Genomic DNA, 72,089 nt, shown 5'->3' with positions numbered 1-72,089 from the left:
TTTAAATCGCATTGCAGCTGCACAGCGAGAGCATCATAGCTCGACTGAGCGAGCTGGCTGTGCTGCGGCAACTGCACGAACCTATGGCGAGTTAGCAGTGGTATGCGGTCCAATGCGAGCGCTTGGCACCCTGCCAACCTCGAGCGCGCCAATTTGGACGCGGCTGAAGTCAGAGAAAACTCGCCAAAGGACTTTAGGTTTAAATCGACTGAAGCGAAGTACCTGATATGAGCGAAATAGCACGGCAAGGCAACGCAGTCGTTCCTTATCTCTAAGGGAACCGATTTAAGCAAAGTAACCAAGTACGTTCCCTTACGAGAACGTTCTCTCGTACTGCGTTGCAAACGCTGTGGGAACCCAATTTAAAATGCCGTGCTATTCGTCTGGGACTGCTCTGAGGAGTCCAGGGAGCCCCGGGTCTATAATAGGTTATAGGTTATATTGTTTAAGTTTCCAATTGACTTATAAGTTATTGTTACATTATGTTATTAATAAACGTTTTAAATTTGTGGTACATTGCGAACAAAGGTCAGATATTATTATATTGCATAAAAGTCTAAAAATGGCATAGCTTGTGCTTTCAAAAAAAAAGTTTTTAATCGAGAATCGAATCGAACCGTGAATTTAGAATCGAAAATGTAATCGAATCGAGGATTTGGAGAATCGTGACACCCTTAGTTATGTTAGAAATAAAGGAAGAAAGATAGATTAGTAAGAAAGATTATGAGAAAGAAAGAGAGATTATGAGAAAGACAGATAAGTTAGAAATAAAGATTAGTTAAAGAGAGAAAGATTGGTTTTAAAGAGAGAAAGATTGGTTAGAAAGAAAGAAAGAAAGAAAAAGAAAGAAAGAAAGAGATTGGTTAGAAAGAAAGATTAGTAAGAAAGAAAGATAGATAAGTTACAAATATAGAAAGAAAGATAGATTAGTTATAAAGAAAGAAAAAGAGATTAGAAAGAAGAGTAAGAAAGAAAGAGATAAGTTAGAAATAAAGAAAGGTAGATTAGTTATAAAAGAAAAAGATTAGAAAGAAAGAAAGAATAGTTAGAAACAAAGAAAAAGATTAGTTAGAAATAGATAAATAATAGATAGAAAGTAAATAGATGGATAAGTTTCAATGAAAGAAAGATTAGTTGAAATAAAGAAATGAAGATTAGTTATAAAGAAAGATAGATTAGTAAGAAAAAAGATTAGTAAGAAAGAAAGAGGCAAGTTAGAAATAAAGAAAGATAGATAACTTAGAAATAAAGAAAGATAGATAAGTTAGAAATAAATAAATAAAAAGATTAGTAAGAAAGAAATGAAGATTAAAGAAAGAAAGATTGTTAAGAAAGAAAGATTAGTTAGAAAGAAAGAGATAGATAAGTTAGAACTAAAGAAAGATAGATTAGTTAGAAAGAAAATGATTAGTTAGAAAGATAAATTAGTAAGAAAGTAAGAAAGATAGAAATAAAGAACGAAAGTTAGAAATAAAGAAAGAGATTAGTTAAAAAGATTAGTAAGAAAGAAATGAAGATTAGTTAAATAAAGAAAGATTGGTTTGAAAGAAAGATTAGTTAGAAAGAAAGAGATTAGTAAGTAAGAAAGAAAGATAAAGTGAGAAATCAAGCAAGTACCACAAGGGCAAAAACACGAGGGAACCTCTCATACAATGTTCAGAGTTCTGTGCAGATGACCGTATCCGGAAGGCAGCAGGCATCAAGTTAGACCAGCAGATGCTTATCACTAGTAGAGAGTTGTTGCTGCTGAGGGACATTACAGATCCTGCTACCGAGCATACACACGTGTCGCCGAGCCTGCCGCCAGCTCCAAGGCAAAGGAACACAGTGGGAATGCAGAAGAACTATATCAGACAGCAGAAAAGTATTCCTATGAAGGACTGTTCTTGTACATCAGTAACAAACTCTTTACAAACCCACAGGTACTGCCGATGACATACCTTGCATCACGATTCGAGTCATCCATGAAGGCCCTTGCCGTCACCCAAGTCCTCAACCAAGAAACACCTTCGCCGTAGAGTGGGTCCATTCATATCATACCTGATGACAATGGGAGGCTTCTTCTCTATCCCAATAGCCTGACCATGGCCGAGCTCGTGAAAACCGTGCACTCTTTAAAGATGGAACTACAGCAGTGGTTCCCAAACCTGTCCTAGAGTACCCCATGGGTTAACCCAGTATCACATGGGTTAATGAGATGAGTTGAATCAGGTGTGTTTGATTCGGGAGACAAAGAAAACGTGCTGTGTTGGGGGTACTCCAGGACAGGTTTGGGAACCACTTAACTACAGCATGCCAGATTTATCAAATCTGAGGATGTTGTAACGAAAGTGGCAGTGCTGATGAGAAACGAAATAAAAAACCAAGACACCAAGCAGGTGTGGCCACAAGATGTAGAACGAGATGAAGGCATCATTCCTGAATCTGTGAAACGTGACTCATGCACACACTCCTGACTGGAGGCAGTGAGCGCAGAGGTCCTCCTGAAAGAGTTTAGCGACTTGCTACATCCTTTGGCAGTGACCTAGTCCTGGCTGTCAGCTGTGTCCGGATCAAACCGCCAAAGCACCTTCTTATTACCCTGGTAATCCAGAGTTCTCGAGAGAGCATAAGTTAAATTTGCTCAGCGAGTTACTCTGGTGTCGAGTAATGATGCTCATTAAATATGCCCCTCTATCTGAGCTGCACCAATCACATTGGGTTATCTGATATAGGCGGGCCAGAGGCGAGATGACGACAGCGTTGTGACGTCGAAGTCATTAGTAAACATTGCAAGATGGCTATAGATGAACACCATTTGTTTGAAACGACTTTGGCCGCTGCAATGAAAGATTTAGACTTTTTCTCTAAAAGAGGAACAGAAGACGGCGCTCGAATTGTTATTTTGCAAGAAAGGACATTTTTGCTGTTTTGCCGACCGGATACGGTAAGAGTCTAATCTACCAGTTAGCTCCACTGGTAGCTAAGCGATAACTTGTTGTGATTGGTCGTAGTGTTATCCAATTGCGTGCAGTGAGATTTTAAAATGCATGCTTGGTGCCGCCTCTCGAGCTGGCCGGTTTTCATTAGTCGACGCCAGACCATTAATCTTTTAGATTTAGGTCTGGATTTCCAGGCTACCTTCTTATGCTATTTGCTATAAAATCTTTGATGGGTAACACAGAACTGGTGCACACTCTGAATCGGCTCGGTCACAGTGTTTCCTATTCCCAGGTGGAAGTTGTTGACACGGCACTGTGTTTTCAGAAGGATGTCTTCTGTGTCTTCATGATTTGTCAAAGGATGGTATTCCACTGCCAGCGAACATCTACCCAGGCATCTTCACCACGCTGGCGTATGACAACATTGACCGACTGGAAGACCATCAGTGGAGCAGGAACTGCTGACGTCGACTATGGTGCACAGGTCCAGGAGACAAAGGCAAAGAACCTAGCCTGGCTGCTTGCTAGGATGTCTGCCCCGAGGCTCACGGGAATAGAGTTCAAGAACATTGTGTCAGGCCATAAGATCCAGCAGTGGAGGAGACTGCTCTCCAGGAGAGAGTTTCTTCTGTAGCGTAAGTTTTAAAAAAAAAAAAAAAAAAAAAGTTGAGTAGCCTAATTTGCGTCACCGGATAGTGTCGGTAGTTTAACTTTTCTATTGTAAAACAGTCAAATATAACAAATTTATCTACTTACATTTTACCAGGCATTCGTTAACTTCTTTAACGTCAATCATTTTGATATTGATGAGCTAGACTGCTGAACTTTTAGTCTTCCTAACAACAAACAGAGCGTTGCGTAGGCTAATGTAGTGCATCAGAGCAGCATCAATAATAATATCAAGTGAATCTCTTATTTGCATCTTAAGTTTATTGCCAATAATAATAACAGGTTTGGAGTCAAAAGCGAACGTGAACTCGGTGAGCTCGCGCAAAACACATCTTCAGCACAGAGACTCATTTAAACGCCTCTGATTGGCCGATGTGATCAACAGACATGTCTCTGATTGGCTACAATGCTCAACGCTGCAAAAGCACGTAAGTACCTTTATGCAAAGGGAAAAATATAAATAAAAATGTAATATGCACTGTTCGTGATTAGGTAATCGCGGCCGCTGTAATCTTATTCACATTTGTTTTTCTGATTAATTGTTTTGCTCTATGAGAAAGACAATTTAACAAAATATTCGGGGCTTTACTAAAAACATTCGGGTCTTAAGCCCTAGCGCCGCCCCTCAATATTTTATATTTTTTATTAAGCTGTTCTTGTCTTTACAAAATAAGACTAATCAAAGGGAAGAATGCTCTTACAAATCACGAGGGAGCGATTTTTGACCGCTGATTTTGGCTAACGTAATAGAACCGCTGTTTTTGCTGATGCTGAATCGTCTTTAGCATACAATACATTCATTACAAATGTAACTGTAAGTTAAACGTGTGTTTATACTACACCTGGGGAAACTCACTTCACCTTCAGAGGCTCTGTCCGGGGCAGTTCAGTCTAGTCGAGTTGCAGGGCCACCGCACCGCAGCAGACTCGCTGTGTGTGAGCTAGACTGAGCGCGAACGCCGCTCTGCACGTTTGAATCAGGGACGTAACTAAGTATTTGAGGGGCAGGGGGGAGGGGCGAATAATACATTTAAAATAAAAAATTAAATTGTTCACTTTTGGTAAATGTATTAGACATAGTGGCGGGTTGTTTTTGTAAGTACAGTTTTTGGATCATCAAAGTTAGGGGGGCAGCTTGGGGGGCAAGGCTCTAGAGTGGGGGGGCACCTTCCCCCCCTTGCCCCCCTGTAGATCCGCCCATGGTTCGCAGCAAGCACAAGTTGTGATTTTTGCTGTGCACATGCGTATAAGTGTCCTCTTTGATCGTGGGAAATTTGAACAATGGACGCATCTCCAATCCGAAGATATCGGAAAAGTTTTTTTTCTAAAGTAGGACGTTCACTTCACCATGCACTCTCCACAATGAATAGCTTATTATCCCTATATGACTGTTAAACGTTACTACTGGTATCATCACAAACGTTATTCTGTGCCCTAAAAACTGGCATATTTCATGGTATTGTGTCATGCAAGGTCATTGCAAAATCTAGAGAAATGTGCGAGGTGGCCAGCGGGGAATAGTTGAGTCTACTGTACCCCCAATAGAGTTCTATGAGGTCACACACTGTTTAGTTGTGCAGTGTTATGATAACAGGTTAAACGTCGTAATTAACCAGCATAGGACGCAAATGAAAATAAAATTTGATATTTGTGATATTTAAACTGTGTATTATTAATAAATATTGTTTCATATCTTCTTCCTGCTTTATAAATTGTAACCAGTGCTAATTTAAATAAAATGAATGAATATAAATGGTTGAATAAACAAAAATGTTGGCCAATTGTTATTTTCTTTATTTGTCTTTATTTTTTATATTTACAATGAATGGTTAGTTACCTTTACATCATTAGAAATGTTTGTCTCACAGACAAAAAGCACCTTATTTTTATGAGCTAATTGTGGAAAATATGTCATGGCATGTCATGTGGAAATTCACTTCTTTTCAGTATCTATTTTTGTGTGAAAAATCAAAACGCAAAAACGTGTCTCAACTGTACTCAGTCTACCTATATTATTAATAAAACTGCCATTTCCCTACACATCTCTGTCCATTACGTTTTATCCTTTTTATATTCTGTATAAAATGGGTATGTTTAGGTGTGGGAGTAGGTTTAAAGGATCTTACATTTATCTGACCATACGTCCTGTTTAACCAGGACATGTCTGGCCAGGATTTCGAGATCACCCAAAATGCCCGGGATTCGGCTTTTGCTTTCTACAGTCACCATTCATTATGTTTACATTATTACATTATTTGACACTGACACGTACGTGCCAGCTTTGCAGGTCATGCATTCTGCTTCACACGGATCCCGATCGAGACGAAAACACAGGAATTTTCTTAGCAATGCTAAAACGCACATCAACCTATCACTTGTTTACCGTGATATGTAGCCTAAACTACATTCAGATTCACCAATCGGAATTAATTCAGTCCTATTCAATCAAAAGGTGTGCATGTAAACAAAATGAATGGCGACGATATAAAGCAAAAGCCGAATCCCGGATATTTTGGGTGATCTCGAAATCCCGGCCGGACATGTCCTGGAAGAAGAGGACGTATATGGTCACCCTACATTTAACGGTAAAAGGGAAATTATACAGATATCTTTGTGATGTGAAAGATTCGTAAATAGTTAACGTTTTGTAGCTGTAAAATCGTAATTTATGTTACGTTTAAATGAGTTCACGTAAAAGATCACATCCAAAGTAAACAACTGGACATCAGTGATTGTAACTTGGAGTGTGTGGGGACTACTATTACTTTATCTCCTCAAATGACTTTCTGTGTATTAGCAATTTATCGACCTCCTAAAGCTACTAATGATTTATGTCTCTTGGTAACTTACTTAAACAATGTGATGGAAAAGAAGTCATTCTTTTAGGTGACTTTAATTTAAATTGGTTTGAGAAATCATGTAGAAACAAACTTAAAGAAATAACAAAATCTTTTCAAATGACACAACTATTAAGTAAACCAACTCGTATAACAAGATCTTCTCAAACCTTAATAGATTTAATACTGACAAATAAACCCGAGAGAATAATTAAAACTTATAATCTAATCACAGGCATGTCTGATCACAATTTAATCCTAGTAGCTAGAAAATTGATAAAAACAAGGTGTAAGAACGAAAATCCAATGAATAGTAAAATGTGTATCGCATTCATTCCAAAGAAAGATTTACAACTGGTTGAAAAAGATTTAAAACAAACAAAGTGGGCAGACATCCTGGAGAAAAAATCTTGTGAACAGGGCTGTCGTGATCTTATGTTTGCTGTAAATAACATCATAAGCAAATATACAAAAAATAAGCAAAGAAAGCGACATGCAAAACGAAATCTGCCATGGTTCAACAAAATTATTTGGGATATGATGAAAAAGCGAGATGTGGCGCTAAAAACATTTATAAAATCAGGACTAACAACGGATCGATTTGCCTTTACAAGTCAAAGAAATAAAGTTACAGCTGAGCTTAGAAAGGCCAAAGCCAGTTTTTTTCTTGAAATCATTAGAAATGCACAAGGTAATAGTAGAATGATATGGAAAACTATTGATAAATTGATTGGAAAAGAAAAGTCAAAATGTGAAAATATTCGTCTCAATATTAATGGAAAAATTATTGATGATTCTTTGGCAATAGCAACGAATTTTAATGAATATTTTTTAAACATTGTCCAAAAACTGTCTCACAATTTTCAAATTGTTCATCCCCCTCTCATAATCAGTGACGAATCTGATTTTAATCTTAGCTCAATAACTAAAACTAAAGTTGAAAAAATAATTACTGACCTAAACAGCAGCAAAGCAAAAGATATTTATGGACTTGATACTTCTTTTCTGAAACAATATAAGGACATCTTCTCTGATCCGTTTACAATAATGATCAATCAATCGATTAGTGAGGGTATTTTTCCAGCAGTCCTAAAACCGGCGATTGTCACTCCTATATTTAAGTCTGGAAGCAAACATGACATGAACAATTATCGTCCAATAAGCATCCTCCCAGTTGCGTCAAAAGTGCTCGAGAAGACGGTGGCGGAGCAACTTACCACCCATTTTGACTCACAAGCTCTTTTAAATCCAATGCAATTTGGTTTCAGACGGAAATACTCGACAGATTCTGCCTGTTGCTACTTCCTGGAAACTATCAGGGCATATGTGGATCAGGGAAGGGTGGTGGGAGCAGTCTTCCTTGATCTGCGTAAAGCTTTTGATACTGTCAATCACCAGATACTCAACAGTAAATTAAATCAATATAGTCTCTCTGAGCACACCCAGAAATGAAAGCTTTAGCATAAGTTCTGCTGGGAAGACTCAATTACTACGTCACTTATTGCCTTCACTTCTATCCAATCATATTCTTATGCTCACTGTATAAAAGCACGGTACTTACACATGTTTGAGTTCGCAGATACTGAAGCGACGATTACCCCCATCCTCCCCACCACCACCAGGATGGTCCCGTCCATACCTCCCAGGGGGGGGTCGGCTACGCCCCTGCCTTCATCTTTAGGCAGGAATTGCAGATCCGATACTCTCGGATTATGCACTACGGACGGGGCCTACGCCAAATGACTTTGTAGTTTATCAGCTTGCTGAGCTGTCAATAAATGTATGGTTTATTGAAATAACTCTCCCGAGTCTTTCTGGTAGAACTGGATAAGATCTTATTTGAGCGACCGACATCAGTGTGTACAAGTGAATAACATCCAATCTGCGTTTAGAGCCACCTCGATGGGAGTGCCGCAAGGGTCTATTTTGGGACCCTTGCTTTTTAGCATCTATATAAATGACCTCCCTAGAGTGTGTTCGGACGTTGACGTAATCATGTACGCTGATGACACGGTGATCTTCACTTCTGGGGAAAACGAGCTGGAGGTTGCTGACAAATTATCAAAAGAGATGCAAAAAGTTGCAGAATGGTTGCAGACGTCCTGTCTGACTTTAAACGTAGATAAAACGGTCTCAATGTTTTTTTCAAATAAACGTAAATTACAACTAACTCAAGAAATTCAAGTTAATGGACAAAAAATTAAAAATGTAAATGAAACAAAATATTTAGGTCTAATACTTGATTCGAACCTTGGTTTTAAAAATCACATAAAAAAACTTGGTAATAGATTGAAATTTAATTTGATGAACTATAAATATATCAGAAATTCATTAACTACGGAAGCCTCAAATATATACCTTAATACTATGATTGTCCCACATCTTCTGTATTGCATGTCTAGTTGGTCTCAGGCGTGTAAAACATCGTTAAAATTACTTGAATCGTTATATAAAAGGGCCATAAAAATTCATGATAAAAAGCCTCGCCAGTACCATCATTGTAAAGTACAAAGTAAATATAATATATTGAGTTTTGAAAACCTCATTAAATATAATCAAATTTCTGCTCTATTTAAAATTATCCATAATATCGCTGCTCCTCCTTTGAGAAAATTTGTCACACTAAATTCGGAGAAAATTTCTAGAGCCACAGGGTCGACAGCCAGAGGAGAGTGCAGCGTTCCAAGACGTAGAACCACATATGGTCAACAATCGTTCTCTTATAAAGCAGTGAGCCTTTGGAACACTCTTCCAAACGAAATTATTTCATGCACAAATTATAGTACTTTTGCACGCCTGACCAAACAATGGTTATTATCAAAGCAAATCTGTACGCACTGAATGACTGTGATGATGTAAATTGTGAGTGAATGAGTGATAGATTTCTTAAGTGCATAGTGTTTTTATGATGTGAGTGAAGTAATGCTTCTATGTATTATTCTGTATATATTTTATGAATTTTTGTAAGTATAATATCAACCTGTCCAGGGACTGCAGGTGGAAATTAGCATTTTTTTGCTATAACCTGGCACATGACATCTCTTCTTTTTTAGACTAATGTTGTTTGTGCATTGTCCCTGATCAAATAAAATAAATTCAAATTCAAATTCAAAATTCAAAAGCAAGTAATTTTGTTTTATTGAATAACACTGTTTGTATTATGTATATTAGATTATGTATTTTAACAAATCAACTTCTGTACATTATGTATTGTAACAAATGCCTGCAGAGGGCGGCAATGGCCTAGTGATTGTTATTGCACTTTACCGCATTATTAAATCAGTCAATCAACGTTTAAGTCAAATGCACACTCAGGGGCCGTTTACACGACAGCGTTTGTGTTTTGGCAGTTCATTTACACAACAGTGTAATGGGGGCCAGTGGCGTACCGCACATCTCTGAGGCCCCCCCGCAAAGAAGGCGACGGGGCCCCTCCCACCAGCAGTGATGCTATGCCTATCAGTGATGCGCGGGTCAATAAACAGCCCGCACCCGACCGACGTTTTAAACTAACCCGCCCGCAACTCGGACCGCAAAAAAAAAGAAAAAGAAAATATTGTACCCGACCCGCTTCCTGACCCGCATTTTTTAAAAGTAGTAAATGCTCTTCGTTGCGTCGTTGGGAATAAGCCTAGGCTATTCTAATTTTGTCAAGAATTATAAAAAATCGTCAATAATCTCATAATTTGTAAATAGTCTAAATGTTTAGTTTTAACAACAATTTTAAAAAGCTGGCTATGTCTATTTTGATGTTTCTGTGCAAGTTCAGCAGACAGTGAGGTTCGGGTTTGTTCCGAGCTCGTGAGCGGAGAGCTGAACCTATTCCGCTCCGCTCACTCATTCCGCAGGGTCGCTCGCTCAACCCAGAATGGCCTGCTGGTTCGAAAATATGTGGAATAAGGGCTACCTCCGACTAATTATTATTATTATTTTTTTTTTTTTCTAGTCGACTAGTAGTTGTTCATTTAAGCCATTCGTGGACAAATCGCCCCTTAATTTATATTAATTTAATTAGCCTACTTAAATAGGCTATAGCCTATGGATAATAAGCGTTATGACCGCACACATAAAGCTTACCACAAAGAACCGGTTAAACTAAGTAATGATTATGAATGTGTCTAAATTAGCAAGGAGACATTTAATTGTTTAGTAATAAACTGGTGTTTTCTGTGTCGCTGCAAAGATGAAGTTGACAATTCGGACTCGCCATGAACGCCAGAGAGAAATGCACATTTCATTTGGATTACATAATCGGAGAGTAGCCTATTTATTTTGGTTTGAATATTTTCGTTTAAAAGTAGAAAATTGATTGATAAAACATTGATCAAAATTAAGATACAATTTATACAAAACGAAAATCTTTTAAAAAGAGTTTTCAATAAAACAAAACGTCGTCAAAATCATGTTTTACCAAAAACAGCGCCGTTGTTAGGAGGGCGCCAGCGCCTCTGCCTCTCAGCAGCTCTGCCTCGCGAGTGGATGATGATAGCCTTGAAGACGCCTAGCAATGATAGCCTATAGGCCTACATTAGTGGTAGTATACCTTTAGTTAAGTTATACCTTAAGAGTCTTCGTAGCGCGCTAATAGACAATATTTTCGGAAAATGCAGCCCAGGTATGATGCGTCATGGAGATTCCAAAGCGCTCTTCTTTGGTCAGAACCATGGAGAGCGATCGCGGATAGGTCCGTCCTATGCACCGAAACTTTTAACAATGCAACAAAATATTTAAAGAGCATCAAGCTATTAAAATCTATATTATGTAGCCTATACGCACGCACAGATAATAACAGCTATATTAGTCAATATTTTTTTTATTAAGTTAAGCAGTGATTGGATAACGTTTTTTTTTATTTATTTAACGTTTTTAATTTAAGGCCCACCCACAATTGGTCTGGCTTATCCAAAACTGAAATCCTGGCGCCGTGCCTGGTTGGTCGTGCCAGTTTTGTGGTTATCAAATGTGTAAATAGCATCGCAAGAAGTACACATGACAAAACCAGCACTTTGGTCATCATCTTTCATTATTTCGGCAAATGTCTCCCACACTCCCACAGCTTCCACTCCCCAGTCTTCACCTTTTCTCTTGCCGCCTCCATCTCTACCTGCAGACTGAGCTCGTGCGTCATCGTACTTCTTGCCAGTTATTCAGCCAATAAAGTGTAGACCTACGTATTTCATTGAAAATAGTGTCTTGTAATATATAAATTACAAAGGTTTAATTGGCATCTTTATTTCAAACGACTCGACCGACCGCGACCCGAATATCATTACAAATATTTTTGGATGACACGTAACCGCGGGTGATCTGGTGTGTGAACGCCTTTTAGAAGGGCCTGGGCGGGGCCCTCCAAAGAGGCGGGGCCCCCACGCACCGCGGGGGCTGCGGGGGTGTCCGGTACGCCACTGATGGGGGCCTGAAAACACACATTTTTGAAAAGGGGTTTCAAAGCGTAAGTTTTTGAAAATGATACCGTCATTGTCTCTGTGTAAAGTACAAAAAAGTGAATCTGTGAAAACGGTGGCGACATGCGCATGTGTATTGTATGTTTAATATAGGCATGCACGTTTGGTGCGAGTACACAGTAAAATAATGCGTATGTGCGCAGACACGTAGACTTTCTTTACTAAGAGACATCACTAACTGTTGGCATATCATGCACAATACAGAGTTTTTAGTTTTCGGATCTGTGTGAACGGGGTTCGTTTTAATAACGTTTTCATCTGTACAAAAAGAAAAAAACATTTCCATTTTTAGTACATCGTTGTTGTGTAAACATACCCTTCAACTTTAATATTGGTATGTAAAATGTCCCTTGAGCACACTTTTTTTTATCAGCAGTTTCTCAGAAGGAGAATGTCCATATGTAATACATTTTTATCGTTTTATATCAAACGATACCAACCTTTTGACTCTCCTTGCTATAGTTTCAGAGTTATGAGTCTTTATTTTTGTGTATGTCACTCATAAAAAAAACAACTCTAAAAATGCCTTCAGGGCTTAAAGGATTAAACTTTTTTTTGTGTGTGTGTGTGTGGAAATTTTAGAGCTTGAGTCACAGATAGTTTGTTGACTGAGCTAATGAGACACTTCACAGATGGCTGATAACAGTGCAACACAAACACAAAGCGCATCAGACTTTATATGCATTCCCAAATGCACGTTATAGAAAACCCAAACAAACATCACATGCAGAGACTGAGTTTGTGTTGAGCAGCATGCACTGTGAATGGAGCCGCTGGAAGAAACACGTAACCTGACACATTTAAGTAAATAAAGTAAGGGAAAATGTAAATTGTAACATTGTCCGTGGACAGTCTGTCTGGACCGTCGTTCAGGTGGTCAGGTACATGCGTGACTCTCAGCGAGAGCAGAGAGTGCTGAGCCCAAACGAGGAGGCGTTCCGCCAGAGCACTGAGATTTCTGGATCTGACACCGCCCTGGCGGTTCCCGTAGGACACCACAGACATATTGTCCGTGTGAACCAGCACATGGGGGCCTCGTAGGTGTGGGAGGAAGTGCTTCAGTGCATTCTCGACCGTTATCATCTCCAGACAGTTTATGTGAAGACGTTTCTCCCGGTCTGACCACTGGCCAAAGACCAGTCTGGGTTGGAGGCATCTGTCGAGATAACCTTCCGGTACGAGACAGCTCCCATTGTCACTCCCGGCTGGTACCACTCGGCCGCTATCCAGGGCTCCAGAGCTGAAACACAGCTCTGAGTCACTCTGATACTGTAGTGGCAAATTCAAAGTTGTTTTTGGTTCAGGTCTCAAAGAAGTTTCTCAGAGTCGAGGTTCCAGGTCAGAAGAATTTACTTTATTGTACAAACAATAAAGGAGAAGCCAGCTGGTCATCTGAAGTTATAATATCCAGCATTCATTTTTTATACCTTTTTCATATCATCAAGTCTCCAATGGTTACCCTCAAACCTATCTCTTCCCCTCTGTCACGCCTGGTGACCTTGGCACTGTTAGACATGTCTTCTCTATTGGTCTAACCTCACATAATGGTGCTTTTGTTTCATACAGTATTTTGACACTTTGGGTTACTTATGCATACTGGTTATTTTCCATTCTCTCATCCTTTTTCAGACCTATTTTTTCATGCTTGTCATTTTCATTACATCATACTTAGACATGAATCAAGGGAAAATTCTCCAACATATCCCCCCTATGGGACTAATCCTAGTCCCACCTTCATTTCTGTCCCAGAATGTATCTACATGAATAAGCCTCTCTCTGTTATCTATCAATCATGGCCAGTATAGACCATCCATCTCTCTTATCAATAGGCCCACTCACGAAGGTACACCCTGGAGGAATAGTGAGACCAAACATCTCACCTTCCTTTTCTATTATCAGTCTTGAAGGGATAGATTACTTCAAACATTTGATTTTTCAGCATAATCAACATATCTCAGTGTTATAGACTTAAAATTAAGGTTGTTTTCAGCATAATCAACATATCTCAGTGTTATAGACTTAAAATTAAGGTTGTTTTCAGCATAATCAACATATCTCAGTGTACAGACTTAAAGTTTGGATTATCCCACGGTGCCAGAGGAACTGCACAGGCGCTTCCGGTGGCCTGGAGTGCTATCTGGGTCGCTCCATCGCTGCCAGAGGTGCCCTGGGCACTATCTGGTGTTGGAGCAGACAGCGGGTTTTTAAACCACCAGTTGAGTCTGCCCTTGCTGATCCGGCAATTGGCCACCGCACTTGTAATTAATTTCTCTTTTTACCCCGTGGAAATATCTCCCAGTAGTCTAATGCATGTACTTCACTTATGATTCATAAAAAAACTTTAGAATATTAAAAGAACTCTGTTATAAGAGTAAAATGATTAGTAAGTGATAAAAATAGTAAAAACATTCTTATCTTTTCCCTCTATATCTGGTTGCATTACCTCGTACCACGGGCAATGACCTGCTTCAAACCTTGTATCGTCCCTCCTCATTCACATATTCATATTTGTGACAGTTAGTGTGATTTATATGTAAAAATATTCTCAGTAGGATTATAAGTGTAAAAAAAAGGAAACACTCAGGAAGGGGTCCTTTATAAAAGTCAAAGAAACAATTCTAATTTTACCCCAAAAATAAAAAACACAGTGTGGCTACCTCCCTCTCTATCAAAAACAGTGTCAAATTGTTAAACCCAATAATAGTAAAGTAAAAAAGAAAAAGAAAAAACAAGAATAACAAAGCACCCTCTTCCTTACTCCTCCACCAGGACTTTTTACAGGAAGTCGTCTAGCTCATCCAGTCCTGGCCCAATTTGGTGCACTCTTGTGTTTGTGCACCTGATATCGACTCCCGATTCATTTTATTTATTTATTTATTTATTTATTTATTTAAGGGACAGTGCATATTAATAAACATTTCTGCCAATATGCCAGAGTTAGCCAGAAGGCTATTTTTCATCTGCAGTCCCCGGACAGATGTCAAGTCACCCTAAAAGAGAGTAAAATTACATATAAAAAAAAATTTGTACAATGCATTTAGTACGAAATCCTATTATGTTAAAAAATACAGTCGAAATAAGTTATAACTGCATAGTTTTGCCAGCAAAATTGTATAATTAACAGTGTCAAAAGCCTTCCTGAGATCCAGGAACACCGCACCAACAGCCCCACCTCGGTCCAACAGAGCTCTGATGTGTTCAGTAAAGAAGCAAGTCGCAGTCTCGGTGGAGTAATTGGCTCTGAAGCCAAACAAAGGGCAAAGGGTGTGGAATTTAGATGGTTAATAATTTGTTTTGCTTTTAGTTTCTCTGCAATCTTAGACACTGTAGGCAATATACTGATGGGTCTGTAGTTTGACATGGAATGAGGATCTCCACTTTTGAAAATTGGAGCAACAACAGCTGGTTTCCACACGCTTGGGAAAATATTTTGTGAAATAGACATGTTGATTATTTTGGTGATGGGGGATATGATTGATATACTTAGTGCGTTCATTATGCGTTCCTATGCATTTTCTTACAACTGTAAGTTCATATGTGCTCAATCGTGAAGCGGACATTTAAGATGCTTTTCAGGTGTCTCACACAAAGCAGTGTGGATCAAAGGAGAAGCCCTTCATCCACTGAGGTCTGCCCAGACCACCGTACCGCTGGAGGTGACAGGGTTGGTCAAGAAGGGTCAGATCATCATCGTGAAGAAGGTGCCAGGGAAGTGGAAGTTTCTCCATGAAGGAATGACACGTCAACTGAACAAGTCACAAAAGGTCCAGATTGACTCTATGAACTTTGCTCACGTCACAGGAGTACAGGAAGAGAACCTGAACGCATTCATCCACCTGCTGGACTCAAGCTATACACCTGGTGAGAACAGGTGTTCTGCAGGTGAACACTGAGCTCACTGAGCTTCTACAGATGCCAACATTGCAAAGACAATATTTGTGCTACATCTTCAAGGATTATAACAAACATCTTACTGTGACCCCGTAAGTGTTCATCAGGATGTGACCCACGGGATCAAGGAGGGAATCTGGAAGACTGAAAATACTGGTTGAGGCCTGGTCTATGAGGTAAAAGGGCCCTGCTGGCTAATTAACATTCGACCTCCCCCATACAGCCTTTCTTCCTCTCACAAACTACTAAGAACAACTCATACAAGAACATGGTTTAATGTGAATGTTTATCATTGACTGTTATGTTGTTGGTGTGATTTGAAATGTCTCAAAGTGAGTGGTACAGATATCTCATATCCAGATAGATAAAATAAAAAGTAATAAGGTTTAGAGAAGTTTAGAGAAAACTGGTTAAGCCATTTGAGGGTGGTCTCCCCCATGTCACCGGGTCAGGAGGATAAAGGAAGGTGTGCTCCCTCTCTCTGGCCTCTTCTTTGCTGGACACGAATGGAATAGGGGCTCTGTCTCTTAACAATGTCTCTCTTTTTTCAACAATGGGACTTTGCGGGGAAATCTTGCTGATAGCTTGGCTTCACATAGGCGTCATCTAATTGTTCCAGTACTCACGGATAACTCTAGATCTTCTTTGATCACCCCTGGAGCTGATCATTGGCTGAGTCTTTGCCATTTTGGCTATTCTTCGATTCATTCGAATGGTAATTTTACGTTATCTTCCTCGTCTTTCTGGTTTTGGTTGCCAATTTAAAGGATTTGATATGATTTTAGCGGAGCAGCCTAGCATTTTCTGCACTTCTTTTTATATGTCCCACTCTCCAATCAACTTTATCAAAGTACACTGTTCTTCTGAACAATGTCTGGAACAGCCCATTTTATTCAGTGAAATGCCCAATAACCCCCATGTACAGTACAGTACTTCCTTCGTCCCTAAATAAGGGACACTTATTGACAATAGCTTTTTTCACAGAATGAATAACCTCACTATTTGAACTCCACACTGCTATTATTTTATAATGTGCCCCTTTCAAAGATTCATTTACACAGAATCAGCAGAATGCATGTCATGACTGTTGGGTCTGTTGTTTTGCTATTACTCTAATACACCTACTAGTAATTGTTTTGCCATGTAGAAATATAATTTATACCGAAGACAGTGATTGATCTGGTTAGTGATGTTGGACTGCTATTATTTTGAACAAAACTGTATATATAAGTTTGTATGTTAGATTACTTTCAGTAGGTAGCTACATGTATATGTAGACTTGTTTAAGTTATACTTCTACTGTTTATGTTTATATTTGTTAAATATGTAGCCGTGGTCCTGCGAGGCATGACATTTCATTCCACTGAATGTCTCTATAGCAGAATGACAATAAAGCTCACTTGACTAAAGGACAGAATGATATAATGCAAGGACCGTAAAAGGTTTAGCCACAAACTCAACACCATCATGCTTGTATTGTGAGACAGCTTTTCACCTCGACAAGAAATATAGTCACGTATTAAAGGTAGGGTAGATAGGAATTGTCTAAAAAATTTGTTTTCTTTTCCAAATTTGTTTAAACTTTATTTATATATCAATACATAATTAAAATGTATGTACTCTGAAAAAGAAAGTATAAAAATCGAGTGTCTGTAGACCTCTCACGAATGTTTTAAAGACAGCTCATTCTGGGCTCCTTCCAAAGCCACGCCCCCAAAACACATGAACGCGCGACTCCGACCGCTGAGCTGGGAGACGCATTATTTACCTGAGACTAGCGGAGAGGAAGGAGCGCAGTGCATGTAGCATCATGTCAGAATCACATGTAATAAAAAAAAATCTAACTTTATCATTATGAATATAAACAAATAAGATGTATTTTAGTACTCACTATCAAGCTAGCATATTGATATTGGTAAAGTTTAAAATATTTTTTTTTTGATTCGCTAACGAGCTAGTTATATCTATACGGCAAAGCTAAAAACAGGTTGCATTGATACACCTTTTTCCATTACCATCAGTTACACTGTGATGAAGGTGAATTTCGTGTAAGATTCATAACATATACGGTGTTCTGCATGTAAGAGTTTCCATGATGAAAGCATTGTTGACTCTGAGGACTACACTCCAGAGACAAGTAGCCTACTGCATCGTCAGCTCGAGGACAGGTCCGGGGTCGAGGGCGAAGCAGAGGGGGTCGTGCAAGAGGCCGTGCAACTAGGGTCCGAGGATATTGACACGCGTTTTATTTCTTTGTTTATCCAAAGACTTTTTGTTCATTACCTTTTCTAGTACTGTCTTCCTTTTTTGCCTTGTTTGCCTTCGCTAACTGCATATGCCGGTAATGTGAATTTTGATTGCTCTTTCTCTGCCATTGTTTTGCTATTCCTAGGTTCCGTGCCTCTTGAATTCCTCAAATCAAACGAATGTGCGCAAGTGGGCAGATCCTGTGTGGCAAAAGGGTGGTTGCCATGGTTGCGAGAGAGTGACAGTCGCCTAAGCCAATCCTTTGTTTTGTCCCGAATGGAAATAATGAGCTGTGTTTAATGCAGATTAAACGGTCTAGATTCACTCGATTTTTATACTCTTTTTTTCAGAGTACTTACATTTTAATTATGTATTGATATATATAGAAAGTTTAAACAAATTTGGAAAAAAGTTTTTAATAAAATTCCTTCCTACCCTACCTTTAATATCAGCACATCCCTAATAACAAGTAATAAAAAATAAAAAAGCCATATGTACAACCACAATGCTGACTGTCACAACTGTCATCTCTTAGTTACTGTATTTCCTATGTTTACACAGTAACTTTGAGCTCTTCATCTGTGCAGTCATGACGGCGTATAACTATGATTGAGTCACTGACAGAACATTGCAGATCATCATGCTGTCACTGACCTTCTCTCACTGAAATCATGAAATACTGTGATACTCACGCTGCTCACTGTCTGTACATCAGTAAATAGGCTTCTGAACTCCTGTGGAGAAACACACACTTTAAAGGAGACATATCATGCTTTTAAATCGTTCCTTTTTACATATAAATCATACATTTGTAGTCTATATAAAGCGGAACTGCAATGCTTGGGTCTGAATTCCTCATTATTATAGCTCCACAGGCCCCTTTTCTACCCCTTTTCTGATGTGCGTCTGAGAGCAACTCGTTTTGGTGCGGTCTCTTTAAATACAATTGAGACACTTCATACCCCGCCCACACTCGGTTCAACTCCACCCCGTTCGGCCATTTTTGTAGTCTGATAGCAGAGATAGGATTATCTAGCGGCACAGAAACTTTTTATTCACACGTTATTAACAAAATGTCAACAACGGAAGACTTGTCCAGCCAGCCTTACATGTTCGAGCCAGAGTCGGAGCCGGAGCGAGATGAAAATGAAGACGACGAACCTGTAGAACAACGTCTTCATATGGATGTATCGCAATGGTGTGTTACTGTATTTACACATGAAACTTTGGTCTTCCGACCTTTTACCACCGTGTCGATTTATTTTGATTAATATGTGCGAGGGAGAGAGAGCAAGACAGCGTCTAGTTTGGAGACGGTGAAGTCTTGTTTACACTTTCGCCTGGCTCCGAGAGAGAGTGTGTGCGCGCGACCGGGTCTCTCTCTCTCTGCTCTTTCTTTCAGTTAAACATGCACAAGCGCGGCAGTTCATCTACATTAGACGGTGTAATGAAGCGTGTGGGTTACTACATCCAACAATCGAACATTTTAACTTACCCTCTCGTAACTTCTGCATCTTTTAGCTCGGACTACAAAATTGCAGCGAGAAATAATAATGGCGGATTGCTCGAAGTGTTGGGCTGGAAGTCAATGTCCTTATTTGGCAGTTCCGTTGCAAATACTGTGACGTGATAGTTAAAAAAACGTCATAGATAACAGAAAAATCTGAACAGGTTGAAAAATAAGACCAAAACAGAATATAAAGATATCAACGAAGCACCTGAAGAGAATAATTTCATCTTTTCTGTACTTCTAAACACTCCAAATATACAACAAAATGCATTTAAGGGCTAAAAAAGTGGATTTAGCATGATATGTCCCCTTTAAGATCCGTTCAGATATGAGCCCACAAAAACATTAATATCTGTCATGAACAAAGACTCTAAAGCTGCTGTGATCAGAAATAAAACTGATACCTGTGTGTGGAGCTCTCGTTTATGAAGACGCCTTTCGAGGAACTCTTTAAGGAAAATTATAACATAAGATGTGAGTAATTATATACTGATTTTCAAAATAAATTACAGAGGAGACGTAACAATCAATTTGCAACAAGAATATTTTCATACTCCTAAGGCGTGTTCAGACTTTTATTTTTAAATAGTGATGAATGTGAAAAATCATAAAAGAATAGTAGAAACTTCAGTTTGTTTTCATGCCAAGAGTTCAAAAGATAACATCCATTAAATGTTTTTAGAAAAAAAGGTCTGGAAATGTTTTAAATATTAAGATAAATAAACATTTTAGGTAAATATTAAGAAAAAATAATAGATTCACCATTTGTAATGTGGCAGCGAACTATAACGCACATACGTGTTCTTTTTATGTTTATTAGAGGTTAAATTCATATAAAAATCTACCAAACTTCCCATAATACTTTTGAAAAGGATGTGTATAGCATCAACTTCATAAATTGTATGAAAATTCTGGAAAAATTTGGTTCAGATCACTTAAAACATATATGGAAATGAAGGAGCCCTTATATGGGCAGAGTCTGGTTGTCACCTAGTGAAAATGTTTGGTACTGCGCCCAAACAAAATCTTACTGAAAGCTCATTTTCTGAGATCAACCTACAATTTGGCTTTGATTTTCTTGCATTTTTAGTGTCCAATATGTTTTGAAAATATATATTTTATATAACATTTTTACATTGTACATTTTCATAAACTCAAACTTCTATAACTTTTTTTCTGTTTCACTCTTAATTTATTTCACTTCTGCCAAATGACTTCTTCAAAATAAGACCAATCTTACATCTATATTTCAAAGCATTCTTGAATTATAACCATTTAAGTTCGGAATGTGCATTTTCATGTTCATGTCTATTCAAAAAAAGGGGGGTGACACTTCAGGGGTTAAGAAATATGACAGACTAATACTTGACTGGATACTTGACAAAACAAAGCTTGTTCATAACTTATATATATATATATATATATATAATTTATAAATACCTCTTTTACACTGTGGTCATCAAATCGACGCCAGATTCCATCTTCACATTTAATGTCTGCATCATAGTGTCCACGATCATATTGGCCATAATGGTTTATAATGGCATAGAGTTCATACGTGTGGAGGGAAACCTGCAATACAACAGGAGAAACTCAGTCAAAAATAATGCAACTGTGTGAATTTTTATGTAATATTACAGCTTTTTTATTGTCTGCTTTGGTCAAAAACCTGTAATGGGTTTAATTATAAAGTCAGACAGTTCTCAGTAACTGCTGAAGAGGATGGATTCACAATCCCTCTCCTTGTATTATATAATCAATTGGAAATCATAGTGTTACGAGGCTATTTCATTTCATTGTGTTTTGTTATCATTTGCGTATTTTTCATTGTTTTCGAATACAGTTCCATTGGTTCTGTTTTACCTGTGTTCTTGTTCATTATTAGTTTCTGAATAATAACCCACATGTTTCTGCTCCAGTTAAGTAGCTTACTCTGGGCATTTCTCAATACCAAGTATGTAAAGTTCTTACTTGCGACATTGGTAGTTTGGATTTGCCAAGTTTGACTTAAGAGAACGAACTCCCAAGGGTGGGAGGACAAAAGTCCAGTAATTTTCCAAATGGTAAAGCAGCGTTCTTGATAACGTCACTGAGCTCGCTCTGTCTACTCAAGTTATATTTTAGGCAACATTAGGGGCTTTCGCACTGGGTAGTTTTAGGGTTCCCCTAGAAATGGCGTGTGCTGGTGTTTCGCGTGCGTTCGGCCAATCAGTGAACACTACCGTCACGGGTAGTTCCTATAGTGCTGGTTCAGTCCCGACTCTGAATTAGGAGTAAATTAGTTCCTCAAAGGAGTTCACACGCCAAAATCTGGGTATTTCCACCAATAGTTCTAGGAACTGTGAAAAGGTTCCTCCGGCTTAATAGCCACAAATGTGGTTTAGGTAACACGTACATTGATTAGGCTATCTTCACTGCATGCATATTTATAACAAAACTAAATATAAAACTCAACCCTGCCTCTTTTCATTTACATTTTAAAAATATGAAACTATTAATGGTTCAGGCAATATACGATCATATATAAATATAAACAAATATTTTATTTTATTACAGTGAAGATTATCAGAGTACATGTACTCTAGTAGACTACAACGGTAAAGTTAAATAGCCTAATTGTATACAGTTATAAAACTTCACTTTGTCCTCAGCCAAGACGATTTGCAACAAATGATAGATTCATGATACCAAAGATCGCCCGTTAGATATACACAAGACAAATTATATTCATAGATGCCACCTACGTCACTACATAAAGAACGCCGCCATATTTACGACCGACTCGCCCGGTATGGCCGCCCAAACTGCCCATTTGAATGGGAGAGAGAGACAGAGATACCTGGAGAAAATTTCAATTTTAGGCTCCGATCATTATTTGTTACCCCCAGTTTTCTTTAGTCCATTATCTGCCCCAGGCTTGCCCCAATTGGCCTTTCATGATATAGAAATACTTAAGTCATAGAGCTTCATGGCGCGTGTTCATGAGAGTCGAGGCGATGTCATGAATGAATCTATCTGATCCGAACAGCAGCACTGGCAGAGTCCAGAGAGACACCAGCATCAGCACAGCCAGAGACATCAGCCGAAGATCATAAAAGACTGCCATATCTGTCCGAAAGAACAGATGTTCAATTATAGAGAAGGTTTAATACACACAAATATCGAAATGAAAGAATCTTTCGAGTCAAATCTTTTTAAATGATTCGGCTGCGATTAAAAGCTATCAAGAGGTCATCAGTGATTATAATATATATTTGCGTGACAGCCCCCAGTAGGCTTTTGTTACTCATTCACTTTCATTACATCCTCAAGAAGAGTCTCCATTAGGCTACATATTCAAAAATGTCCCTTTGTCTTCCGCGGAAAGTAAACTTAAGGATCTGCACATGAAGGTGAGTAAATGACGGCAGAATTATCATTTTTGGAAGAACTAGTCCTTTAATATGCATTTCAAGGCTGAGATTATGCATCGTCTGCAGAGCTAACGTTACTTACACAAAATAACATCTAAAGCGCATGTGACGAAGACAATATCTTTATGAACTTCAGAAAAATATTTATTAGATTTAGGTAGGTATTAACTAACAGACAGACAGACAGTTACGTATATTCAAAACAACCCCAAATCTTACTAACTTACCATGATAAAGTGCATTTAAACAGATCCAACAAAGACAAAAGACAAAACATTATCTGTCGATATCTGTCTGTATAATGTTGGCCATTGAGAGTGTAATGGAAATAAAATTAACCACAAACCAACATGAGACTTCAAGTCTTTTAAATAAATGATTCTCTCTTCTCTCTTCTTTTGGTATAGAATAAAATACCAGTTCAGGGTTCCTCTTTCGGCTGTTGTTGCAGCCAACTGCACAACATATTGCAGGCATTACTGAGACCGCCGCGGTCGCAAAGCTACAGTGACGTCAGGTGAATCAAATGAATATCTCATGTTTAGCCACTACAGAGACATCAGAGCTAGCGACGATCTTCAGAAGGACTAGCCGAGGAAAGGCTGTTCCAGGCGGGGTACATGAGCGCTGAGCGCCCAGGAATCGCCTGGATCTCACAACTCCGAAAAAGGCAGATCAAATTTTCAAATAGGTGCTATCTTTATAATGCACCACAGATTTAAGATTTAAACAACTACATTATCGCCTGAAAGATTTCTTGACACAGTAGTAGTACCTTAATATGAGGACGAATGATCACTTGCAGTTGATTTTTTCTGTAGCCATCTGAGGTGCTCTCAAACCTCCTTAACTGAATAATCAGTATTCCTGGAAACCTGATCATCTCACTTTTCTGTTGGGAAAACAATTTAGATCATAATTCACTGAAAGAGTTTAATAAGAATAAGTTAAGTTGTGCTTTCTTTCTTCAAAATATTTATGAAGAAAATACAGCATTAAACAATTTAATGCAAATATTATTACTAACTAGTCTAATACCAAACCAAAGCATGTCACAACTACATGGTCCTGTCTACCAGAGAGCTTTGTAAGAAATCAAAGAGAAAAATACGTTTTTGACTCAGTTTTTATAACTTTTCAGTATTTCAGCTTAGAAAATACTATATATATAAAAAAAATTGTAAACTGATTTACTTAAATGTGGATCAAATTCACACTATATTTCACAATTTATCTCACATTATAACAGATATTACATGTAGGAAATATACTTGCCTTTACCCAGTCTGTCGTGTTTTTACAATCAAAACAATACAGCGGATACTCTCCACACATTTGATCAAGAAACTCCTTTAAAGCCTTTTCCTACATTGGAAGAAATATAAAAAAAATAAGATAAAGCACAGTTACACTGTTCATTAAATTAATGTGATGTGCTTGTACATGAATGTGCATTTAAAATATAGACATATTCAACAGAGTCCCACTGAAGCCGTGTTTCAATAGAACTCTATAGTAGATCCCGATACCTTTGATTAGCAATGGAGCAAAGATTCATGTTGATTGGATGAGAAGCTCTAAATATGTTTTCCCTGACTTTTACAATGAATAAACAAAATGGAAATTGACATTATATGTATTTCTGTTTTGCATTGCAATGGATATGATTATCTTGACACGTTTAGTCTTAGCGGAATAGATCTGCTGTTGGTTATTGGTGCTGCTGAGCAAGTAATGAGCAAGGACAAGTAGCTGTGAGCAAATAAGACATGCTGCTGTTATATACATGAATTATACGATACATACATGAATTACCAGCAGCAAATCTACACAGGTGGTGCTGGGGAAGATGTAATGTGTCTGAAAGCAAGTATTTGAATTTGAAAGGAATACACCAGGAACCAAAATTCTACAGAGAATGGTGTGATTGCAAGCAGACTGAGTTAAGGGCCTATTAGCCTGCATTATCCAGAGTTTCATGACAGAACTTTGTATTTTGAAGACTCAAATCTCATCATTTAATATTGTTTATTATTATTACTTTTGATCAATATTCATAATCAGTAGTATTATGTATCTGTTTTATGTTTTATATACATTCATAATCATTTGTAATCAATGTATTTTGTGAAGATGTGGGAGAGAGAGACTTTGGGAGACTCTGAGACTTTGTGTGCTGGAGAGACTGAAATGTATATGCAGTGTTTTCACCCAACAGGTTCTATGGTGTTTGCAAATGGTGCCTGACTGTCGTACAGCAAGTTAAAGGTACAATATGTTCCCTCCGCCACGCCTTCCCCTGCCTGGGAGCGACTTGCTTCATCGCAGAAGCTAACTTTGTTGTGTGCCGGCGTCCCTTTGTAGCTTCCTTGTATGCCGTCACGTTATGTCATGACGCAGCACCAATAAGGATTGGATTAGTTTCATTCATACTTCAGATGCGTTACGCTAAGGGCGTTCCCCAAAGTGTTGCAGTCGTAACCCGAGACGTTTCATGGCCTCATTTCAGTGACTTTTTTCCACCAACCATACATAAACATAATTTTGTCAAAACTACATACTTTTACATACATGCTGCTGATATATTATTGTAGCAGAGTTTGTGCTGAATACAGCGTAATCAGACTTTAGCCATGTAAGTGTTACAAGTAACAGAAATAAGCACAAATGTCAGAGCACTTCCAGGGCCCAGAAAACACCTCAGAGGGTTAAAGAGTGCTGTTTGGATAAGAAAAAGCTTTTGGTCATTTACTGGACATTACAAAGTGTTCAAATTAAATGTTATTTTTATATGTTGTTGAATTAAAGGTTCACTTTACCAAACTTTTAGGTGCTTTCTGCTTAGACATGCTATTGAGAGCAAATGAGACAATATTTAGAATATGAATCTAACTTTCACTATTAACCTCATCATGGGAATGACGAATCTCTCAGTCAAAAGTATAAACCACTGACAGTAAGCATTAGTTAATCAGATATATTTGATCAGACATATTCAGAAGAGCAAAGATCTGCTCACCACTTCCGGATAGTTCTGAAGAGACACTGGCAATGAGAGAAAATCCTCCAAGGTTTCTTGTGGTTTGTGTCTGTATGACCTGCATGTTCTTGTCGTCTTCATAGTGACCTTAAAAATCTACACAGATGTGAAGAAAACAGACTTTAGTGATGATCCACAGATATACGTGCGCTTTCACTGTTAAAATGACCATTCTCTGCAGTTCAGCCTCCAGCACATTAGACTGCTGATAAACCTTTAATTGTGTCTCATGCCAACAAATGATAGTCAAGGATCCATGTGAAGTAAAGACAATGAAGAAGCAGGAGATCAAGACCAAATATGAGGCAATAATATCTCTGGAAATCACCTGAACTTTCTTTGGAGAAACACTTACAGAGCTGAACTGCTGTGAGATGATAGATGGTCCTTATGAAAGTCATTGAATAGATTCAGAAGAAACTAGTTACCTCAGAGGATCCAGGAGTGTTTTCAATGATCAACTGTAGATGTTCTGCTGCGTCTCGTTGTTTATGAACTTTGGGTTTGATGGAGAGAAAGCAAATAACAATCAAACACTTATATTGAGTAACTTTCATCAGCAGAAACATTGACTGAATGCTGGAAACAGCAATAAAGAGACCAACCACCTGTAATGCCGAGGCTCTTCATGACTCCAGCTGCTGAAACTGCAGTTTTCTGTTGTGTTTCTAATTCACTGAACAACTTCTTCAGTTCTCCAGCCAAGTGTCCATCAGATGAACCGACTCTTCCTCCCAATCTACAGAAGACATTGAGTGTTTATCGATCGGCTGTTTGTCATGTTGTTTCCACTGCTGGAAGTGAAAGATGTTTCTTTACCTCTGGACATGTTGCCTGAATCTCTTCGTCATGAAGAGCGTCTGAAGAACTGCATTCAAGTAGCAGGAGGTGTTCCCTTGATTCTCCAGCCCACAGTATCCTGCTATGAGAAACACATTAACACTGGACTGACGTCAATCCAGCTGACCAGAGAAACTCCAGAAACACATCCAGCAGATCTTACAACACACAGAGCCATCGAGTGTCCATCGAGATCAGAAACTGATCAACGCTTTAACGAAAATCTAAAACTAAAAGCATTTTGATTCCACATAAGCCAACCAATATTCATCAGCTTTAACAGCAATGAGATGAAATGTGAGAAAATAAATCATTTATCAGCCCATGTGTGACAATAATGTCCATCTAAAACAATCCAATTCTGAATTGATGAGTGAACTACAGTGAACAAAGTCACTGAAGATGAAACCGTTTCTCCCAGAAATCAAACTGGATCATTGTGACAAACACAGACAGTAACGTGAGGCATCAATACTTTTGTGTAGCAGGAGATTTACATCTCCACAGGGTTTCAGGGACGGAGACAGTGTTTTCTCTCAGTGCAGCTTCTCTTGCTTTATTGATGGAGAATGTTCAGAGAAGTACAAGGAATTTTCAAAGAAAATAAAATGGCTTAACCATGGTGTGAATTGAACAGAATGTGATCTATAGTGAATATCTTCTCTTTCTGGGACTGGATTACGAAAACATCCTTATTAGTTTAAAGTCTATTTCAATCATAGCTTATTTTAAGAACTGAAGATATGAAGTTATGTAAAACGGCCCCAGATCTCTTAGTGGTTTCAAACAAAACAACCTATAAATCATTTGTGAGACTACATTAGGGCCAGAGTGGCACTGGTCCACACAGAGTATTTTTTTCTGAGGAAGGAGAAACACATACATGACAATAATAACATGTATTAGTGGATGTTGCTCCCAAAACTTTGCAGCGTGTACATGGTTGCTGGTCAAGCATGAAAAAAACAAACAAAAGATTTATTCAAATTCTGAATGGATTATATATCGCATAGAAACATGCAAAGAGTGGTCCATTTATAATCACTAAAGCTGTCACTCATCTTAGTTCATCGCGATGACGCAGTCTCTTTGACAAAAACACCATTTTATCAGCTTTTTGCTCAAAATGTTGCTTTTTATGAAACTTGCCCACATTCAACTCTTAATAAAGAATGCATTAAGCTAGAATAAAACTGTTCTTTCTTTTGATATATTGCATGTTCAGATATGAATACAATAAAATGTTCTGGGGGCTATGAAATTTTGTGAAAATGATCAAATTTTGGCAACTTTTAAAAAAGAAAAACTGGCGGCGAAAGAGTTAAGCATCCCAATCATTTACAACTATATATATATATATATATATATTCGCTGAGCTATCTAGATAGTCAGCTTGCTGACAATTCTGGAATTATCAGACACAGGCTATTTTCACTGTGTATAAAATATGCAATATGCTTAAAATTATTTTTAAGTATGTAAATAGCCTATGCACTATGTTTGACAAGACGAAGGCGATTTAGCTGTTGTGGAAAAACTAATAAAGAATAGCAGTCACATCAATTGTTCTCCCCTCAGCCATGTTTAAAGATTGTGGTCCGCCCAATATGGACACTCCACATCAAAATTATCTCCGAGGCTCCTAGTGGTAAATACGACTTGAGAGGGCATTCATGTCCAATATTCTTACACATGCTGCGCTATGATTATTTACCTCATTTATTGTTCTTATTCTGTTCATTGGTTATTTTATTTATTAATGAATTTCGTTGTTTTCATGAAACTTGGCTGACAATAAATGCCATTTAACTAATCTTAATTGTAAAAGTATTTGTATCCCGTGTATTGTAAAATGATGTAATATATGATATATCTATCAAAACAATGCCATATAATAGGAATTCATTTTACTACTGTATTTGTAAGTGGTAACACTGACAGACTATGACAAGATACTGAAAAACATTGCAGGATGAGCAAATAAAAGTTTTCCATGATTAAAAAAAGGTTGATAAAACACTTTCCCCTGGTTTCACAGCCAAGGCTCAACTGAAAGCAACTTGCACTTTTTTTGCAATTAAATGAAAGCAAAAGTGAAATTTTTGACCCTCCAGGTATTCATCTCTTTACACGGACCTCCATTACGTGATACGCTGTGTACAACTGAAATTCCCACAAGGATTTCAACATCATTTGAAATGCATCATAGATACATTTTCCAAACATGTTTAAAAAAGTTTGTTCTTGTTTAAATTCAAACAATAGCATATTACACGTGACTAGTCCTGATTAGTTCCAGAGCCGTTGAACGGTTGTGATTGGTTTGATTGGTTCTTATGGTCAATGAGCTCTATTTCATAGAAAACATAGTGTTGTTTTTACCCAGCTTCAAGTTTGTATGGCGTGTGACATTTGGGAACCTCATTATAATGTGATTCTAGTTAAGATTTGTATTACATATCCTCCCCCCAACCCCCCCACATTTCTGCTGCCAACCCTGCTTGCCCTTCAACTCTGCTTCGTGTATTCTCAAAACGGTCCATCTACAAAATCACAGCAGAGCATTTATCTTCCGTCTGGGAAATTCGAGACTAGTATTAGTAAACTTGTCTCTTTTGATGAAAAGACTCATTGCCAGTCACTGCCTGAAGTAAAAGAGGGCTGCCCACTCTCACGCATTCACCGTGAGACTCACACAATTGTCACTTTTCACACACTCTCACGCCACACATCCATTTTCTCACGCAATTTACCGAAATGTATATTCCTCATACATAATATCGACCAATCAGTGTTTTTCAACAGCACAAAGGTCGATATAACAGCTGGAGAACAATTATGTCACAGAACATTTACCTCAGGAAAGCCATTTAAAGGGATAGTTCACTTTGAAATTAAATTTTGGTATGTTTTAGCTTACCTCAAGGGCATCCAAGATGTAGGTGTCTTTTTGTCCGCAGTAGTTTCAATTTTGATATTTTTAGGTCAAACCGTTCTTGTCTGTCAGTCATATAATGCAGGTCTATGGTCACTGTCTCAAAGAGCATGCACAGAGAAGTCCAAATTAAAACAATTCCCCGTCGTCCAAATTAAACAATTCCCCATCGTAAGTACACATTGATGGCCTGAGACACGAAACAAGCAGTTTGTGTGAGAAAACGAACAGTATTTATATCGTTTTTACCTCTTATACACAGCCACGTCCAAGTGATCTGAGGGCGCACGCGCATCCTGGTGTGTGACGTGTACGCAGACTGGTGCATAGATATATACACTAGATGTCGCCTTAAAGACATTCGTTCAATGAACTGCCGTAGACAAGGCGAAATCTAGTGTATATATCTATGCACCAGTCTGCGCACACGTCAGATCAGATCACTTGGACGTGGCTGTGTATAAGAGGTAAAAACGATATAAATACTGTTCGTTTGTTATATGCACATAATTCCCCATCATAAGTACACATTGATGGCCTGAGACACGAAACGAGCAGTTTGTGTGAGAAAACGAACAGTATTTATAGCGTTTTTACCTCTTATATGAATACCACTGTCTTCACTCGGACGCGCGCTTCAATCCGTTGCGGATACTCCCCAGATAGCACACACGTACGTCTGGCCGACATCGGCCCAACATCGAGCGTCGGCCTCCCTCCCTATAACATCGCAAAGGCATCGGCCAGGCGTAGGCAGATCTCTGTTACAGTCAGTGCTCTATTTCCCACAGGGTTCGAATTATGATTTCATCTTTGTGGGGGTCTCTTAAAAAAAAAAAAAAAGAGTAGCCTATGAGCAGGCGCGGCGTAGCTTAATAATGTAATATAAACAGAGCCGGACAGTAACTGAGTACATTTACTTGAGTACAGTACTTAAGTACAATTTTGAGGGATCTGTACTTTACTCAAGTATCATTTTTGGGGAGTACTCATGACTTTACTCAAGTACATTTGAGAGGCAAATATTGTACTCTTTACTCCACTACATTTCTATCCATAACTGTGAGTACCCGTTACTACTTCAAAAAAAAAAAAGGAAAAAATAAACATCTCGGAAACCCTCTCAAACGTGATTGGATTGCGCAGGCGCCACTGATTGGGACAGCCTATCAGCAATCACCTTCAGCTTTCCGCCAAAGTCAACTCCATGGTCAGATTTAGATAAGAGACGAAACCATGGACGAAACAATGGATGAAGACACAGCAGGTCCATCCCGGGAGCGATATTTTTTTCCCCAGGATGGTAGGGGAAGACTCATGAATATTCATTAGGGAAGTCATCCCTGATTGGTCTTAACCCCAGTGACGGGTAGGTTTAGGGGCGGGGTTATGGAGGTCATAAGACCCCCAGTGACGGGTAGGTTTAGGGGTGGGGTTAGGGGTAGATCATTAGACCAATCAGGGATGACTTCCCTAATGAATATTCATGAGTCTTCCCCTACCATCCTGAAAAAAATAAATAAAAATCGCATCCCGGGAATGTGCCAAGCCGTGGCCCCACCTCGCCAGACTATTTCAATTTTCTGAACAAGTTAATGATAGTTTTCGCTTCAAGTGTTTGCTGTGTTTACCCATGTAAGCACTGTGGCAGTAGTAATGCAATATTTAGAAAATGTACTCTTGTACTCTTGATACTCAAGTACTTTTAAAAACAAGTACTTTAGTACTTTTACTTAAGTAGACATCTGAGTGTAGTACTTTTACTTATACTTGAGTAAAATTTAGCAAGGGGTATCTGTACTTTTCCTCAAGTAATTAAGCTGTGTACTCTGTCCACCTCTGAATATAAAAATATAAAAATTTGTAAATATAATACAAATTTAATAAAAAAAAAAAAGCGTTGGTAACACAATTCAATTTAAATAGTACATTTGGTTTAATTTGTCGTTTAATGCGGTCTAAGATGTTGTGAGTTGTAGAATTTATTTAAACGTGTACTTAAGTGGTCCAGTGCTAGAACTTTTGCCAAGCGTGTCGGGTTCGAATCTGTACTCATATAGTTTTTTTTCTTTTTATCAAATCCGATTATGTTTATCAGTGGTTGTATATCAGGCAGAGACACGTTTGTGTGCATTTTGTTTTGTAATTTCACTGGAACGAATAGAGAGTCTCCACAACGGATTGAAGCGAGTGAAGACTGTGCGCGAGCCACAAACAAACACAGTATCCGCGCCACTGATCGCAGCGGCAACGAGCACTTTGATCACTTGATTTAAGCATAAGGATGTAGTGTGATGACGATCCGAGATCCCGTGAGATCCATGTGTTTGGCATCTTGTCCTATCTTTTAAGTCACGCTACAGTAGTCCGAAGGAAAAAGTGCTTTATTTGTAATTTAACCCTCCTATTACCTTTGGGGTCAATTTGACCCCATTCAGTGTTTAACGTCTCTAAATACATACTTAAAAAAAAAAAAATTTGCTTCATATTTAAAGACTTTTCCTAATTTAATGGGGACAACTGGGTAAACATAAAATTAACATGATGATAGGTTTTCAATATTCTGTACGTACTTTTGTAGCATCGGTGTTCTTTGGGGTCAATTTGACCCCAGGCTCATTTTGCTGTATAAAACCGTATAAAACATATAAGAAATATCAATTTTTTTGTTGTTCACATTGGTGATTAGGCACAAATCCCACATTTATTTTGGATGATATTGAGGTCATTATAAGTTGAGATTTTATGATCTTCAAAAACCTTCACTCTGCTTTAGGGCCCTAACCTGACATTACCATATAGGCCTACTTGAAGTATTGCGAGAACCACTGATAGTTCACACGATATAGTGGAGGGGGGAATCATAATTCTCACAAGAAATTAGATATTTCCAGTGCCAATTATATATTTCCAGGGAAGGGAAAACATAATTCTTGCAAGAACTTTGATATTTTGTTCCGTGGGGGAGGGGAAAACATAATATAGGGGATGAGCAAATGTATGAAAGCTTCCACAGAAGCCTTATAAACCACTTCTCTTTGTGCTTTGTGAGCTCTCTCTTTATGCTCTTTCTCAATTGAAAATTACCTCTTAGCAAAGTTTTTTTGGGGTTTTTTTGGGTTCTATACGGACCTGTTCGCCAGCAAGACACCAGTCGACCCACCCGAAATGCAGGACGATGCCATACCAGCCATCCCGTCAGTGTTGACCAGTGAGGTCAGGCATGCGATCCAGAACATCCAGAAAGACCGGGCGCCAGGGCTGGACGGAATCGAGGCCGAGCTGCTCAAAGAGGGTGGACCGATGCTTTAGGCAGCATTGGCCAGCCGTTTCAGCCGCTACATGGCGCAGAGAAGAACACCAGATCAATGGAAGACGGCCAAGACAGTGCTGTTGTACAAGAAGGGTGAGCGCGAACAGCTGAGCAATTATCGGCCAATCTGGCTCCTGCTGACCGTGTACAAGGTCTTCACCAAGGTGCTGTACAACCGACTAGCCAGGCAGTTGGACGAACAACAGCCACCCAAACAGGCCGGCTTCCGGTCTGGCTACAGCACAATGGACCACATCCACGTGCTGAACCAACTGCTCGAACGCTGCCGGAAGTACAAGATGCCCTTGGTACTGGCCTTCGTAGACTACGAGAAAGCCTTCGACAGCATAGAGATCAATGCCATACTGCTCGCCCTACAACAACAGGGCATCTCCTACGAGTACGTGGACCTTTTGCGGGAGCTGAACAGCGGATGCACCACCAACATCACCCTGTTAGACCGGACACTTACCACTTGAATGACAGGGTACAGCTGTGGCCAAATTTGAAATTTTTGTTGCTTCAGTTGTTATGATGTTGATTCACATTTTTCTAGATTATTGTGCAGAGTGATCAGAGGCATTTTACATCATTTCAAAAAGCTTTATCACAAAACCCCAAATTTTACTGTTTTTGTCCTTGGCACCAAATTACCAGCTAACATAATTTTACTAATCATATCATCAGCACATAATTGCTATAAGGAAGGAAGAAGTGCTTCCAATCATTGTGTTCTTCTGTTAGCAATGGTTTCCTCCAAAGAAAGATGGTGTGTGATTGACAGCTTTGAGCGATTGGAAAGTGATTGTTCTTTGATCGCTTTCTGTATTTTAATCGCGTTTTCTATGCGAGGAAAACGCTTAACTGTACATAGTAGGCCAGGGCTATTCAATTAGTTTCATTCGAGGGCCGCATTATTAAATCGAAAAGTTGAGGTGGGCTGGTGGGTTGGTTTGGGGGTTTAGCTTATTTATTGAAACATAACAGTTTCAATAAATAAGTTAAAGTAACCCTAAAAAAAGTGTGGTATTTACTTGGAAATCTGGTACCCAACAGTATGCAAATATATAAAACCATAATAAAAAAAAAAACTTGATAATTTACAGCTGTGTACAACTATTTTCCTTGGAACAAATAAATTATTTATACAAACTCATAGCTGTTGGTGAGAAATAATAATTATTTTATTTATAATAGTTATGCTTAAATGAAAATATTCTGACAGTGAGACTTGTTAACCACAGGCTACTCACTCTTACTGTATAAAAAATGCCTAAACACAAGTTAAAAACTATACGCACCTTTACAAAGAAACTGACATAATTTCATAACAAACATTAATTATATATTCCTCTACCCACCTAATAAAACTAATGCAATATAAATCACAATATTTACTATTATACTACATAATATTATAGTATATATATTTACTATATTTATTTATTTATTACTACATAGTATTCAATATAAATATTGCACATTTCTGCCCAACCATGGTAAATTACTACAGTACATTCATGGTAAATGTTTGTAAGGGTGATTAGGGGATTTAAAGTGTTCTAATTTCGTTCATGACACAATGTTTCTCCGGCTTTCCTCATCAGTCTTGTTTGGAATGTTGAAGCTGTTTCATCCGATTTAATGCTAATTAAATCATCGAGTGATTTGTGGTTTGTAACAGAGAGAGGTTTCTGTCGAACTGAAACGCTTCCCACTGGTTGTCGCAACGCTGTTTAATATAGTGTCCGGGACCGGGAGTAAACGCAACTCCGTGCTGGGCCGTGTTGAAACAACTAGTGAAACAACTATTTGCTATTTGTTGTTATACTGTACTGAACGAGAAACCGCTTCAGATGATTCAGTGATGGAGCAGTCCGACTGAATCCGAATAGGTTTAGACCGTTATGCAAGCGCGTTTAGAATCGAACCAAAAGAATGATTCATTCACGAATGATTGGTAGCCTATCGCTGGTTCAGTCGACATAAATTCGGGACACATATAATAACTGCTAAAATATTCGCACGTAAAACGTTTCTCAGGTCAATCGGAGCGAGTATCAAACTGAATTAGCCGCACCGCCAGGAAAAGAGGAGGAGGGAGGTTGGTGCCGTCGGGCCGCATGGAGATGATTGGCGGGCCACATTTGGCCCGCAGGCTGCCAATTGAATAGCCCTGTAGTAGGCTATTTTTAATTAGTATGGTGTATGGTGTTTACAGAGTTATCATTTATTTATTTTAATATCACTGTCTATGCGTTAAGTCACGTTCTGCGAGTGCAAATCTCTAAATTCAACTTTGGACTTGTATTTTACAGGGGACAAGTTCTCAAATTCACATCTTTATGCTCTCGAGTTTTGCTACTCTTTTTCTTTCATAAATAACCTTCCTGATAATGTTCAGGGCTCAGACACACTCTCCCAATTTAAATCTAGACTAAAGACACAACTCTTTAGCCAAACATTCAATTAACACATCTCATTATCTTGTTTTACAGTTAATATGTGATGAAATGGTAAAAAGTGCACAATCATCTTTTGCCTGAAATAATAGGAACTGCTGTTCCTATCTCAGGATGCTCAGCAAGTTCACTAGAGATTACAGCAGCTCCAGTGTGGATCCAGCCTCACTTGTGAAGACTTCTAATGACACCAACACTCACGAAGACTTCAGATGATGGCAACTATAGATGGACATAAAAAAAACGCCAGATTTTAAGGTGGGGTGAAGGCTATATTTCAAAAACGCTGTTGGACATTGTTGATATTTGGAATGAACCCAAACAAACACACCCCTCTCTTCAATACTCCACCTCCAATAAATACCACAACACAGTGAAACAGAACATCAAAATATTTAAATGAGCCTTTAAATCTTTATAAATGCTTTACAAGGCATAACTAGTCCTCACTTTAGATGAGCTCACACAAATAGTTAACTGACCACTACTAAATGCTTTATAACTCCCTGAATTAACCATGAATTACAGTAGAAATACATGTTAATAAAGCATTTATTAACACACTAAGTAACCATCACTATATGTCTGAATAATAACATATATGAATGTACATTTAAATAGTTAAATAATCATTTACTTACACTTTCTAAGTGATCTTATGAACAACTGCCTTGTGAGGAATAATCTTGCCTGGGCATTTATTCATGCATATAGCGACCCCTGCAGACCGATTTGAACCATGACTAAATATCATATCATCCCCCCCCCCCCACTGCTTTTCCAAAAGGTAACATCTGCCAACTCTGAATGTGTTTCTTGTAGAAAAAAACAATGTGATTTTTGACTTTTGCAAAATTTAAAAAATGCCTTTCTCTTAACTGAGTCCTTTAAACCCCTACAATTTAAAGAAGAAAATGAGATATCAGATTTTAACGCGAACATGAACAATTAAACAAATAAAACTTCAAATTGAATACAAAAACTAAAAAAACTTAATCCAAATAAAGATGTAGAGACTAGAGAATAGAAAAGAATAGAGTTTGTGGGATAGAAAAACAGAGTCCCATTCCTTTATCACTCCACCTCACCTCATATCAAAGAGAAGCAGTCAATACCCTTTTTACGAGGTACGTTTACCCTCGATATATCCAAATGGACCTCTAAACCCAGCCGCCTTGCCTTCCTTTCTGGCTTGTTCGATTCTTGGCCATAATTCACGTCTCAATATTCTATCTTCTTTCGTCAGGTCTTCGGCAAAACGGATGCCAGCTTCGTTGCACATCGATGACGACTTGGTTCTCTTCCATACTTCGTCTCGCACCAATCTGCGGGTAAAAAGAATGATCACCTATCTCGAACGACCGGTCTCCTTTCTTCCCACCCGATGCACGACATCCACAGCCTCCTCCATGGTAGAAGCAAACTCAGGCGTTATCTTGCCCAGAAGTTGAATCACATTCTCTCTTATGCGCTTGTTTGAGTTCTCCTTGAGACCTTTTATGCGAAGACACCATCTTCTCTTGTATCTTTCCTCTTCCAGCACACGAATTTTCAGATCATTATTGACTTCGGACAGATTTTCAATTTGTTTCTCCATCATTTTAATTTTGTCTTTGCATTCTCGTAACTCCTGCTAATTTTTTTGGACGGACTTAGCAACGCCTGCAATCATCGCACTATGCTGCTTCATTTGCGTGCTTAACTCTTTGTGCTGTAAATCTACCTTAGTTCCAAGGGCTTTAATCGCATCCAGAATAGCCGAATTGGGCACCTGATTTTCCTCACTCTCTGTTGGTTTTTTAGACTTTTTCCCTTATTGGGGTTTACTCTGTGTGGGTGGATCAGAATCAGCTCCTCTCTCCCTTTTGCTCGAACCTACAGCTATTTCCATTTCGTAACAATGTTCTTCCATATCGGCACCACAACTTTGGGTATGTGTATTAGCAAAAAAACTTGTCAAAATAAACTAACTTGGGAAATTTTGTGAGAGCACGAAACAGCTTGACTACTCAGTCTGCCATCTTGCCGGAACTGTTTCCCGTTTCTCTACAACCACGAGGCGAGCAGGATTTGAGGGTGCATTGTTGTGTTGCCGAATAACTAAAAATCTGCTGTTGGGTAAGTACATTTTGTATTATAAATGTGACATTAGACATTTTTGTTATTACATTTTGTTATAGGTCGCGCTGACTAAAATGTGATTTTGTTTGTTGTACTTGTCGAAATTACAATAAGTTGCAATTTTTCTTTCAGGGTCACATAACGAACAGCCGTCTGTCAGACATAGAGTTCGGGAATCCTTCTCCAGGCCATCTGACAGAACCAAAGAGACATTGCATCTGTTTCTTGTTTAATGTCCTTCATAAAGGTGTGTTTTTTTTTGTTTTTGTTTTTTTACCTTATAGTTATGGTGTTTATTGATTAAGGTGTCCTCCTTTCTTACCTTAAATATTTTTCACCCATTTGTCTCCAGTTCCTAATTCTGCTTTATCATCCCAGTCCCAGAGGACACCCCATTGTGTGTGAGAACTTTGTGATCTGCATCTTATTTTATACACAATATACCTTAAATACAAACATACATTTTTCTAAATAATTGTTCATACAGTTACAAATATAGAGCCTATAATGTCTGTCATTGCTCAAGAAAAAGCTAATGTACAGCCAGCTAATTTCATAGTATTATCACTGTTATTCACAGTATTACACTGTGACGTGTACATTTGAACATCAGTCTTATCGCTTCACAATTTAAAATATGTAGACCAGGTGTAGCCAACCCTGGTCCTCCAGAGCCACTGCCCTGCGTGTTTTCCAACAATTCCTGCCCTTCCAGCTTCTGACTGACAACACACCTGATACCACTATTAGTCAGCAGGAAGTAGGGCAGGGATAGTTTGGAAACAAGCAGGAGAGTGGCTCTCGAGGACCAGGGTTGGCTACCTTGGATTTATTCATTGTGAATGATTATTATATGGCTACAATAGTTGACTATGTCCAAATGGATTACAAGAAATCTAAATCTTTGCTTCATCCACAAAGTAGTTAAAATAAAACAATATTGCTAACTGTTTCTATTTAACTACCCTCTTATTTAAGTTTGTGTGTGTTTTGGTTTCATTAACAGAATGTCCTAATGTTGTCTTGCCTCTTGACCGCTGCATTCGGGAGAGAGCACGGAAGTGAGTGTGTGTGTGTGTTAATGGTCTTTTCCAGCCATGGGGTTGTCCTATCCAAAATTTAATTTACATTTTACAAATCTTTACATTTTGAAATAGCTGGCACCAGACCCTCAAGGAGTGCTTACCCCATGTCAACTGAAAGTGAAAGTAAGAAATATTATATATTTCTAATTATTGTGAACAGTGTTATTTTTTTTATTTTTTTAAGATAAAGTCAGAGATTGATTTGGTAAATATGGATGATGCTCAAAGACTGAGATGGCTGTTCACATGTGAAACATAAATTAGCCAATTATCTTGAGAGAGCCTGGGAGAAGAGGAAAAAAGCTCTTTATCGAGATGATCTGTAGATGAGGATTTGTTTGTATGTGATATGTGTGTGTGTGTGTGTGTGTGTGTGTGTGTGTGTGTGTGTGTGTGTGTGTGTGTATATATGTGTATGAATATTTTGTATTCATGTTTTTCTCCGAATGATTTGTATATGTGACCGGAAGATGTTTGCTAAATAAGTTTGTGGTGTCTGGTAATCCCATGTGGGATGGGCCAAATGTTTGGCATGACAGAAATAAAATTTAACTAACTATGGTGTGTTTAAAACACTGGCTTATTTGAAGTTTGTTGTCAACCTTTGTTAGAAGTACAAGTATTTAACCAAGTATTGAATGATTATTGATGCCATTGTTTTCGCTCGCTGTCAATTCAGTCTCCCCTAAATTGACCTTTACTTGGAATTTTTTTTTTTTTTTGAGGTGAAGTAATCCTGTGTAATTTCTTTCACAGAATCATGTCAAATGCTTTAATGGCGATTTTCAATATGAGGAGTGGTGGCCAAATTGAAAAGAAGTCATTCAACGCTACATGAACGCTTTGTACGATGTAATTCAAGGTAATTTTGGCCTTATGACATTAAAAAAAATCTCTTGTTCCTTGTCTAATATTAATGTAATTTTTGTTGTTAACTTTTATCTATTCAGGGGACATTCTTTAAAAGACCATCTGTCTTTTTTTAGAAATGTCCTTTTCACTTCTACAGTTACACACCTAGTGAAGGGTCTTTCTTAAGGGCTCAGTATTGAAGAGGGCAAATGCTGTTTTTTTTTCTTTTTCTTTTCACTTCGAACACATTTAATGCAGAACATCTTAAGATTATTATGATTATTACATAAGATTATTATGCAGTAAAATAACATGGTTATTTTCCGATATATATATATTTTTAAAGTACGTCATTTACCTAGAAATTAGCCTTTTTCTTTTTTTTTTAAACCATATTCTCTTTCCTCAAATGCTGTGATGAGGTGGAGCCCAAATGCTACAGACTCAGACATTGATGCAGCAGTGGAGGAACACCTGAAGAACACTCCAGGAACAGCTGGGGGTGGTGGATTTAAAAAATGAGCCATAAACAAAACAAAAGCCATAAAGCCATAAACAAACTTCATAGACTCTAAAAACTTTTATTTATGGCTGTTTAACCCTCTGGGGTCTAAGGTGTTTTTGGGGTCCTTGAGATGTTCTGACATGCCCTGACATTTGTGCTTTTTTCAGTTGCTTATAAACATATTAATGGCAAAAAAAATTACACACTATTTAGCACAAACAGGGCTACCATGTGAGCAACAAGAATGTACATGTCTGCATTTTTGAGAGAATAATGTTTATGCGTGGTTATTGAAAAAACTAAAAACTGAAGTTTCTGAAATAAGGCCACAAAACACAAACTAAATATGTGCCAATAAGACTTTTGTCTAATGGATGTCATCGCCTAGTGTTTTTTCTTCAAAATGATGTGAAAATCACCCTGCCTAATCATTCACATAACACAATACATTGATTTGAATTTTGCAAAGCACTTTCTGTTTGGAAAGGCAATATGCGGAGTGGGCGTCAACAATCATGCATATTTAGTGGTTCACACCTTAGGAGACAATGGGGCCTGCATACTTAATTAGCCATTCATTCAGGTGAGTCACTGAGCCACAAGAATGCAAGAGCAACAGTTGGAAGCATCTCAATTCTTTTTTATTTTTCCACATATTGTGCTTGCAATTTGGCCTATAATATCCAAGGAAAACATGTCTAGTAATTGTGCAGTTAATTCTCATACTGTATTTTCAGTTTTGGAATATTTATCCTCTCCCCAAATTTGTCACTAATAAAACACAATAATTATTTAATTAATTAAAACAATTATTTAAAGAAAAGGCTTATATTTACCTTTTAATAGTTTGTTTACATCTACCTTGTAAATATATTTTTTTATTAAAAAGGTTACAATTACAACAACAATTCAAGTGTAATCTTTCTTTGTAAAAACTAAAGTATACATTTTATCATACATATTTCAAAGTTAAGGATTTGATTGATTATTTGATTACTTTATTTTTGACAAAACATACTATATTTAACATGAGCAAATATTGGCAAACAAAAGCTTATTTGAGGTGGCAGATATTTTACAGTAAAAATGTATAATCTATCCAAAACTAATCAACGAAATGTTGTCTTTCATATGTCTGTAACATAGGTCTTTCATTTTTATTATAAGAAATATAAATGTTAATTTGCAGTTTAATACGTTGCTTATACAAATACATTTTATTTCAACATATTTCAGTCGATTTTTACTCAGTATAGCAATACAGTTTGCTAAAACCGAAACATTCATTCACAAACAGAAACGCCTGACTGTAACGTTGTTTTTATGAAATATTAGGGCATATAAATGTTAATTTTCAGTTTAATACGTTGCTTATACAAATAGCCTACATTTTATTTCAACATATTTCTGTCGATTTTTACTCAACTCAGTATAGCAATACAGTTTGCTAAAACATCATCATTCATTCACACAGAGACGCAATTTAAATTTAAACTGTCTTTTTGCGCGCTGTGATAAACAGCGCGCATCTCTGCGGCTGCCATTCATTCATTCACAGAAACGCGATTAACTTGAGAAGGAAAAAAAAACTTACTACAGTATTCGGATCCTCTCTCCTCGCAATACCCGCACTCTGAGGTAGATTTTCCGTTATTATTATTCCTCACAGCGCTGCCAGATGGTGTAAACACATAGGCTACAATGATATGATTAAACTTGTGTTCTCTTACGAGAGGTTCTCTCGTACTGCGTAAGAACTTACGCTTGGGGGAAAGTCTCTTTCCGTGAGATATTGAAGCCAAAAATTATTCTTTAATTTTTATATAATGCAAAACGCGTTGCAGCAGCATGCACAGTGTTGCCAACTATTTTCAATGGAAAGTAGCTGACGCCTCCCCTAAAAGTAGCTAAATGTCGCTAGATGATGTCAAACGACAATTAGCATATTCATGACGTCATCGCGGCGTACTTGCGTTCCGCCTGCCTAATGTTTTTTCTCATTAAAATCATGCTCACATACTGTATTTTAATATAACATAACATAACATAACATAATATAATATAATATAATATAGGCTATATAGCCGAATGTCCAATAAAGCTGTTCTCATTTACTATATTTTTTTGTCAGACAATAGAACGAGTAGCTATTGAATGACTATTTTTTATGTGTAAAATTATCTGAATTGAGAGTTCGGGAACTGGGTGAACTAAAGCACTGTGATAGTGAGTATTATAAGTAATAAGCACAAGAAAAGAAAGGAAAATAAAATGGTCAAACTAAATTCTTTAAATATATTTAAAAAAAAAAAGTTTGTCCGTGGAAACTGCTCATTCACGTCTGTAGCTGCCGTGCTGCTGCCCTCAGCCATTCACAGAACAGGGTAGACGCAGAGAGAGGTGTGTGACCGCAAGGAGAAAGCAAATCTCGCGCTCGCAGGACTCATGCTGGCAACATTTGGAGGTTACCGAGGTTTGTTCAAAAAGTAGCTAGATTAGTCGCTAGTCGCTTTTTTGAAAAATTGTCGCTAAAGGGGTCTGAAAAGTCGCTAAAAATAGCGACAAAGGCGCTAAGTTGGCAACACTGAGCATGCAGACATAGGCGAGGCAGCTTTGCGCGCCTATTGGCTGCTCTGCGTCAACTGCAGCAGCCTATCGAGAGAGGTCCTGTTGACGCTTCGCGCCCATTTGCACAGCGTCCCGCCGAAATAGGCATGGCCTAGGGCAATAAATATAGCGTCGAGAGGCTGGTTCACTGATTTTCATCTTTTCAAGTGGAGCTCACGCATCGCTGGATCCTGAGAGAAGCCGCGCCGTCTGAAGAAGCCTTTCAGCGGGACGAGTCTGCATCGAAGCCGCTGGCCGCGCCGCCTTCTGCTGACATTCCTGCTGCGCTATCCGTTGCACTATATCCTTTACTGCTAGTGTGTTTTCAGCCCGCGAATCACACCCCTTTCTCTCTAAAAGAGCTGAGCGTCTTTTTCAAGATGTCTCGCATTTTAAGATCACGCAGCTCTCACGCTCGCTGACAGCGGATGCCCTCATTACGAGCTGTTGCCTATGACGACTCTAAGGACTCGCATGGCACATTTTCAGAGGCTGCACCCCAGCCCGCTGCGCTGCCGCGCTGTAAGCGCCGCGCTCAGCGAGGCTCTGATCCTCCTCCTACTGAGACGAGCTCGCCGGTTCGCCCGCCAGCTTCGCCGCCTGCTTCACGAGTCTATCACCCCCGGACAACGGCCGCTGTCTGCCGCCGTTTCCGTCGCGGATGAGCCTGATGATGTGGCATTTACAGAGGAGGACAGCTGCTCTATCCTAGCGTCAGGCAGTGAGGATTGGTCGAGCTCTGTTGATCTCGCACCCCCTGCTCGTGAGTCGTCTGGGAAACGGGCTAATATTGAGTCAGAGCTGACGCGTCTGCTCGGCGCCCGTAGAGCCAGCACACTGGATGGCTGTTTCCTTAAAGGGGCCGTGTTGCTAACACCGTCTAGACCCGCGCTGTTTCTTCCTGAAGCTTCACGAAAAACTCGCGAAATCCTGGTCTGCACCCTTTTCAGCCAGAGTGAAAACTTCTGTTTCTGCAGCATTCTCCGTTGTCAATGATGCTAAAAACAGAGGATACCACTCTCTTCCTGCAGTAAGAGGAAGCTGTAGCTGCTTATCTTTGCCCGCCCTCCACTGGACGGCGCGCTAAGACTGCGCTCCCCTCTAAAGCCTGCCGCACCACTTCAGTTTCTGCACGGCCGCGCTTACACCGCCGCTGGACAGGCTGCAGCTGCGTTGCACACAATGGCCACGCTACAGGTTTTCCAAGCCAACCTTCTCTGCAAACTCGATGAGGAAGGACTGGAAGCTGTAAGCGTTTCAGATTTGAGAAGCGCAACAGACCTCGCTCTTCGCGCTACTAAATCCGCTGCACAGGCCATAGGGCGGATTATGGCCTCTCTCACTGTTGCTGAGAGATACCTGTGGTTAGCATTTCCTGCCAAAGCACGTTAGCTCCGCGACAGGTCGCTCTAAACAGCCGTCTGCTCGAAGCTCACAGCCGCCGCCGCCTCACAGCGGCAGCAGTCGTCCTAGCCCTTCTAGGAAAACGACGGTGTTCAAGTCTCGCTGCGGCCAGACTTCCACAAAAACTACCAGCTCGCTCAGTTCCAGAAAATGTGACTGTTCCAGCTTATTTAGCAGTAAACAAGTCGGTAACACTGCCCGCTTGCCTGCTTACAAACGCCGTTTCCACGGCAACCCAGATGTATCCCTCTAAGAGTGTATTTCCTGGTATTTCGGCCACGGCCGATGGTGTTATGAGTGTAGAAAAAAATGGCCACTACCTCGTGCTCATTCCTACACACAAACACAGCTCATCACACAGAGCTTGCGCTCGTAAAATAGCGAAACTACTGAGCAAAGGGGCCATAGAACCCCTATCTTTAGCTCAGAGCGAAGGGGGCCTGTACAGCAGATATTTCCTGGTGCCCAAAAAAGACGGGGGTCTCAGACCCATCTAAGATCTAAGACGGCTGAACAAAGCGCTTTCAAAGCGCCCGTTCAGAATGATCACGACCGGACAAATCCTCTCTCAAGTTCGCCAGGGGGACTGGTTTGCGTCAATAGATCTGAAAGACGCGTATTTCCAGATACAAATAGCGTCTCGTCACAGGCGATTTTTGAGATTCGCCTTCGAGGGCCAGGCATATCAGTATACAGTCCTACCGTTCGGCCTGTCTTTAGCACCCCGTACATTCACGAAGTGCATGGACGCGGCCCTCGCTCCCCTGAAAATTCGGGGAATGCGAGTTTTGAACTACTTGGACGATTGGCTAGTTCTGGCTCAGTCTCGAACAGAGCTCATAGAACACACAACCATTTTGCTCGAGAACCTCGAGAAATTAGGTCTCACAGTCAAGTGGGCGAAGAGCTCTCTGTCCCCCAGCCAGGAAATATCCTTTCTGGGCACAGATCTGAACTCGCTGTCAATGACAGCTCAGTTATCGCCACAACGCACACTGGCCGTTCAGCGCATGACGGAAAGCTTCCGCCGCGGCACTATGGTCCCGCTCAAACAGTTTCAAGGATGCTGGGTCTCATGGCCGCAGCATCACCAGTACTTTAGCTGGGCCTCCTTCGGATGCGCCCACTTCAGTTCTGGCTGCAAGCGCGTGTGCCGCGCTGAGCGTGGACTTCCGGTCTTTTTCGCCTCAAGGTCGATCAGAAATGCATTTCAGCTCTGAAACCTTGGACGGCGACCGACTGGTACCGGTCAGGTGTAAGCCTGGGGGCTTCCTCAAATGTGAAGGTGGTGTCCACGGACGCCTCCACCTCGGGATGGGGAGCGCTTCTCGAGGGCAGACCGTTCTTTGGCCTATGGTCAGAACGAGAAAGCTCCTACACATCAACTGCTTGGAAATAATGGCAGTCGACAATGCGCTCAGGCGCTTCTATCCCCAGATAGCAGGACACCACGTTCTAGTCCGTTTGGACAACATGGAGGTGGTGGCCTTTATAAATCACCAGGGAGGTCTCAGATCCCGAATCCTTCACAGGCTGACGGAACACCTCCTGGTTTGGGCCCAGTACAATTTGCGCTCACTGAGAGCAGTTCATGTGCCCGGCCACTTGAATTTGGGACCAGACAGACTGTCCAGGAACAACGTTCCGGCAGGAGAATGGTCCCTACACCCACAGACAGTCCAATTGCTGTGGAAGAAGTTCGGCAAAGCGGAAGTAGACCTGTTTGCGTCTCAAGAAAACGCTCACTGCCCGATATACTTCTCCAAGAGCAGGGACGCGCTGGCTCACGTATGGCCCCGCTGCCCGCTCTATGCCTTTCCCCCCATTACGCTCATACCTCAGGTAATAGAGCGGATCAGGGAAAGCGGATGCTCGGTGCTACTAGTAGCTCCGTTCTGGAAAAACCAAGCCTGGTTCCCAGTTCTGATGCAACTAGCGAGCTCTGCCCCATGGCCGATACCTCTGAGGAGAGACCTCCTCACCCAGGCCAAGGGCTCGATTTGGCATCCTCGCCCGGAGCTTTGGGCCCTACATGTATGGGCCATCAATGGGTACCCGCTCACCTCCCTTCGGGAGTGCTAAACACGATCACGCAGGCTAGAGCTCCCTCTAAGAGACGGCTCTATTCCTCAAAATGGTCTGTGTTTTCTAGCTGGTGCACAGCCCGTGGCGTGTCACCCCAGGACTGTGGGGTGACAAACGTTCTTTCCTTCCCACGAGAGCTTCTGGAAAAGGGCAGAACCCCTTCCACGCTCAAGGTCTATGTGGCGGCTATAGCAGCGTTTGTTAAACCAACGCTAAGCCAGTCACTCGGGAAGAACAATCTGGTCATTCGCTTCCTAAGAGGAGCAAAGAGGTTAAATCCTCCCAGACCCCCTTCAGTTCCCATATGGGACCTTTCCACGGTCTTGGAGGCCATGAAAGGTGCCCCATTTGAGCCAATCCAATCTGTGGATATCAAACACTTGTCCTTCAAGACAGCGTTTCTTTTGGCTCTCGCTTCAGTTAAGCGTGTGGGGGACTTACAAGCGCTTTCAGTAAGCGCGACATGCATGGAGTTTGGGCCAAATGACTCAATTGTCAGGCTCAAACCGAGACACGGGTATGTTCCTAAATCCCTCAACACACCGTTCAGGTCCCAGGTCATTTCCCTGTCGGCCTTACCGGTCCCTGAGGAGGAGAAGGACGCCGCTTTGCTCTGCCCCGTCAGGGCATTAAGAGCTTATGTGTCTCGCTTGTCTGCCTTCAGACAGACAGAGCAGCTATTCGATTCGTTCTACGGACGCTCTAAGGGGCTAGCTGTAACGAAACAGACCCTATCCAGATGGATAGTGGATGCCATAGCGCTGGCTTACATCTCTAAGGGCCTACAGTGCCCATTAGGTGTCAGAGCGCACTCCACAAGAGGCATGGCCTCTTCGTGGGCGTGGTCCAGTGGGATTTCCCTACAAGATATCTGTATGGCGGCAGGCTGGGCCTCCCCGTCTACATTTATCAGGTTCTATAACCTGGAAGTTCCCGCTTTGCAAGCTAAGCTGTTGTCGGTCTAATAAGCCAGTATTATCTGCCCCGAGGTCGGCTCAGATGCTGGAAACTGTTCGAGCAATGCTCACTGATCGATCATACAGCCCTGAGGGCAACTGTAAGACCCTTATTTTTCGCCTATTTCGCCGGGACGCTGTGCAAATGGGCGCGAAGCACCCCCATTGGTCAAGCGTCAACAGGGCCTCTCTCGATAGGCTGCTGCAGTTGCCGCAGAGCAGCCAATAGGCGCGCAAAGCTGCCTCGCCTATGTCTGCATGCTGCTGCAACGCGTTTTGCATTATATAAAAATTAAAGGATAATTTTTGGCTTCAATATCTCGCGGAAAGAGACTTTCCCCCAAGCGTAAGTTCTTACGCAGTACTCGTTCCCTCTCTAGAGAGAACCGAGGTTACGTTAGTAACTGAGTACGTTTTCTCGAGCTGATATGGGGGCGTTCACAGGTTTGCCTCAGTAATTGGCGTTTGAATAGCACGCGCTCTCCGTGGGCGGGTTCACATTACATTTGAATGAGCTCTAATTAGCTCGACTGGAATCGCTCTCTTTTAACCCCCAGAGGTCGGCGGTATCGCCGGCGATACCAGCTCGCTTTTTTTTAGCAGTGTAAAAGAAACTCAAAAATACTCGGTTGACTTTGATTTTCCATTGGAGTTTCATACATCAATCGATTCTGTTAAATGTGTATTATTTTTGTGTATACTCACAATAAAAACAAAGTGTTGTGCTTTTTGCCAAATAAAGAAAAATAAACACGAAGCGAGTTCTGCCTCCTCTCTGTCAGTGTAGTCCATTCTGAAACGCGTCCGAAAATGAACCATAACTCAGTGAATACTCAGTCAAACAGGCATTCAGACATACAGGCATGAAGCTTGAATTCTCATCTTTTAAACGAAGTAATTTTTATAAAAAACAAATATTCACAGTTTATGTAATATGTATGCAAAGAGAGAGATGTCAGTCGTTCTCATCTCAGCTAATTAAGTTTTAATGTGCTCCGCCCACGGAGAGCACGCGCTATTCAAACGCAAATGTGAGCCGATCCAAACAAACCTGTAAAACGCCCATCAGCTGATAACACACACCGCGAGTTCACTTTCAGACTTATGTACTTTACGATGCTGTGAGGAATAATACTGTCTTGATAATAATCCTGCAAAAATTTACCTCAGAAGTTCTGGAAGTATCATTTCGAGGAGCAAACGGATCCCGCTGAGGAATTAGGTCAGTTCTGTTTGCTTTGTTCTAATCGGAATGAATGAACGCAAAGATGCGTGCTGTTGTGGAGCTACTACAGCTGGCAAAAATACTGTTTAAATATGAATCGCGTTACTATGAATGAATGAACGCAAAGATGCGTGCTGTTGTGGAGCTACTACAGCTGGCAAAAATACTGTTTTAATATGAATCGCGTTACTATGAATGAATGAACGCAAAGATGCGTGCTGTTGTGGAGCTACTACAGCTGGCAAAAATACTGTTTTAATATGAATCGCGTTACTATGAATGAATGAACGCAAAGATGCGTGCTGTTGTGGAGTTACTACAGCTGGCAAAAATACTGTTTTAATATGAATCGCGAATACAAAGAAAGATTACACTGGAAATATTGTTACAATTATAAATGTTGTTGTAATTGTATAACCTTAAAAAAAAAAATTATATAGGCTATATATATATAAGGATATATGTAAACAAAATCTTAAAATGTCATTATAAGCCTTATCTTTAAATAATTTTATTATGCTTTATTAGTGACACATTTGGGAAGAGAATATATTCCAAATCTGAAAATACAGTATGAGAACAATTAACTGCACAATTACTAGAAATGTTTACCTTGGATATTGTACAATTTGCAAGCAAAATTTGTGGAAAAAACAACAAACCAGTTATATATTGTCCTTGCATTCTTGTGGCTCATTCACACACCTGAATGAAAGGCTCATTACCTATGCAGCCTCATTATGCGGCCCCATTGACTCCATAGGTGTGAATCACGCCCACCCGCATATGGCCTTTCCAAACAAAAAGTGTTTTACAAGATTTAAATCAATGTATTGTGTTATGTGAATGATTAGGCAGGATGATTTTCACATAATTTTGAAGAAAAAATACTAGGCAACGACATCCATTAGTCAAAAGTCTTATTTACATATATTTAGAATGTGTTTTATGGCCTTATTTCAGAAACTTTAGTTTTTTGTTTTTTAAAAAACCATGCATAAACATTATTCTATCAAAAATACAAACATGTACATGCAAGTTGTTCACATATTATGGTAGCCCTGTTTGTGCTAAATAGAGTGAATTTACACCTTTGCCATTAATATGTTTATAAGCAACTGAAAAAAGCACAAATGTCAGGGCATGTCAGAACATCTCAAGGACCCCAAAAACCCCTCAGACTCCAGAGGGTTAATAAAGATTTCACAAGATGAGAATATTTGTTTTTTATATAAATTACCTCATTTTAAAGAAGAGAATTCAAGCTTCATGCCTGTGTGTCTGTATGCCTGTTTGACTCAGTATTCGCTGAGTTATTGTTCATTTTCGGACGCGTTTCAGAATGGTCTTCACTGACAGAGAGAAGGCAGAACTCGCATCACGTTTATTTTTCTTTATTTGGCAAAAAGCACAACAGTTTGTTTTTATTGTGAGTATACACAAAAATAATACACATTTAACAGAATCGATTGATGTATGAAACTTGCTTGTAATATCAAAGTCAACAGAGCAAAATTAATTTCTTTTGAACTGAACTGAAAAAAATCCAGCAAAACGCGCGGGCGCGTTTGTCGACCTCAGAGGGTTAACAGTAATGCAAGACTGTTAGTAACTGAAACTTAGTACAGCCACAGCTCTGACTTCTATTCATCAATGATGGAATATTATAGAAAGACTCTAAAAATAGAATGCGTTGACTGTTCCTGTTCTTTTGTTATATTCTGGTTTGATTAATGTCTGCTTAACCTTAATGTGAAACTGAAAATGCCACATTACCACATTGCCACATTACCACATAATTTACCACATTGTACTATTTCTATTATCTTTTTTGAATAGTAGCTGTTTAACAACTGGAAGACATTTCAAATGTAATATTCACAATAAAATGTTGTGGTAAATTATAGCACTATTTTTTGCTTTAGTCCACAAATAATGTATTGATGTACACGTGATTAAACGGTTTTATAGACGTTCAGGTCTGACCGGACCGATTTTGGACCTTTTTAGAACCTTATCAAGTTCAGATGTGTAAAAATTGGCTAATTGCCTTTCACGATGTTACACAAATATGGGTGTGATTATTTTATATGCAGGATTAAATATACACATACATTTGGCAGCAACACATCTTATAAACATCCAGAAGAACTGAAAAAAAAAAAAAACATTTGGACGTCCAGAGATGCGCAGAAAAGACGTGGAATTCACGGCCAGAAAAGACGTCAAAGACGTCGATTCATTTTTCATTTTGGAACTATTTTTCAACCATGACGGGACGTCTCGGACAGACGTCTTTTCAACGGTCATTAAACGTCCAAATGTTTGCAGGGCCAGGGACTTTACAGCGACCATCCAAATAGATAGCCAATCAAATCATAGAAGGCGGGGTTTGCTGTTCACAGAAGCAGAGCATGTATTCCATCAGATTAACGTTGAAAGAGTGCGAGGCAAGATGGAAGCGTCAAACTATTCCACTTTCTTTTTTTTGAATATGGCCATTTTGAGGGATGAAAGTTGCATATGTTCAGTATCGAAGCTATTTTGTCAATTTAAGTCTCGGGGCAATGTTGACTACAGTTTCTGTGCTGCTGAGTGAGTGTTGCAGCGCAATCTCCGCTCTGTGTGTGTGTGTGTGTGCATGCGTGTGTGTGTGTGTGTTCGTAAGTGCGTGCGTCATTGAAAGCAGCGCATGGTGTCTAATGTAAGGAGTAGCCCGAAAGGTCCGACCTATATAAATAAAGGTCCTATAAAACCCATGCAGAGCGGCCAAAAGATTTACAGCTTTGCATCGTTCAAACATCGGCCGGATATCATTTGCGATCAAAGGCCGACGTCGAGACGACATAATGCAGATGGAACATTGTACATCAGGCCAACGTCGGCCCGACGTACGTGTGCTATCTGGGACTCTATTCGTTCTGGTGAAATCACAAAACATAATGCACACAAACGTGTCCCTGCTTGATATACAACCACTGATGAACATAATCGGTTTTGATGAGAGAAAAAAACAATACGAGAAAAAAAATAAAAAAATACAAGTGCTGAAAAGTGAAGCCAAAACGTCTCGATCGCCCCCCGGTGGCTGGTCCTAGTATAGGTCATTAGCCCCGCCTCCGTGTGATATTCAACGGGACGTGAGACCAACTAAACAATTAAATTACACTTCAAATATCTTTTTTCCAAAGGTGGTTTCTTTCATTTGCTGTCGTTTTTATCACGCTGATGTAAGTTCAAGTGTCTGTTTCAAAAATAAGTTGGTTATTAGTTAGTTACGTGATGCGGTGGTGTAACGTCATGACTGACAGCTGTGATTGACAGGTTCTCTGAGCAAAGTAGTCACTGAAGCACCAACGGACATTTTTTTCGGGATCTTCGGAGGACTGAGAAGGTTGTATTTACTTTATTTTAACAAGCCTCTTGTTGTACTGCAATCAATTTTTAAAAAAGTGTGCAGAATGCACTCTGTCTAAGTGCTTTCTGCGAGAGTGAGGGCGGAGCGTTGATTTTGCGGCTTTACTTCCTGCTCACTACTGCGCAGGTCTAGTCTCGAGATCACTACTGCACAGGTCTGGTCCAGAGATCGCCACAGCGCAGGTCTGGTCCCGAGATCGCCACTGCGCAAGTCTGGTCCCGAGATCGCCACTGCGCAAGTCTGGTCCCGAGATCGCTACTGCGCAAGTCTGGTCCCGAGATCGCCACTGCGCAGGTCTGGTCCCGAGATCGCCACTGCGCAGGTCTGGCCCCGAGATCGCTACTGCGCAGGTCTGGCCCCGAGATCTCTACTGCACAAGTCTGGTCCCGAGATCGCTACTGCGCAGGTCTGGCCCCGAGATCGCCACTGCGCAGGTCTGGCCCCGAGATCGCTACTGCGCAAGTCTGGTCCCGAGATCTCTACTGCGCAAGTCTGGTCCCGAGATCGCTACTGCGCAGGTCTGGTCTCGAGATCGCTACTGCGCAGGTCTGGCCCCGAGATCGCTACTGCGCAGGTCTGGCCCCGAGATCGCTACTGCGCAGGTCTGGTCCTGAGATCTCTACTGCGCAAGTCTGGTCCCGAGATTGCTACTGCGCAAGTCTGGACCCGAGATCGCTACTGCGCAAGTCTGGTGCCGAGATCGCTACTCGCAGGTCTGGTCCCGAGATCGCTACTGTGCAGGTCTGGCCCCGAGATCGCTACTGCGCTGGTCTGGCCCCGAGATCGCTACTGCGCAGGTCTGGTCCTGAGATCTCTACTGCGCAAGTCTGGTCCCGAGATCGCTACTGCGCAAGTCTGGACCCGAGATCACTACTGCGCAGGTCTGGTCCCGAGTCTGGTCCCGAGATCGCTACTGCGCAAGTCTGGTCCCGAGATCGCTACTGCGCAAGTTTGGTCCCGAGATCACTACTGTGCAAGTCTGGTCCCGAGATCGGTACTGCGCAGGTCTGGTCCCAAGTTCGCCACTGCGCAGGTCTGGTCTCGAGATCGCTACTGCGCAGGTCTGGTCCTGAGATCTCTACTGCGCAGGTCTGGTCTCGAGATCGCCACTGCGCAGGTCTGGTCCCGAGATCGCTACTGCGCAGGTCTGGTCCTGAGATCTCTACTGCGCAGGTCTGGTCTCGAGATCGCCACTGCGCAGGTCTGGTCCCGAGATCGCTACTCGCAGGTCTGGTCCCGAGTCTGGTCCCGAGATCGCTACTGCGCAAGTCTGGTCCCGAGATCGCTACAGCGCAAGTCTGGTCCCGAGATCACTACTGTGCAAGTCTGGTCCCGAGATCGGTACTGCGCAGGTCTGGTCCCAAGTTCTGGTCTGGTCCTGAGATCTCTACTGCGCAGGTCTGGTCTCGAGATCGCCACTGCGCAGGTCTGGTCCCGAGATCGCTACTCGCAGGTCTGGTCCCGAGTCTGGTCCCGAGATCGCTACTGCGCAAGTCTGGTCCCGAGATCGCTACTGCGCAAGTCTGGTCCCGAGATCACTACTGTGCAAGTCTGGTCCCGAGATCGGTACTGCGCAGGTCTGGTCCCAAGTTCGCCACTGAGCAGGTCTGGTCTCGAGATCGCCACTGTGCAGGTCTGGTCCCGAGATCGCTACTTGCAGGTCTGGTCCCGAGATCGCTACTCGCAAGTCTGGTCCCGAGATCGCTACTGCACAGGTCTGGTGTCGAGATCGCTACTCGCAGGTCTGGTCCCGAGATCGCTACTGCGCAGGTCTGGTCCCGAGATCGCCACTGCGTAGGTCTGGCGCCAAGATCGCTACTGCGCAAGTCTGGCCCCGAGATCGCTACTGCGCAGGTCTGGTCCCGAGATCGCCACTGCACAGGTCTGGTCCCGAGATCGCCAATGCGCAGGTCTGGTCCCGAGATCGCCACTGCGCAGGTCTGGTCCCAAGAAGGTCCCGAGATCGCCACTGCGCAGGTCTGGTCCCGAGATCACCACTGCGCAGGTCTGGTCCCGAGAAGGTCCCGAGATCGCCACTGCGCAGGTCTGGTCCCGAGATCGCCACTGCGCAGGTCTGGTCCCGGGATCGCCACTGTGCAGGTCTGGTCCCGAGATCGCCACTGCGCAGGTCTGGTCCCGAGAAGGTCCCGGGATCGCCACTGTGCAGGTCTGGTCACGAGATCGCCACTGCACAGGTCTGGTCTCGACATCTCTACTAGCAGGTCTGGCCCCGAGATCGCCACTGCGCAGGTCTGGTCCCGAGAAGGTCCCGAGATCGCCACTGCGCAGGTCTATTATGCCCCTTTTCACAAGATGTAAAATAAGTCTCTGATGTCCCCAGAGTGTGTATGTGAAGTTTTAGCTCAAAATACCCAACAAATAATTTTTTTACAGCATGTTTATATTGTCACTTTTTGGCGCTCAGAAAAACACGCTGTTTTAGTGTGTATCCCTTTAAATGCAAATAAGCTGCTTCTGCACGGCACAGGGGGCGGAGCTTCATGAGCTTGTGCTCAGTCTCATCTCACGGAATGATGATAATATCAGAAACTCTCAGTAACGGTGTTCATTTCTAGTCAGACAATAAAGCCTACAGAGTCAGAGTGCTGTATGGAGATTGAACAGGTATAGTTTAGTTTAATTATGGTTATAACGTATTTGTCATCTGCTTGTATGTATCCATTATTAATAGCCTACAAGTCTGCTGTTTCGGACCAGGTCCGAATGATGATCAAACATTTACTGATGAGTTTAATAAAGTCTATTGTACATCACACAAATGATGAAGCGTCAGTTTTACTTCAGAAAATCACCGTAAGAGCTGAGGAAACACAGTAAGTTATAAGAAGTGCACAAGTACATAAACAAATTTCGGTAGAGTTGAGGGAGCATTTTCTTTAAAAACTAAATAATTCCACCTCATCTTCAGCGGCTGCCTCAGATTTCGGGAGTAAATAGAGTCTATGTTGAAACGGCAGTGTCTGTCAACACTCGTGGGCGGGGCCTGTGCTGTAGTGACGTCACTAAAGCCGCATTCTGAAAACAGGTCGTTGGGAGACACTGCTGATGATTTATGGGGATTAATAAAAAAGGAGTGAGTGGATTTTTATCACTATTGGGTGGCTGTGTACACACACTGCCAACACACATTTATGTCCAAACAGCATGCAAAAGTGAATTTTGCATAATAGGGGACCTTTAATGTACACGTTGTTCAAATAGCCAAATCTATGTATTTAGTCACACGAAAATTCTCGGCACTGACAACATATATTAGGCTACATCTACTTCTACATACTGAAATAAATACTCATAACATATTTTGAACATTTAAGTGCTTTTATATATATATATATATATATATAAAAGCACTTAAATGTTTATAAGCACTTATATATAAAAAATTCCCCCGAACCCCCCTAGCATTTACTTAAATATTTTTCTAGGTGGATAGGTCTGCTATGTATTTGCTAATATGACTTGCACGTGGAATACTGACGTTAACTGCTGTAACATGATGCTGATATTGAATTCTAGAAACTTCAGCACTGGGTGTATAGTCAAAGTCTAAAGTCTTTGATAAATGTGTTTAAAATCTATGTGGAGACATTTGTCTGTTTTAAAACAACTATAAAACTGTCCAATGCATCTGCAAAAAAAACAAAAAAAAAACAGAATTAGTTATTGTAACATATTGTGACGGAAAGGCAGAGATGGTCGGATCCATTTGCAGATATTTATTAAAGAAGTTACCAAACTGAGAACAAGAAGACAGAAACTCAAAAGATGTCAAAGGGGCAATCCAGAATTGAAGTCAAACAAGCAATAGTCAGAGGCAGGCAGCAAAGGTTCACAAACGAGTTCAGAGTCCAAGTTCAAATACACGAGTAACCAGAGATACAAACAGAGATAGAGGTTTGGTAAAACAAGACTTCACACATGAGAACAGAACAGAACAGTCCAGATAAAGGGGAGCTGAGGGTGCACAGGTGAGACTGATGAAATCATAATGAGGTGATGAGGGAATAACGAGCAAGATGGATAATGGGAAATGCAGTCCTAGTATGCAGAAGAGAGGGACCTAGTGAAACCAGGAGGAGGCGTTGTCGTGCATTCCGTGACACTGCTCGTTACAACATTACATTAATTTTATTTTTATTTGCAAAATGAAGCTGTGTATTTATTTCTGATTTCTTGAACAATTTGGCTTCATTTTAATGATGCAAATGATCTTTGAAAAGTTTTAAAATTGAAAGTTTGATTGGTGTTTTTAATTGTTCAAGCTTGACAACCTTATTGCCTTTTTGATTACTTTCTGATTCTAATATAAATTTTTAATTACAAATAAGTACAAAGATTACATTGTTAAAAGGGATGTTTATAAGAGGGCATACATCTGAAACTGCTGAGTCTGAAGGGTTTAGATTATCACCCAGTACATTGTACTCAGCGTACGGCAAATCCTTTTTTTTTTTTTTGCCTTTTATTGGGACAGGACAGCAGAGAGGTGACAGGAAGCGAGGTGGGATAGAGACGGGGGATGGGATCGGGATGGGTCCACAAGCTGAGGCTCGAACTCGGGCCTCCCTTTGTGCTTCTTTGAGTCTTTCATGTAAAAATCTGTTTATTTAATTGTTTTTTTGGTAAACCTGCAAGTCCTAGTTGTCCTGGCATACAGTATTTTGTAAAACTTCTAATCCCCTTAAATCTCTGCAACAGAGGTGAAGAGAGAGCATGTTAGCATGAGCACAATAGACACGCTCATGGGGAATACCCTTAGTTTAAATAAACCACAATTATCAATACACAACATGTCCTCTAATACTCACAGGTTGCTTTATTGCTGATAATAACTATATCTGTGAGTTTTTGAGTTAACTCTGCTCACTGTAAGTTGTGTTGGGCTTCTTCTAATCTCATGTTCAGTGTAACTCATAGAGTTCTGTATAGTGACGACAGACACACTCGTGTCCAGCTTGATGAGGATATAGCCAAAGCTTTGAAAGGTAAACTGAAGTCAACTGAATTCTAATGCATTTCTATGCAAATTATTATACATATATCCAAACATGGATACAGAAATGTTAATCATTGGTTAATTTTATATAAGTTCTTCCCTTCACAGACCCTGTGATAAAGCAGTCTTCAACACTACAGCGTCTGAACCACAAGCCCTCAGTTGTGGAAAATGAGTCGAACTCAGAGAAGTGATCGTCCACTTGAAGATGAAGATGTGACACTCTAACTCTTCTTCTGTTTCTGGTTCAGCCGTTTGTAGGCCTGAGTTTGTAACTAATGCATTATTCACTTCTGCACATTGTTTTTCTGTAACTTTGTTTTTTTTTTTTTGTTTTTTTTTTAGAAAATTGCATTGTGATGCTTATTTATTGAGTGATGTAATATTATAGTGTACACTTATACAGGTATGACAGAAATGTTCTGCAAAAAAAGTATAAATATAGCTCTGCCATTGCATTTCACTGATCTTTGTTATTATGTATTTTGAGGTTATATCTGCTGTTATACTTTTTTTAATATACTCATGTATTTATTTTGCAATGTACAAAACAAGATACTATATTAAAGTTTTCTTGATTTCAAAGTCTGTGTATGTCTTAACATTTATTTCATTTTTTCACTTTTATATTCCATTTTAAATACTGAATAAAACTGCTTTATAATAAACTATTAGTGTAATGCGAATACATTTTAATGCTATTTAAATGTTCTTGAAGTACATTAAAATTAAGCTTCAAATATATTATTACTGTAGTTTAAAACAAGTATATATTTAATGAACTGTAAAGAAATACTTAAATGTTCTTGAAGTGGTTCCATTTTAGCATAATTTAATATATTAAAATATAGTACAAATAGCTTAGTATATTGCTTGTATGTTTCGAAGACACTCATAATGAATTTGTAATGTAACACAAATAAAGTACACTTTAATATCACTATAAGCATGTAATTAGTCCCTACACAGGCATATACTTGAAAAAAAGCTGTTCCAATTTAGTACACAAAAGTACACTGAATACTATAGAAGCTTTGTTTCCGCCTCAAAATAAAACATTTTAAAAGATAATTGCGACTTTTTGTCTCACAATTGTGAGTTTACATCTCGCAATTCTGACTTGTTTCTCAGAATTGTGAGATATAAAGTCACAATTGCGTGAAATAAAGTCGCAATTGCGTCTTATGAAGTCAGAATTGTGAGATAAAAAGTCGCAATTATTATTCTTTATTTATTATTCAGTGGCGGAAACAAGCTTCCATAGAATACACTTAAAGGGATAGTTCACTTTGAAATTAATTTTTGGTATGTTTTAGCTTACCTCAAAGGCATCCAAGATGTAGGTGTCTTTTTTTCCGGAGTAGTTTCAATTTTGATATTTTTAGGCAGATCGAACCGCCCGCGCCCTCTGACCTTTTCCGGCGCTTTCCGGCGCTTGCGCAGACCAAAGCACCCGCGTCCTCTGATCATTTGGGTGTGTGTGTTTACAAGAGGACGAAAACTATATAAATACTGTTCGTTTTCTCACACAAACCGCTCGTTTCGTGTCTTAAGACATCAATGTGTACTTACGATGGGGAATTGTTTAATTTGGACGATGGGGAATTGTTTAATTTGGACTTTGTGCATGCTGTTTTGAGACCGTGACCATAGACCTGCATTATATGACTGACAGACAAGAACGGTTTGACCTAAAAATATCAAAATTGAAACTACTCCGGAAAGAAAGACACCTACATCTTGGATGCCTTTGAGGTAAGCTAAAACATACCAAAAATTAATTTCAAAGTGAACTATCCCTTTAAAGTTATGATTAGTTAGGGTTGCTCAGACTCGCTCTCCCAGTTTAAAACTATAAGACGCTTCAGCCAGGCATTCATATAATATTTTTTATCTTGTTAAATCCGACCTCTAGTTAATAAACGCCAGAGGAGAAACTGGCCCCCGACTGAGCCTGGGTTCTCCCAAGGTTTTTTTTTTTCTCCATTAGGTCACCTGATGGAGTTTTAGGACACCATTAGATCACTTGATGGAGTTTTTCGGTTCCTTGCCACTGTTGCCTTTGGCTTGCTCAGTTAGGGATAATTGGGGAAATTTAATTGATCAATCAATCAATAATACTATTGATCAGCCTTACCAAACGGGGATATTTTTTCCACTAGAAACAAACCTTGTTGTATTATTTTGATTTAATACTGTGAAGCTGCTTTGATACAATCTGTATTGTGAAAAGCGCTATACAAATATACTTGACTTGACTTGATTTATGCTTTACTACAATTTAATTACTACTAAAATATACAAAATTAGTTGTTTCAAAATAGCACACTTCAAGTTAACTAATCAATGATTACCTACACATTTGAAGTATACTGAAAGTTAGTCTGGCTGCAAGTATACACTTAGTATACTTTTTTCACTAAGGTTTATGCATATTTTAAAATAAACATTTGCTCAAACTGATTACTTTACAGTAAATTCTAATTATTCTACTTTTTATTATATATATATTTATACTTTATCTCTTGAATTCCGTTAGTTGTCCTTTATTTAATTCCTTTAAATAGAACGGACCAGTACTGTTATTAGGTTATAGAACACACACACACACACACACTTTTTTAAAACTATACCTTCAAATGACAAATTCAAAAGGGTAACATTAAAAACATGAGATTTAAATGTAATTTAAAACCTAAAAATAATAATAGTAGTAAAATACGTTTTACGAGAAAATGAATCAGAAGCTCTATTTTGCATGCATGCTGGGATAACGTAGATCATCAGGTTTTAACTCTTTAAATAATGGGTATGTATATATACATAAATGACTAAATGCGGTAAAAAAAAAGAGTTATATATGCAAATAAAAACATTGGCATTACTGCATCTCTGTTTGAAATACATCACGTCTAAAATATAACAATTAATGTTAAATACTTGCTAACAATTAATGAACAAACATAGCTTACTGCTAATAAATACAGCTCTATACTAAATTATTTATATATTTAATAATTTAAACTTATATACCATCCCCTTTTAAGCCTACCTTTGCTCTGGGACATCTTCGATGTTCATGAAAAGCAAAGTTTAAATTTCATTCAGCCTTTACCCGACTTTTAAAGCTTTTAAATTTGTCCCGCCCCGAAATTTTAATCTATCACTTTCCAGTTTGTTCAGTGTCACGTGAGCATGGCAGATCATCTTAATCTAATGTCACATTAATATTTATTTTAAAACCTTTAGGCTACGTTTAATATATTTGATAACAATTCAATAGTCAGATACAATAGTTTAAAGGATTTTTATTTATGAAGAACATGCTATTTTGAATTGATTAGATATTATTATTTTAAGGCATACCTGGTTTACTTCAAAAATGTAATTATTCAGTCTGACAATTAAAAATAATCTACACTGAAATAAATGTTTTTGATAAACAACTATTGAATATAAAGGTAACACACTTTCGATTTTTCATTTTAAGGTGAATATTTTACGTTCACCATTTGAGGGCAGCTTTGGGACAAAAAAATAAAAAAAATAAAACAAATAAAATAAAGCTAGACCTTCAAATAAGAGGTTTCAATCTCAAATTATATTATATCAAGCTATTTCTGCTGTAAATTCAATTTGTGTTTAATTTAAAAAGGTGTTCAATACAATCTCTTGTATCTATGAAAAATAATAATTATTCTAGAAGTTGCAGGTTGCAGAGGTGAATGTTTATGACTACTGTAGGAATGTACACTGTCTGATACTGAAGTTCAAGAGTCATCAATATTTGCATTTCTGTAAGATACCATTGACCAAAATTTGCATTTTGGCTTTATAAAGCCAAAACATTCTCTGTTACCCTAAATTATACGCTTATCTCTGTAAAGCTGCTTTGAAACAATCTACATTGTTAATAGCGCTATATAAATGAAGATGACTTGACTTGAGAAATCTCTACATCTGTTCAAAGCCGAGATGCTGGTGAGTTCTCTGGGCTCGAGCTCATCTCAGAGGCTCTAAAACAGGGGAAGTGTGTGTGCTGTGGTCAGATGAGTCCATGTTTCAGACTGTGAGAAACTGACATCGAGTTCTCAGTCCCAAAGACGAAAGGGAACATTTTGACTTTCATAGGGAACATCTAGACTTTCATAGGGAACATCTAGACTTTCATAGGGAACATCTAGACTTTCATTTTCATTTCACGGGTGCAAAAGTTCAAATCTGTGTGAGAAAATAATCTGTCATTTGAAAGATGTAGTCATTGTATTTTATGCCAAAGCAGTGATAAATTATCCATAGTCTCATTGTGTTAAGAGTTTTTCTTTTATAAAGTGACCTAAGTGTTGAGAAATTGCTGAGTGTTCCATGTCATGTTGTGTGTGTGTGTGTGTGTGTGTGTGTGTGTGTGTGTGTGTGACATGAGTTCACTGTTATGACGGAGTCATGAATGACCAGATGGAGCTGTTACTGTAAACACAGATGATCTCTCATTTCAGACACTTTAAAAGAAATGGAAAGGAAAATCACTGTTTTACTGTCAGCAATATGATGATAAAACTTTCCCTGCAGGATTAAACAACTGATAGTCCAGGGGCCCGTTCTTCGTACGTCGCTAACTCAGTTAACAGGATTTGATTGTTGACGATTTGGCATGATCTTGGATTGTTTGGTTCTTCGGCACTCATCCTGGGGCCTGTACCATGAAGCCGGTTTAGGTGGCTAGCCAGCTATGTTCCAGTTTAGTTTCCGCCAACCCTGGGTTTTAGGTACTATGAAAGTAGCTCGGCTTTAATCGGTGTTCGTCGCCATGGTATCTTACGCTGCACGGCTAACCTGCTCCGGGGCAGGCTATTGTACAGACCTAGAAAAAATGTTTTGGGTTTTCTAAATGTATACCTGTCATTTATCTTCTTTATAAATAAGATAATTTAATTATTTGTATTTGGGCCTGAAATTGTATTCTTACGCAAACAAAGTGTTGATGGACTTTATTTTTTTCTCTCTCTCATGTTCATATGAGACATGTTTATAAAAGTTTTTTTCGAAAATATGTGTGTGTAAATGAAAACAAATCATAAATGGTGGCATTTAATTGTGTTTTCTGAGAGCGTCAGTCTGTCAATGAGAACTGTGTACTTTGACCTCTGGAAAAGTTCGGTGTGCAGGGGATGAGAGAGGAAGTGCAGTTTTTTTTTCTCTCGGGCGGATGAGTTGCAGTTCGGCTGATAGCTGAGAGAAATCAAGGTTCACGGACATTTTTGACTGCCGTTTGGTGATGAAAGTTTGTGCGAGAGATTGGTTTGAACTGTGAAAGTGTCACAAATCAGTTTGCAGCACGGAAAAAACGAACATTTCGAGAGAGTTCGGTGAGAGACTGCATTTCCCTTTCGCGTGAGGAGAAGATCTAGCACGAGGTTCACACGTGAGAGATTCCGTGTTATTTTCTATCTTTATGTTGATTTGTTTTATTAGTTTTAGATTGTGAAATCACCCGGAAGAATATTCCCGAGTTTAATTTCTTGAGTGCAGTGTTGCAGTTTAAATTATAGTAAGTTGTGTAAGTCGTTTGAAATCCGTTAGAAAATACCCGTGTTTTATTTGTTTTTGTTTTTTTGGAATAAGCTTTGCAGTGGTCTATCTAGATGAGAGTGAACGTTAAGTGTGTGTTTATTTTTCTTTGAAACTGAGGGATCGTCGAAATCGGGAGATCTGTGTTGATTTTCGCGGTTGCATCTAACTACTTCGAGGAGGGAGGAGTTCTTTGAGATCCAATCAAGCGTCGTCGTGGGATGTGTCATCATGGATGCTGTTTATCATCTCGGCGAGGAGTAAGGATTCGAGGTTACTATTCTACAACTGGAATTCTTGTTGTCCTGATTCGTGAGTACTCTGGGTTTGCATCAAAGAGCTCCAACTAGCGCGCCATCTGTGTACTGAAAATCCCAGCTGGGTAAATTTTGAGTAGTGCATTCATTGACATTTTTTTTATTTGATTCTTTTTGGGGTTATATTGATTCATTGTTGTGACTCTGTGAATTGAATTATTTGGTAATTCAAAGAGAAACAAAAGAGAAAAAGAGTTCCAGAGAATAATAAATACATGTTTATTGATCTGCCATAGTTTTGTGTGATTTCCTGTGGAAAGATTTGATTGTTAATAGTTTTTTTTTATATTAAGGTAAACACAGTAGTGGTTTATTATTATTTTCAGAAAAAGAAGAAACGTAAATCTGGCATTATTAAGTGAAAATCTGACAATCTGGATTATAGTTGTACTGTGACTGAAGAGAATGTGCCTTTACCGGGGTAGTGGGTAAATTCAAGATCCCCTAGATAGATTTCTAACATTGTGAGCCATAAGATTCTACCCGGCGGGAGGGCTACACTATGTTCTGGATTCGAGATCTCAGACTGAAGTTTGACCAATCAGCTGAGAGCAAAGAAACATATAGGTGACCTGACTTATTCCCAGTGTCTGTTGCAATGACTTCAAATCACCTTTTCTTCCAAATCTGGTGGACATCTCAGCGCAAATTGTTTGACGAGCACTTCATAGAGAAAGAGTTTTTAGCCAGACAAAATCCCCTTGCCTTTCATGATAGTTCCTTGTATGAAAGATACAGATTTTCCACGGAAGGAATGTCTTATCTTGGCGAACTTCTTGAGCAGCACATAAAGAATTTAACATGTCGAATTCATGCACTTACTGTACCGCAGATATTGCGTTGCGTTTTTATGCAATTGGTACATACTTGCACAGTGGGTGACGCAGATAAGCTAGGGGAAAACATGGTTTGTCCAACCATTCGCAAGGTGGTACTCGCTCTGCAGGAATACATGAATTCATTCATATTGTTCCCGGACATTTATCGACCATGTCCATAAAAGAAGGCTTTTATAAAATTGCCGGTAAGATATACACAAATCCGGCGAAACACGGAAGTAAAGCAGCGCCGCCATCACTGCGTGCCTTGCTGCTAAGGAAGTAGCGTGTTGGTCCCGTATAGGCGGCTGTAAGAACATATATTTTATTGCTACAACTGGTCGTGGCTAAAGGCCGATTTATACTTTTGCGTCGGGTGCGCGTAGTAGGTACGGCGTAGCATACGCATAGACACGTATCATACGTAGTACCCTACGCCTTACCCTGACGCGCACCTCCTCAAAAATGTAACTACACGTCGCGACGACGCGGACCACAAGATCTGTGATTGGTCGACTTGGTAGCATCGCATTTCCTCCCACACATTTCCAGTGTGTTCTTCTGCACTGGCCGTCATTTTTAAATTCGGTTCAACCGTCAACAGGTTCACAGGTCGCACGTACCATCTCCTCCGACGCCTTCTCTCATTTCTGCCTTTTAGTTATAGTAATTTAACTAAAATTAACTGTTTTTCCACTTCGATAAGCTCCAACTCCAACATGATCCACTCTCTTTCAGACGCTTAGTAGCCTAAACACAAAACAGCTGCGAGGAATCTAAACACAGTGGAACATTAAAACCCGCCCCTGCCAACTAGAATCTCGGTGGTGTAAATGCAGAGCAATTCGGGACTTCACTGACAGTTTTCCAGAAGAGTTAAAGAGGTGTCGAGAGAAAAAAAAAGAGAGATTTTGATAAAAAAATAAAAATAAAATAAATAGCCTACATTATTAAATGTATAATATAATGTATAATATAATACATATATTTGTAACGATCACCAGCTGGAGTGCCTCTGAGAGTCACCAGAGGGCACTCCACACCAGACTGATCACATCACAAACTCAACTTCCCATCATGCCGCTTACCTGGGACTGATTGCACATACAGCTGCAGCTCATTCACACTCATCTCATCCACCTGCAGCTCATTCACATACACCCATATAAACCCCTGTCACTTTTCAGTTCACTGCGAAGTATTGCATTGCCCCGGCGTAAGCGGCATGATGGGAAGTTGAGTTTGTGATGTGATCAGTCTGGTGTGGAGTGCCCTCTGGTGACTCTCAGAGGCACTCCAGCTGGTGATCGTTACAATATTAAAGGGTTACTTCAGGATTTAGCATTAAGGTTTGTATTAGTAGAAAACCTGTAGTATTTTCGAAATACCATGCTTTCCACCCTCATATACCCCTGAGACAAGAGATTTATGTATTTTTTGTCTGGAAAAAATCCTCCAATGACGCAAAAATCGTCATTGTGCGTCATCGGAGGATTTTCTGGACAGAGGCTAAAGACTACAGCCAGTAGAAGGCGTTGTTCCACATGTTTTCAGCCCGCCCATACAGGGTGGGATCTCACTCAGTCAGAATGTACACAGTGTCAGCCGTCTTTCTTTGGAAGCTAAGCTAGCAGGCTCTTGTTCTGTGGAGAAAGCTGAATAGTAGGAGAAAGCTGAGTAAGTAGGGGTTACCATCCTCCTTTTCCCGGACTTGTCCGGCGGGCGAGATCGTTCAAAATGTCCGGGATTCAGCTTTTGCTTTCTGCGGTCGCCATTCATTGTTTACATGCACACCTTTCAATCTAACTGAATTCATTCTGATTGGTGAATTTGAATGTAGTGTTTACATGAACGCTAAACAAGTGATCGGTTGATGTGCGTTTTACCTTTGCTAAGAAAAATTCCCGCTCCTCCGTGAGAGATGCGAGACCCGGCGCGTCTCAGTAATCACGCCACCGGCCTCGCGCTGTTCTCCCGCAGCCGTCAGCCTCGTCCTGCTCGCCACAGTAAACATGATGAATGGCGACTGTAGAACGCAAAAGCCGAATCCCGGACATTTTGGACGATCTCTAAATCCCTCGCAAACTCATCATCACGTAGGCTAGCTTTGTTGTTTTCATCTGCGCACTCTTACCGGTAGGCGTGGCCTCCTAAGGCAGCGAAGCAAGTGCATTCTGGGAGTTGTTGTCTTTCATCCACATAAGCCAAAAATACTTTTTCTGGCTTTTCTCAGTCTAGAAAGCTCCAAATTCAAAAATTTCTTCACATTTCTTCTACTTAAATGACCTATTTTAAATACACATTCATCTTCCCAGAGGTGAAGTACCCCTTTAATGTATACATATATTAAATAATTAGAAAACCTGAATAAACTGAACACCAAAGAATAATATTAACTAGGCCTATTGAGCGCTGGTGACGCATTCATGTGTAAGGGCACTGCCAAGAACGCACCTAAAAGCTGTCACAAAGAACCGGCAAAAGTAATGATTATTAGTATGTCAAATATATCAAGGAGACATTTCAATTGTTTATTAAAAAACAAGTGTTTTCTGTGTCAAAGATTTAGTTGACGATGCTGACTCGATCTTCGCAGTAAGAATAATATTAAGTGAACACGCAGAGAGAAATGCACATTTCACGGATTACATAAGCAGAGAACAGTCTGTTTTCTTTTGTTTTGAATTGTTTTGTTTAAAAGTAGACATTTCATGCTTTAGCCTATATATATATATATATATATATATATATATATATATATATATATATATATATATATATATATATATATATATATATTTCTCAGGTCTGTGGGGCAAGTAGCTTATACACTGAGTTTTGGTTCATTTAAGAGACGAGCGCGCCCGCGCCTACGTGTCCTTATATCCTATTGCCTGCATTCTATATTTAGCCTACCTCTTATTTATTAAATCCAGGAAAATGGTTGATGAAACATTGATTAAAATGAAGATACAATTAATACAAACCGAAATTCACTTTAAAGAAAGGCATTCTACAAAAACAAACTTAATGAGGTCAAAATGTCTGCCCACTGCATTTGTCTCCCGATATTTTCGGGACGGGATCATCTTATCTTATTCATGCTTTTCACTTTTCATAGGCCTATAATCAACATGAAATTAAAAAAATATATATTATTTTATTTAAACGATTTAGTTTCATATTGAAATATATGAAACTAAATCGTTTTTAATGACTGGGCTACAACGCCTATTAGCCTACAGTACAGAGAATTTTCCATGAGTCTGTGTTGTGTCAGCGCTTTGAGGAAAGCAAGTTAAATTTGGTACAGTACAAAACACTGTTAATTTAAACTGAGATAGAAAAACCTACACAATAACCCCCTATCATGACCCTCAGACAGGGCCACAGCACCGCTTCAATGTGGCCCTCAGTAAAGCCAGAGTGAAGATAGAGATGACCTTTGGCCTCCTAAAGGCACGTTTCAACTGTGTTCGGCGCTTCAGAGTCACCAGAGCGGGCATCACAGATAGTGGCTGCATGTGCCATTCTGCACAATATATAGCCACCAGTAGAAAGGAGCGAGAAACACCACAAAACCAGCTTCTCCCAGATGAAACTGACCCGATCACACTTGACCACCCAGCTGGTGCAGATGTAGATGCGATCACCATACAATATTACACTTAATAAAAGCACATTGAAACTGAAGATAGGCCTCAAACTGTTTCATTGGTTTTGTGGGATGGGGAGAAAGAGAGCAAGAGAAAGTTGCATTAATAAATATTCATACTAAAGTGTTACTTGGTTAAATAAGTTCACATACTGAGATCAGGTTTATCCAGCTGTTTGATCTCCAATGGTTTTTTTTTTTTTTTTTTTTTTTTGGAGCCTCATCCTGTCACATGCCTGTCCTGTCTTGTGTTGCACATGGGTGTTTTGTTATTTTGGGCCATGTGCTCATGTCATTGTCTGATCCCTCCCCCTTGTTATCTGATTATTGTTTGAGTTCTTCCACCTGTTCCCTCTTGATTAGTTCCCTTTATAAGTCCCCTCTTGTTTGCAGTCTGTGTTGGTTTGTTGTCTAATGTTTCCCATACCCTGTGATTCCCTAGTAAGTTTATGTTCTGTTTTTGTTCTGTATTTACTAGTAGTTTTCCCCCTCGTGGGTTTTGTTTTTGTATTTGTTTTTCTTTTAATAATAAACTATCATTCTCCCGCACTTGAGTCCTCGCACTTTTTGTATTATATTTAACTGTGACACATCCAGCTCCTTTAGTGTGCAGTCTAGTTCAAGACTCCTTTAATGTGCAGTCTAGTTCAAAACTCCTTTAATGTGCAGTCTAGATCAAGACTCCTTTAGTGTGCAGTCTAGTTCAAGACTCCTTTAGTGTGCAGTCTAGTTCAAGACTCCTTTAGTGTGCAGTCTAGTTCAAGACTCCTTTAGTGTGCAGTCTAGTTCAAGACTCCTTTAGTGTGCAGTCTAGTTCAAGACTCCTTTAGTGTGCAGTCTAGTTCGAGTCTCCTTTAGTGTGCAGTCTAGTTCAAGACTCCTTTAGTGTGCAGTCTAGTTCAAGACTCCTTTAGTGTGCAGTCTCATTCAAGACTCCTTTAGTGTGCAGTCTAGTTCAAGTCTCCTTTAGTGTTAGTTCAAGACTCCTTTAGTGAGCAGTCTAGTTCAAGACTCCTTTAGTGTGCAGTCTAGTTCAAGACTCCTTTAGTGTGCAGTCTAGTTCAAGACTCCTTTAGTGTGCAGTCTAGTTCGAGTCTCCTTTAGTGTGCAGTCTAGTTCAAGACTCCTTTAGTGTGCAGTCTAGTTCAAGACTCCTTTAGTGTTAGTTCAAGACTCCTTTAGTGTGCAGTCTAGTTCAAGTCTCCTTTAGTGTGCAGTCTAGTTCAAGACTCCTTTAGTGTGCAGTCTAGTTCAAGACTCCTTTAGTGTGCAGTCTAGTTCAAGACTCCTTTAGTGTGCAGTCTAGTTCAAGTCTCCTTTAGTGTTAGTTCAAGACTCCTTTAGTGTGCAGTCTAGTTCAAGTCTCCTTTAGTGTGCAGTCTAGTTCAAGACTCCTTTAGTGAGCAGTCTAGTTCAAGTCTCCTTTAGTGTTAGTTCAAGACTCCTTTAGTGTGCAGTCTAGTTCGAGACTCCTTTAGTGTGCAGTCTAGTTCAAGTCTCCTTTAGTGTGCAGTCTAGTTCAAGTCCCCTTTAGTGTGCAGTCTAGTTCAAGTCTCCTTTAGTGTGCAGTCTAGTTCAAGACTCCTTTAGTGTGCAGTCTAGTTCAAGACTCCTTTAGTGAGCAGTCTAGTTCAAGACTCCTTTAGTGTGCAGTCTAGTTCAAGACTCCTTTAGTGTGCAGTCTAGTTCAAGACTCCTTTAGTGTGCAGTCTAGTTCAAGACTCCTTTAGTGTGCAGTCTAGTTCGAGACTCCTTTAGTGTGCAGTCTAGTTCAAGTCTCCTTTAGTGAGCAGTCTAGTTCAAGTCCCCTTTAGTGTGCAGTCTAGTTCAAGTCTCCTTTAGTGTGCAGTCTAGTTCAAGACTCCTTTAGTGTGCAGTCTAGTTCAAGTCTCCTTTAGTGTGCAGTCTAGTTCAAGTCTCCTTTAGTGTGCAGTCTAGTTCAAGACTCCTTTAGTGTGCAGTCTAGTTCAAGACTCCTTTAGTGTGCAGTCTAGTTCAAGTCTCCTTTAGTGTGCAGTCTAGTTCAAGACTCATTTAGTGTGCAGTCTAGTTCAAGACTCCTTTAGTGTGCAGTCTAGTTCAAGTTTCCTTTAGTGTTAGTTCAAGACTCCTTTAGTGTGCAGTCTAGTTCAAGTCTCCTTTAGTGAGCAGTCTAGTTCAAGTCCCCTTTAGTGTGCAGTCTAGTTCAAGTCTCCTTTAATGTGCAGTCTAGTTCAAGACTCCTTTAGTGTGCAGTCTAGTTCAAGACTCCTTTAGTGTGCAGTCTAGTTCAAGTCTCCTTTAGTGTGCAGTCTAGTTCAAGACTCCTTTAGTGTGCAGTCTAGTTCAAGACTCCTTTAGTGTGCAGTCTAGTTCAAGTCTCCTTTAGTGTGCAGTCTAGTTCAAGACTCATTTAGTGTGCAGTCTAGTTCAAGACTCCTTTAGTGTGCAGTCTAGTTCAAGTCTCCTTTAGTGTTAGTTCAAGACTCCTTTAGTGTGCAGTCTAGTTCAAGTCTCCTTTAGTGTGCAGTCTAGTTCAAGTCCCCTTTAGTGTGCAGTCTAGTTCAAGTCCCCTTTAGTGTGCAGTCTAGTTCAAGTTTCCTTTAGTGTGCAGTCTAGTTCAATACTCCTTTTGTGAACAGTCTAGTTCAAGACTCCTTTAGTGTGCAGTCTAGTTCAAGTCTCCTTTAGTGAGCAGTCTAGTTCAAGACTCCTTTAGTGTGCAGTCTAGTTCAAGACTCCTTTAGTGAACAGTCTAGTTCAAGACTCCTTTAGTGAACAGTCTAGTTCAAGACTCCTTTAGTGTGTAGTCTAGTTCAAGACTCCTTTAGTGTGCAGTCTAGTTCAAGACTCCTTTAGTGAACAGTCTAGTTCAAGACTCCTTTAGTGAACAGTCTAGTTCAAGACTCCTTTAGTGAGCAGTCTAGTTCGAGACTCCTTTAGTGTGTAGTCTAGTTCGAGACTCCTTTAGTGAGCAGTCTAGTTCAAGTCTCCTTTAGTGTGCAGTCTAGTTCAAGACTCCTTTAGTGAACAGTCTAGTTCAAGACTCCTTTAGTGAACAGTCTAGTTCAAGACTCCTTTAGTGTGCAGTCTAGTTCAAGACTCCTTTAGTGTGCAGTCTAGTTCAAGACTCCTTTAGTGAACAGTCTAGTTCAAGACTCCTTTAGTGAACAGTCTAGTTCAAGACTCCTTTAGTGAGCAGTCTAGTTCGAGACTCCTTTAGTGTGCAGTCTAGTTCGAGACTCCTTTAGTGAGCAGTCTAGTTCAAGTCTCCTTTAGTGTGCAGTCTAGTTCAAGACTCCTTTAGTGTGCAGTCTAGTTCAAGACTCCTTTAGTGTGCAGTCTAGTTCAAGACTCCTTTAGTGTGCAGTCTAGTTCAAGACTCCTTTAGAGTGCAGTCCAGTTCAAGACTCCTTTAGTGTGCAGTCTAGTTCAAGACTCCTTTAGTGAGCAGTCTAGTTCAAGACTCCTTTAGAGTGCAGTCTAGTTCAAGACTCCTTTAGTGTGCAGTCTAGTTCAAGACTCCTTTAGTGTGCAGTCTAGTTCAAGTCTCCTTTAGTGTGCAGTCTACCAAAACCTTTTTTTTTAAAATATTTAATTTCATGTTGTTATGGTTACCTTTGACTTCTATTATAATAAACAAATTGAAACAAATACAAAATAAGAATTGTTTCTTACATATTTGATATTCACTTTTATACATACACTTCCATGCACATGGGGAAAAAAAGCTAACTATAGATTAATATCAATGAATACACAAAAAAATCGTATAATACATGAGCAACATGAATAATCAACCATGTATATAATAGATAAACAAGAAAATACATCTCAACAAAATGCATGTAAACACATGTTCCATGAAATAAATAAACATAAAAAATTACATTTTGACTAATTAAAAATGTCCATCTTCACTTAACTTTAAAACATTTGTGTTTCAGTCCGATTAAGTCTGACGCCACTGTTTCCAAGTCCAAAAGCTCTCTCAGATGCCAAAAACAAACAAACAGTGCTAATATACACTCATTGTGCTGTAATATTCCTGAAAATTATGATCCTAACCTTTATCTCTATACCGAAATCTCGGATAGTTAGTTATTCAGCTATTTTGAATGATAAAATGTTGAAGTCTGTGATGCCGTAAGACTGGAGACTGTAATGTACTGTACACTATGGCTTTTGAAAAGCTTAAATGTGTGTTCATAAATGGTTGTTGAGTAGGGCTGCACGTTTTCAAGTTTTTCATTAACTGTTAACCGAGGCCCTTAGCGGTTAATAATCGGTTAACCATAGTGTGCGCGCCGCAACCCCGAGATAGGCGTAATTTGCGGGTGGGACATGTCCCCACCACTATTTTCTAAGGTCGATATTGTCCCCACCACTTTTGAAACATCTCGCGGCACGAATACCAATACAAATAAACAAAACATCTCCAGTTAACTAGCAGAGCATTCATTTCGTTCATTTTTTTTTTTTTTGCCGATCTAGCGCTGAAATGTTTGTTTTTTAAATCAAGTGATCAAAGTGCTCGTTGCCGCTGCGATCGAGAAGGGTCTTGTAAAACGTGCTGAGGTATTATTAATTCGTGGCCACGAAACAATTCACCTGAATATTCACCAATTCACAAAAAAAAAAAAAAAAAAAAGGGAATAAAAAGCTGTAACGTTAGGCCTACTAGAATAGTCGGCATTCACTGAAGAGCTATCTTCACAGGTAAGAAAAACAGTTTAATAATTATTATTAATTTGTGGCCACGAAACAATTCACCTGAATATTCACAAATTCACAAAAAATAGGTCTTTAGCACTATTATTAATAGTATCAAACTGTTTTTGGCCACGTTGTAATTCGTTAAATCAAAATGAGGGAGGGAATTAGTTCAACGTGTCCACGATTTATTAAAACGAGGGAACAAATAAGTCGTCGTA

At 39.7% G+C, this 72,089-nt stretch overlaps 1 protein-coding gene across 4 annotated transcripts; it reads right to left on the bottom strand.

Annotated features, from left to right (window-relative positions):
* Positions 1–13,224: 13,224 nt before the first annotated feature.
* Positions 13,225–59,909, bottom strand: LOC311071306 (ubiquitin carboxyl-terminal hydrolase 12-B-like). Of its 4 annotated transcripts, none has more exons than XM_084095658.1 (11): positions 59,871–59,909; positions 26,813–26,912; positions 26,602–26,732; positions 26,422–26,489; positions 25,973–26,089; positions 24,229–24,318; positions 23,729–23,845; positions 20,981–21,112; positions 19,945–19,988; positions 18,723–18,764; positions 13,225–14,882 (listed from the first exon to the last, which is right to left on the bottom strand). In XM_084095658.1, the coding sequence occupies exons 1-10, from the start codon at positions 59,884–59,886 to the stop codon at positions 18,728–18,730; spliced, it is 852 nt and encodes a 283-aa protein (XP_083951784.1). In that variant the 5' UTR covers positions 59,887–59,909; the 3' UTR covers positions 13,225–14,882; positions 18,723–18,727. The 4 variants fall into 4 exon arrangements, with proteins under 4 accessions (XP_083951784.1, XP_083951783.1, XP_083951785.1 ...); XM_084095657.1 differs by having other exon boundaries at positions 26,813–26,915; positions 59,871–59,894; XM_084095659.1 differs by lacking the exon at positions 59,871–59,909 and adding an exon at positions 36,632–42,058 and having other exon boundaries at positions 26,813–26,915.
* Positions 59,910–72,089: the final 12,180 nt, after the last annotated feature.

This window comes from Abramis brama (assembly GCF_963993115.1).
Source record: "Abramis brama genome assembly, chromosome: 20".
In the NCBI taxonomy this organism is placed as follows: domain Eukaryota; kingdom Metazoa; phylum Chordata; class Actinopteri; order Cypriniformes; family Leuciscidae; genus Abramis; species Abramis brama.
The sequence above is the reverse complement of the archived record's forward strand: the minus strand, read 5'-3'. Positions and strand labels throughout refer to the sequence as shown.

What these genes read in the sequence shown, in the direction of transcription:
- LOC311071306 (XM_084095657.1), bottom strand. An exon ending in TTCAGGCAACATGTCCAGAG is followed by an intron (nt 26,733 to 26,812) that starts GTAAAGAAACAT and finishes TGTCTTCTGTAG; the next exon opens with ATTGGGAGGAAGAGTCGGTT. An exon ending in TTCAGAACTATCCGGAAGTG is followed by an intron (nt 24,319 to 25,972) that starts GTGAGCAGATCT and finishes CTTCCAATGTAG; the next exon opens with GAAAAGGCTTTAAAGGAGTT.